Source organism: Pecten maximus, chromosome 11 (assembly GCF_902652985.1).
Source record: "Pecten maximus chromosome 11, xPecMax1.1, whole genome shotgun sequence".
In the NCBI taxonomy this organism is placed as follows: domain Eukaryota; kingdom Metazoa; phylum Mollusca; class Bivalvia; order Pectinida; family Pectinidae; genus Pecten; species Pecten maximus.
The window spans coordinates 17934313-18006401 of NC_047025.1; the positions used below are offsets into that span (position 1 = coordinate 17934313).

Here is a 72089-nt window from a genome sequence, read left to right on the forward strand (position 1 = left end):
AAAAATTGACTAGACAGGATGAACCTAATTAAAGTGGGTGTCAGACCAGCGCGAAGATGTTCCAACACCATCAATAACTCTACCAAATTGTAATTACGACACATGCCAGCTAAACCACCATCTTTGTCTGTCCCTATTTCCTAACCTCACAACTCTGACAGCCATCGAGCAGGCTGACAGGAGGCCATTGATCCTTACAGGGGTATAACTCAAAACTGACCAGCACAATCATACAGTTACAGGCTTGTATCACATTCAAATAGTCAAGAGACATCATCCTCAATACCACTTAGAAGCATGGGCATGTGACTAGGCAGTCCTTCATCACAGGTGGTCTCTCAAGACAAGTCTTCATCTCTTCTAGGCTCCTCACAGTGATCATTTGACTATAAGGACAAGTGATTTGTTCATCACAGTTAGTCTCTCAAGACAGGGCTTCATCCCAAGGTAGGTATTTTAGGACAAGTGATTTGTTCATCACAGATAGTCTCTCAAGACAGGGCTTCATTCCATGGTAGGTATTTAAGACAGATTATGTGTCTCAGATAGTCTCACCATGCAGACAAGGGCTTTATCCCAAGGTAGGTATTTGACTCCAAGGACAAGTGATTTGTTCATCACATTCCTATCAAGACTAGGGTTCACCCAAGGTAGGTATTTGTCTAAGGAAAGAGGGTCTTCATAAAGGTGGTCTCTCACTCAAAAACAGTTTGTTTGTTTTTTCTCCAGGGCCCTTAGTAATTTTATGGGGGTATTTGACTCTCAATTGACAAGTGGTCGCTTGTGAATGGCTCCTGGTCTATCAAGGCAAGGTTATTTTCTTGTAACAAATTAAAATAATCCTAGTTGTCTTCAGATATGAATCTCTAGATCAGTCCTCCTCACTACTGCCCTTTTGGATAAATGATAGTCTCCCAGGGTAGATGATGTCTCTTCAAAAGTACTCAATTGGAGTGATATAGGCTTCACAGTTACTCAGTCAATCAATGCAGGGGATACATCTCTCACAGGTAGGTATTTTAAGACAGATTATGTGTTCATCACAGATAGTCTCACCATGCAGACAAGGGCTTTGTCCCAAGGTAGGTATTTGACTCCAAGGACAAGTGATTTGTTCATCACGGACAGTCTCACCAGACAAGAGCCTCATCCCAAGGTAGGTATTTGACTCTAAGGACAAGAGGTCTTCATTAAAGGTGGTCTCTCAAAACAAGTTTGTTTTGTTTTCCTCCAGGGCCCTTAGTAATCTCTTATGGGGGTATTTGACTCTCAATTGGGACAAGTGGTCGCTTGTGACTGGTCCTGGTCTCCCAAGGCAAGGTATTTCTTGTAACAAATTAAATAAACCTAGTTGTCTCTCAAGAATGAATCTCTAGATCAGTCCTCCTCACTACTGCCCTTTTAGGATAATGATAGTCTCCCAGGGTAGATGATGTCTCTTCAAAAGTACTCAACAGAGCTGATATATGGCTTCATAGGTACTCAGTCAATCAATGCAGGTGGTATCTCTTCACAGGTACTCAGTAACTGATCAACACAGGTGATACATCTCTTCACAGGTACTCAGTAACTCAACACAGGTGATATCTCTTCACAGGTACTCAGTAACTCAACACAGGTGATATCTCTTCACAGGTACTCAGTAACTCAACACAGGTGATATCTCTTCACAGGTACTCAGTCAACTCAACACAGGTGATATCTCTTCACAGGTACTCAGTAACTCAACACAGGTGATATCTCTTCACAGGTACTCGGTCAATCAACACAGGTGATATCTCTTCACAGGTACTCAGTAACTCAATGCAGGTGATATCTCTTTACAGGTACTCAGTAACTGATCAACACAGGTGATACATCTCTTCACAGGTACTCAGTAACTCAACACAGGTGATATCTCTTCACAGGTACTCAGTAACTCAACACAGGTGATATCTCTTAACAGGTACTCAGTAACTCAACACAGGTGATATCTCTTCACAGGTACTCAGTAACTCAACACAGGTGATATCTCTTCACAGGTACTCAGTAACTCAACACAGGTGATATCTCTTCACAGGTACTCAGTAACTCAATGCAGGTGATATCTCTTTACAGGTACTCAGTAACTGATCAACACAGGTGATATCTCTTCACAGGTACTCAGTAACTCAACACAGGTGATATCTCTTCACAGGTACTCAGTAACTCAACACAGGTGATATTTCTTTACATGTACTCAGTAACTCAACACAGGTGATATTTCTTTACATGTACTCAGTAACTCAACACAGGTAATATATCTCTTCAGAGTACCAATCACTCTTCATATGTAGTTAGTAACTCTTCACAGGTACCCATGCAGTCACAAAATCAGGTGGTTGCAACATTTAATGTTCTCTCAAAACAAAACATTTCATGACAAGTGATCTCAACTGATGAATAGTCCAATACCACAAGTTTCACCGATCACAGAAACTGGTCTCATAGCAGAGGACACTGTTAAGACATTCCAGACATAGCAGCCAGCTTCCTTCCAAATCACTCACTTTTAGACTCTGACCAGAGAGGCTTCATTCTCCTTTCGACCAGAATAAAATAAGCTATATAAAATACTCATTTGAAGTTTTTATCATAAACTGCTAATTCACAGAAATATAAACCCTTTTAAGTCGCTTAAACATTATTATCTATGATTTATTGGGCCCTTAGAAACCAGCCAATGTCAGTTCTTTATGGTCATTCGACCAACACCAATTAAAAAAAGAAAAAAAATCCTTCTTTTTATTCTGCCTCAAATTTTTAATTCCGATTATAAAAGTTGGTCCATATCCTTTGGAAGACAAGTGTTTCCTCAGAATTGGTACCATTCTCTCATTACAAGTGACCCTCTGAACATGGGACCTTGTCTTGGTCACCTCACATACATAGAGGTTATTGGGCTGTGTATATATTTTGACATATGACCACATACATTCTGGGATGGTATTGTGTCTTTCATCAATTAAGCAGTAATTCTTTTTCCAAATATTTTTCTAAACTGTCAAAGATTAAAATACTAATACACTCCTGTAACCCAACAAAGAACGATCAGTTAGTATTCTAGGAGGTCTCCGAGTATTTCCAGATGTATAAAATGGTTTTTGTCCTATTGTATAAAAAAATTCCTTGGATCAATAAGTATTAGGGATGACTCCTTGGTGATGAGAGAGAAGGTGTTGATTGTCCGTAAACAAGTCACAGTAAATTCCTTTGTTAAGCTCTAAAGAGTTTGTTAATTAATCAAATGCTGACAAAATCTATAAATTACAAGCCCTCATTAACATCGACTTGATAAATGTGAATCTTACAAAGGTCATCTAAGGTCATTAAGTTTTGAATCCTCCAGTGCAGAGTAGGTTTATGAACTTAAGGTCAGAAATATTTGGCATTTATTTGTATATTGGTCAGTCAAGTCATTCATTTATTGTTATGGAATGGACAGATCAATTCTATTTTCAAATGTTTGACCAGGAGGCCAGTACAAACTTTGACTCAGGAGGCCAGTACAAACCTTGTTTGGGAGGCCAGTACAAACTTTGACTCGGGAGGCCAGGAGTACAATCTTTGACTTGGGAGGCCAGTACAAACTTTGACTCGGGAGGCCAGTACAAACTTTGACTCAGGAGGCCAGGAGCACAATCTTTGACTCAGGAGGCCAGGAGTACAAACTTTGACTCAGGAGGCCAGGAGTACAAACTTTGACTCAGGTGGCCAGTACAAACTTTGACTAAGGAGGCCAGTACAAACTTTGACTCAGGAGGCCAGGAGAACAAACTTTGACTCGAGAGGCCAGGAGTACAAACTTTGACTCAGGAGGCCAGTACAAACTTTGACTAAGGAGGCCAGTACAAACTTTGACTCAGGAGGCCAGGAGTACAAACTTTGCCTCAGGAGGCCAGTACAAACTTTGACTCAGGAGGCCAGTACAAACTTTGACTCATGAGGCTAGTACAAACTTTGACTCAGGAGGCCAGGAGTACAAACTTTGACTCGGGAGGCCAGGAGTACAAACTTTGACTTGGGAGGCCAGTACAAACTTTGACTAAGGAGGCCAGTACAAACTTTGACTCAGGAGGCCAGGAGTACAAACTTTGACTTGGGAGGCCAGGAGTACAAACTTTGACTCAGGAGGCAAGTACAAACTTTGACTCGGGAGGCAAGTACAAACTTTGACTCAGGAGGCCAGGAGTACAAACTTTGACTCAGGAGGCCAGGAGTACAAACTTTGACTCAGGAGGCCGGTACAAACTTTGACTCAGGAGGCCAGGAGTACAAACTTTGACTCAGGAGGCCAGGAGTACAAACTTTGACTTTGGAGGCCAGTACAAACTTTGACCAGGAGGCCAGTACAAATTTTGACTCGGGAGGCCAGTACAAACTTTGAATAAGGAGGCCAGTACAAACTTTGACTCAGGAGGCCAGGAGTACAAACTTTGACTTGGGAGGCCAGGAGTACAAACTTTGACTCAGGAGGCCAGTACAAACTTTGACTCAGGAGGCAAGTACAAACTTTGACTCGGGAGGCAAGTACAAACTTTGACTCAGGAGGCCAGGAGTACAAACTTTGACTCAGGAGGCCGGTACAAACTTTGACTCAGGAGGCCAGGAGTACAAACTTTGACTCAGGAGGCCAGGAGTACAAACTTTGACTTTGGAGGCCAGTACAAACTTTGACCAGGAGGCCAGTACAAATTTTGACTCGGGAGGCCAGTACAAACTTTGACTCAGGAGGCCAGGAGTACAAACTTTAACTCAGGAGGCCAGGAGTACAAACTTTGACTCAGGAGGCCAGTACAAACTTTGACTCAGGAGGCCAGTACAAACTTTGACTTGGGAGGCCAGGAGTACAAACTTTGACTAAGGAGGCCAGTACAAACTTTGACTTGGGAGGCCAGTACAAACTTTGACTTGGGAGGCCAGTACAAACTTTGACTCGGGAGGCCAGTACAAACTTTGACTCAGGAGGCCAGGAGTACAAACTTTGACTCGGGTGGCCAGTACAAACTTTTACTCAGGAGGCCAGTACAAACTTTGACTTGGGAGGCCAGTACAAACTTTGACTCCGGAGGCCAGCACAAACTTTGACTTGGGAGGCCAGTCCAAACTTTGACTCGGAAGGCCAGTACAAACTTTGACTCAGGAGTGCAGGAATACAAACTTTGACTCGGGAGGCCAGTACAAACTTTGACTCGGGAGGCCAGTACAAACTTCTACTCAGGAGGTCAGTACAAACTTTGACTCGGGAGGCCAGGAGTACAAACTTTGACTAGGGAGGCCAGTACAAACTTTGACTAAGGAGTCCAGTACAAACTTTGACTCAGTAGGCCAGGAGTACAAACTTTGACTAAGGAGGCCAGTATAAACTTTGACTCAGGAGGCCAGTACAAACTTTGACTCAGGAGGCCAGGAGTACAAACTTTGACTAAGGAGGCCAGTACAAACTTTGACTCAGGAGGCCAGTACAAACTTTGACTCAGGAGGCCAGTACAAACTTTTACTCACGCGGCCAGTACAAACTTTGACATGGGAGGCCAGTACAAACTTTGACTCGGGAGGCCAGTACAAACTTTGACTCGGGAGGCCAGTACAAACTTTGACTCAGCAGGCCAGGAGTACAAACTTTGACTCGGGAGGCCAGTACAAACTTTGACTCGGGAGGCCAGTACAAACTTTTACTCAGGAGGCCAGTACAAACTTTGACTCAGGAGGCCAGGAGTACAAACTTTGACTCGGGAGGCCAGTACAAACTTTGACTCGGGAGGCCAGTACAAACTTTGTCTCAGGAGGTGTACTTACATAAGGACAATTATAAAACAATAGACATGAGTCGGCTGATTACCATGCATGAGATTGTTTCTGCCAAAAAAAATACGGCAACGATATTTAAGTGATGAGTGAGAAGGTATGGCCTCAATATTAAAGTAATGTTAACAGCTCTAAATAAGTGAATTTGCAAGAAAGCATGAATTTGTAAATGAAATATTTTGTTGTGATTATAATTTGATTTAAGTAAAGAAACGATTGCAATTACAATACGAAAGAGTTCAGATAGACTTTCCTATACTCAGAAATATTCCTTCTATGTAGGCATGGAAACAGAGATTATCTAATATCTAGGTCACCAAATGAATAATGTCCATTAACTAACTACAAATATTGGAAATATTTCAAACACCAATAAAAAATTCATGTTGTCATTTTTTTCTACATTAAGAAAATGTCCCACACTACTTGTGAGTCATGACATGCCAGTCCACATGTTCTTTATCTAATACAGGGGACCAACTTGTTACAAGCAGTCATTCAGTAAATTATATTTTTATACTAAATTAACAAAAAAATGCTATAAAAGGAATATGACGGGTGCAATTTACATTATCAACCTTAATGCCATCGTAAATATTGCTGTCTCTTGTAAAGAAATTGGGCAACAAATTTGACATCTCACGGGACTGTGTAACAGAGAACTGTACTGCGATATAATCAGGGCGGTGATCTTCTAATTCCTCACAATAAAAAGTTTGTGGATGTGCATGTCCATGCGTTTATGTGCATAATCCTCAAGAGACAGGGTCTACATACCACAGCTAGTACTGAATCAATGGTCCAGGCTCACACAATTAGTATACAGCGCCATCCACACCATACAAACCTACACTAAATTAATTTCTGTATCTTATATAAATGGATATATTAATGAAATCAGATGTTGCAGGTGTTTAGGATCCATTTCAAGTTTCTTGTGTTTCCACAACTGATAGAAGCCATTGGCAGCCTAAACCTCCCTAGATGACCATTGGAGAAAAACCGTTTAGCTGCACACACAATATCACAGCACAGCTCACTGACCAACTAATGTGCCATATGCCCTACCATTTATATATAGACTTGAGAAAGTGAACAACTGTGCAATATGACACCTGTAGGTTCCCCGGTAAATATGACAATGTAACGATTCTGATTGGACAGAACGCCAAGTTCTTGGTTACCAATGATAACATTTCATAATCATCAATATCAAAATTGTAAAATCCTTAACTTGCTACATAAGTTCAGTTACCAAAGAAACAATCAACTGGACAATGGTTGTCAAAGAAACAGTCAACTGGACAGCAGTGACCAAAGCAAGTCAAGTGGACAATGGTTGTCAAAGAAACAGTCAACTGGACAATGGTTGCCAAAGAAATAGTCAACTGGACAATGGTTGTCAAAGAAACAATCAACTGGACAATGGTTGTCAAAGAAACAATCAACTGGACAATGGTTGCCAAAGAAACAGTCAACTGGACAATGGTTGCCAAAGAAATAGTCAACTGGACAATGGTTGTCAAAGAAACAGTCAACTAGACAGCAGTGACCAAAGCAAAAGTCATCTGGACAATGGTTGTCAAAGAAACAGTCAACTGGACAATAGTTGTCAAAGAAACAGTCAACTGGACAGCAGTGACCAAAGCAAAAGTCATCTGGACAATGGTTGTCAAAGAAACAGTCAACTGGACAATAGTTGTCAAAGAAACAGTCAACTGGACAGCAGTGACCAAAGCAAAAGTCATCTGGACAATGGTGGTCAAAGAAACGATCAACTAGACAATGGTTGTCAAAGAAACAGTCAATAGGACAATGGTTACCTAAACAACAGTCAACTGGACAATGGTTACCTAAACAACAGTCAATAAGACAATGGTTACCTAAACAACAGTCAACTGGACAATGGTAACCTAAACAACAGTCAACTGGACAATGGTTACCTAAACAACAGTCAATAAGACAATGATTACCTAAACAACAGTCAACTGGACAATGGTTACCTAAACAACAGTCAACTGGACAATGGTTACCTAAACAACAGTCAACTGGACAATGGTTACCTAAACAACAGTCAACTGGACAATGATTACCTAAACAACAGTCAACTGGACAATGATTACCTAAACAACAGTCAACTGGACAATGGTTACCTAAACAACAGTCAATAGGACAATGGTTACCTAAACAACAGTCAATAGGACAATGGTTACCTAAACAACAGTCAATAGGACAATGGTTACCTAAACAACAGTCAACTGGACAATGGTTACCTAAACAACAGTCAACTGAACAATGGTTACCTAAACAACAGTCAACAGGACAATGGTTACCTAAACAACAGTCAACTGGACAATGGTTACCTAAACAACAGTCAATAGGACAATGGTTACCTAAACAACAGTCAACTGGACAATGGTTACCTAAACAACAGTCAATAGGACAATGGTTACCTAAACAACAGTCAATAGGACAATGGTTACCTAAACAACAGTCAACTGGACAATGGTTACCTAAACAACAGTCAATAGGACAATGGTTACCTAAACAACAGTCAATAGGACAATGGTTACCTAAACAACAGTCAATAGGACAATGGTTACCTAAACAACAGTTAACTGGACAATGGTTGCTTAATTACAGTCAACTAAACCATGCAGTTACCAGAGCAAAAATCAACTGGTCAATGGTTACCTAAGCAACAGTCAACAGATCAACAGTTACCAAAACAACAGTCAACAGTTACCTAAGCAACTGGATAATGGTAGCCAAAGAAATAGTCAACTGGAAAATGGTTGCCAAAGAAACAGTCAACTAGACAGCAGTGACCAAAGCAAAAGTCATCTGGACAATGCTTGTCAAAGAAACAGTCAACTGGACAGCAGTGACCAATGCAAAAGTCACCAGGACAATGGTTGTCAAAGAAACAGTCAACTGGACAATGGTTGTCAAAGAAACAATCAACTAGACAATGGTTGCCAAAGAAACAGTCAATAGGACAATGGTTACCTAAACAACAGTCAACTGGACAATGGTTGCTTAATTACAGTCAACTAAACCATGCAGTTACCAGAGCAAAAATCAACTGGTCAATGGTTACCTAAGCACCAGTCAACAGTTACCAAAACAACAGTCAACAGTTACCTAAGCAACAGTCAACAGATCAACAGTTACCAAAACAACAGTCAACAGTTACCTAAGCAACAGTCAACAGATCAACAGTTACATAAGCAACACTTACAAATATGAAATATAATATTTTACAGACCTTATGATAAAATTTGTCCTGAATCACTGGGCTTCTCCAAGTCTAATTACATAATACAAGTGTTTCATATGAATTTTTTATTTCTGTACAGATGATGAGTGTAACATAAAAAAGTCAAAAGTAGTCACCTCTGCTGTCATTAAAGTCAAGAAACACACACACCGTTGTCAAAACCATCGCTCCTTTGACAGCTCGACATGGCAGTTATATGCAAATTTTAATCCAATCAAATGAGAAAATATTCATGACATCCAGCCGTCACCCCATCTTGATCCAAATGAATTGTATGATAATGAAACCTACTGTGAAGGCAATATGGAGTCCAATGCCAGTAACACCACTTGTTCTGTCAACCCCATTTTATCTTGTAATTAAAAAACCCCAAGCTTCCACGTCATATCAAGATATGGACAAAAATGCAAGTTTTCATACTATTATAAATGCATGGACTATTTAGCTGCACGATATCAAATCACTTTACAATTTGACAGTTAGCATTATTTCTTAGACACACTTTGGATTTTTTTTTACAACATGACAGTTGTTCTATTTAAGAAATTCTTCATACTGTAGCTCTTTAGTAGAAGACATGCAACATTATGCAGATTCAATCAAAGAAATATTGTAAGATTTTAAATGATATGCCATCAACCTAAACCCCTGTGGTATGAGGGGAATGGCAAAGTGGATGGATATTAAATTTGTATTGATAAACTTTCACAACTATGATTTACACTCTGGCATACTCTACTGTACTTTCAACAGTTCAAATTTTGATGCATTTTTAAAGCAATTGACCTATTTCAAAACTGTTCCTGTGTATCATTTTTTTCCTGGCTAATTGTTGGAAGTTCTAGTAGACATTTAATCATACTTCTACTGTCGATTATTTTTTTGTGGAAGACATGTATGCACGGAAGCTCACCCTAATACGATTAGCACTTAGTGGCCGGCTATCATAACGTCAGGACTGCAACATATGGCCAGGAAAATGAGAAAACGGTACAGGGAGAGGCAGAAATCAATTAGAGATAATTAAAACATACATAGAATGACAGCATCAGGAAGCTGGGGCCCTAATGAGCTTGATACATCATGTCACACAATTAGCCTTCTACCAAGTCTTTGTGTTGGAAATCAACAGGATTCTCTGTACAGCACAAACTAAAAAATGTTTTCTGTGCTTAAAAACAAAGGATAAGTTTCCTATGTAATTGTTGATAATCATCTCCAGGGAAAAGTCTTCAAACTACTTACAATAGATCACAGGTCAACAGTGTAGGCAGTCTCAGGACCAGCTTAACATGGAATCAGTCTCCAAATTTGTGTCTCCAAAAACACCAATTCAACCTGTTGATGAGTACTCCGTCTTCAGCTCACACTTAATATACACCTATGTGAAGAAAAAAAATTGTTAAGTTGTTTTTTTTAAGATCAATTTCTTTCATCATGAATTATTCACCAACATATTAAATTTAATTATTATATGTAATTACTTATGGCCAGGTCTTGAAGATAACTTGACTTTCAAGATAATTATCTTCACTGCCAAGAAACTCAGTACAAAATTTAGTCTTGAAACATTCTTATTTAAGGGTCATCTATATAGCAGAATAATGTTGAATTTCAAACACGAATAAATATCTTTAAATTTGCACAAAAATAGTCATGTAATATACCAAAATGTTTGTTTGGACATGTAGTGTCTTAAAATCACAAATAATTTTATGTAGATGCTAACAATTTCTTCTATAGAGTTACTTTGTGGTAAGTTGTAGCATGGAATAATTCTAAGTCACAAAAATAACCAAACCTGAAAAATAGCCCAGCTGTCATGCTCACTAGTGTCAGTAGCACAGGGTAGGAGCATTTTTTTGACCGGATTTGACTTTATGTAGGTATAAACACATATTTTGTTTTGACCTTGAAATGCAAATGGCGGCTGTGGATGATATTACACAAATATGGCATAAAGGGAGGCATTTCAGCCATTAAAAATGCTCCTATATCATACTTTTAAGACATCTGATTATAGTAAGAATGACCTTTTTAAGACAAATTGTTAAACTTGTGAGTTTTGGGCCTTTTAATATATATCTTTTACCCCAAACTCAACGGATGAACATTATTTCCTAAAAACAGTCTTCCTTCCATGTCTAGAGTTCTCTATAGTATCTAATATGAGCATTTTTGACGTTTGAAATACCTTCTTATATGCCATAATTGTGTGATATTATTCACAACCGCCATTTGCATTTCAAGGTCTAAATAAAATTAGTGTTAATACATATCATAAAGTCCAATCTTGTCAAACCAATGCTCCTATTTTGTGCTTTAGACCCTTGTGAGCAACACGACATGACTGTTTTGCACAATAAATGCGATACAAATGAGTTAATTATGTCCCCCTGAAACATGCATTTTTCTCATGTTTTATTGAAATTTACGAACTACTGAACAAATTAAATGTCAACAGCAAGGCCCACAGTTTGACATGATACATATCAAAATTTTATCAAGTTACTTCTATCAAATTGCACCCTAGTACGGATGTATAGCCTTGTAAAATATCAACTGTTTTGGCTGGATTTGCTGTTTAGATGCCCCTTAAGTGACAAAGACAGAAATATGATTTATAATGGTTACATCAGAAATTCAACTTTTATTTTGCTTGTTATTTTAAAATTACATGACATAAGCATATAAACTTGGCAGCAGCTAGGCAATGGTAAGACAGACACATCAGGATGGACTGTTAAAGATCTGGATTTTACTAAAATGACCTATGAGAACAAAGATATATCAAGACTAATGACTAACTTATACTTCAAACTACTGACACACAAAGTTTACAGCTCAAAGTATACTACCCAACACACCAATTCTTACCAGATCTGAAATTCAGACGACCTGATACTGAAACTATAGAGGGAAAACACTGAGCTAACCATTGTTTTACAGTAGTAAGTACTAGGTTTTATTGTCATCAGATCGGAGATATATATCTCTGGGTATAGTCATTTTAGTGGAATAGTGATGTCTACATTTCAACAGTAAATATATCAAGTATGAGGGAACAAAAGAAGGGCAGAAAATGAAAACCTGGAAAAGTGTTAATATAGTTCATAGGAGATACTGATAACAGGCCCAATGGGCCTTCCTCTCTTGCTCCATCTCATTTGCATGGACCTAATATTGATCTTTGTCAAAAGATTTTATTTCATTAGTACACCTTATTACACATGGCATGCACGTAACTCAATACTTTTTCATATGTGTCGGGGAATCCAACCCAAGTCACCGATGAAAGATGAGTATAATATAAAATGTGTATCTTGTCTATGCCAGATTTGACACTAGTGGCTTTGAAAGTAATGAAGGTCACACATTGGAACAAAACTCACTACCAGTGCAATAGTATGACACTGTGCCTCTAGGTTATTATAGGGAATGAGATATTACATATTATCTTAATGTTTGACCTCTGTGATCTTAAAAATGGGCCAAGGACATTGATTCATGCAAAATGAATAGCCCTTTATCCCTGCACCCTATTGCTCTGAAATCATACCCATTGGCCCCTTAGTTATTTACCTGTTGGACATCCTTGAAGGTGAATCTTGGTTATTTAAGTGAACAATTATTATTCATACCAGTTTGCTACTGGCTAAATTTGGACCTCTATTAGTTTACATGATTGGCCCTTATTCACTTGATCATTCATACACATTTCATATCACATCATTACAGCAAGTTTCAAGTCAAATATCATTAATGAATACCTTTCAGTTCAGAATAAGTTGCTCAGGCTTTTCTGAATTTGAATCCTGTGACCTTGAAAGTATGTCAAGGTCATTCTATTGAGTAAATTTGATAGTTCTTCACATTTAAAGTAATTCATTACAACAAATTAGAGTCTTTCATCAAAGAATGCCACTGGCTCAACATCGTGATCATAAACCTCTTGATTATAGAAAAGTCATTCAAAAGCTCAGAGCAGATGGGCATGTGAGATAAAAGTACAAGTGACTCCATGATTTTAGGTGGATGCAAACACGTAAGTGTGACCCTGTGGTGTTATATGATATAGATAAGTAAGTGTGACCCCGTGGTTTTATATGATGTAGATAAGTAAGTGTGACCCTGTGGTGTTATATGACATAGATAAGTAAGTGTGACCACATGGTGTTATATGATATAGATAAGTAAGTGTGACCCCATGGTTTTATATGATATATATAGATAAGTAAGTGTGACCTCATGGTTTTATATGATGTAGATAAGTAAGTGTGACCCTGTCGTGTTATATGATATAGATAAGTAAGTGTGACCCCATGGTTTTATATGATGTAGATAAGTAAGTGTGACCCCATGGTTTTATATGATGTAGATAAGTAAGTGTGACCCCATGGTTTTATATGATGTAGATAAGTAAGTGTGACCCCATGGTTTTATATGATATAGATAAGTAAGTGTGACCCTGTGGTGTTATATGATATAGATAAGTAAGTGTGACCCTGTCGTGTTATATGATATAGATAAGTAAGTGTGACCCCATGGTTTTATATGATGTAGATAAGTAAGTGTGACCCCATGGTTTTATATGATGTAGATAAGTAAGTGTGACCCCATGGTTTTATATGATGTAGATAAGTAAGTGTGACCCCATGGTTTTATATGATATAGATAAGTAAGTGTGACCCCATGGTTTTATATGATATAGATAAGTAAGTGTGACCCCATGGTTTTATATGATATAGATAAGTAAGTGTGACCCCATGGTTTTATATGATGTAGATAAGTAAGTGTGACCCTGTGGTGTTATATGATATAGATAAGTAAGTGTGACCCCATGGTTTTATATGATATAGATAAGTAAGTGTGACCCTGTGGTGTTATATGATATAGATAAGTAAGTGTGACCCTGTGGTTTTATATGATGTAGATAAGTAAGTGTGACCCCATGGTTTTATATGATGTAGATAAGTAAGTGTGACCCTGTGGTTTTATATGATGTAGATAAGTAAGTGTGACCCCGTGGTTTTATATGATGTAGATAAGTAAGTGTGACCCCGTGGTTTTATATGATATAGATAAGTAAGTGTGACCCCGTGGTTTTATATGATATAGATAAGTAAGTGTAACCCCATGGTGTTATGTGATATAGATAAGTAAGTGTGACCCCATGGTTTTATATGATATAGATAAGTAAGTGTAACCCCATGGTGTTATATGATATAGATAAGTAAGTGTGACCCCATGGTTTTATATGATGTAGATAAGTTAGTGTGACCCCATGGTTTTATATGATGTAGATAAGTAAGTGTGACCCCATGGTTTTATATGATGTAGATAAGTAAGTGTGACCCCATGGTTTTATATGATGTAGATAAGTAAGTGTGACCACATGGTTTTATATGATGTAGATAAGTAAGTGTGACCCCATGGTTTTATATGATATAGATAAGTAAGTGTGACCCCATGGTTTTATATGATATAGATAAGTAAGTGTGACCCCATGGTTTTATATGATATAGATAAGTAAGTGTGACCCCATGGTGTTATATGATATAGATTAGTAAGTGTGACCCTGTGGTGTTATATGATATAGATAAGTAAGTGTGACCCCATGGTGTTATATGATATAGATTAGTAAGTGTGACCCTGTGGTTTTATATGATATAGATAAGTAAGTGTGACCCCATGGTTTTATATGATGTAGATAAGTAAGTGTGACCCCATGGTTTTATATGATATAGATAAGTAAGTGTGACCCCATGGTTTTATATGATATAGATAAGTAAGTGTTACCCCATGGTTTTATATGATATAGATAAGTAAGTGTGACCCTGTGGTTTTATATGATATAGATAAGTAAGTGTGACCCCATGGTTTTATATGATATAGATAAGTAAGTGTGACCCTGTCGTGTTATATGATAGAGATAAGTAAGTGTGACCCTGTGGTGTTATATGATATAGATAAGTAAGTGTGACCCCGTGGTTTTATATGATGTAGATAAGTAAGTGTGACCCCATGGTTTTATATGATATAGATAAGTAAGTGTGACCCTGTGGTTTTATATGATGTAGATAAGTAAGTGTGACCCCATGGTTTTATATGATATAGATAAGTAAGTGTGACCCCATGGTTTTATATGATGTAGATAAGTAAGTGTGACCCCATGGTGTTATATGATGTAGATAAGTAAGTGTGACCCCATGGTTTTATATGATATAGATAAGTAAGTGTGACCCCATGGTTTTATATGATATAGATAAGTAAGTGTGACCCCATGGTGTTATATGATATAGATAAGTAAGTGTGACCCCATGGTGTTATATGATATAGATAAGTAAGTGTGACCCCATGGTTTTATATGATATAGATAAGTAAGTGTGACCCCATGGTGTTATATGATATAGATAAGTAAGTGTGACCCCATGGTGTTATATGATATAGATAAGTAAGTGTGACCCCATGGTGTTATATGATATAGATAAGTAAGTGTGACCCCATGGTTTTATATGATGTAGATAAGTAAGTGTGACCCTGTGGTGTTATATGATATAGATAAGTAAGTGTGACCCCGTGGTTTTATATGATGTAGATAAGTAAGTGTGACCCTGTGGTGTTATATGATATAGATAAGTAAGTGTGACCCCGTGGTTTTATATGATGTAGATAAGTAAGTGTGACCCCATGGTTTTATATGATATAGATAAGTAAGTGTGACCCCATGGTTTTATATGATGTAGATAAGTAAGTGTGACCCCATGGTGTTATATGATATAGATAAGTAAGTGTGACCCCATGGTTTTATATGATGTAGATAAGTAAGTGTGACCCCGTGGTTTTATATGATGTAGATAAGTAAGTGTGACCCCATGGTGTTATATGATATAGATAAGTAAGTGTGACCCCATTGTGTTATATGATATAGATAAGTAAGTGTGACCCCATGGTGTTATATGATATAGATAAGTAAGTGTGACCCTGTGGTGTTATATGATATAGATAAGTAAGTGTGACCCCATGGTTTTATATGATATAGATAAGTAAGTGTGACCCTGTGGTGTTATATGATATAGATAAGTAAGTGTGACCCCATAGTTTTATATGATATAGATAAGTAAGTGTGACCCTGTGGTGTTATATGATATAGATAAGTAAGTGTGACCCCATGGTTTTATATGATGTAGATAAGTAAGTGTGACCCTGTGGTGTTATATGATATAGATAAGTAAGTGTGACCCCATGGTTTTATATGATGTAGATAAGTAAGTGTGACCCCATGGTTTTATATGATATAGATAAGTAAGTGTGACCCCATGGTTTTATATGATATAGATAAGTAAGTGTGACCCTGTGGTGTTATATGATATAGATAAGTAAGTGTGACCCCATGGTTTTATATGATATAGATAAGTAAGTGTGACCCTGTGGTTTTATATGATGTAGATAAGTAAGTGTGACCCCATGGTTTTATATGATGTAGATAAGTAAGTGTGACCCCATGGTTTTATATGATGTAGATAAGTAAGTGTGACCCTGTGGTGTTATATGATATAGATAAGTAAGTGTGACCCCGTGGTTTTATATGATGTAGATAAGTAAGTGTGACCCTGTGGTGTTATATGATATAGATAAGTAAGTGTGACCCTGTGGTGTTATATGATATAGATAAGTAAGTGTGACCCTGTGGTGTTATATGATATAGATAAGTAAGTGTGACCCCGTGGTTTTATATGATGTAGATAAGTAAGTGTGACCCTGTGGTGTTATATGATATAGATAAGTAAGTGTGACCCCATGGTTTTATATGATATAGATAAGTAAGTGTGACCCTGTGGTGTTATATGATATAGATAAGTAAGTGTGACCCCGTGGTGTACATGATATAGATAAGTAATTGTGACCCCATGGTTTTATATGATGTAGATAAGTAAGTGTGACCCCATGGTGTTATATGATATAGATAAGTAAGTGTGACCCCGTGGTGTACATGATATAGATAAGTAATTGTGACCCCATGGTGTTATATGATATAGATAAGTAAGTGTGACCTCATGGTGTTATATGATATAGATAAGTAAGTGTGACCCCATGGTTTTATATGATATAGATAAGTAAGTGTGACCCTGTGGTGTTATATGATATAGATAAGTAAGTGTGACCCCATGGTGTTATATGATATAGATAAGTAAGTGTGACCCCATGGTTTTATATGATATAGATAAGTAAGTGTGACCCCATGGTTTTATATGATATAGATAAGTAAGTGTGACCCTGTGGTGTTATATGATATAGATAAGTAAGTGTGACCCCATGGTTTTATATGATATAGATAAGTAAGTGTGACCCCATGGTTTTATATGATGTAGATAAGTAAGTCTGACCCCATGGTGTTATATGATATAGATAAGTAAGTGTGACCCCATGGTTTTATATGATATAGATAAGTAAGTGTGACCCCATGGTTTTATATGATGTAGATAAGTAAGTGTGACCCCATGGTTTTATATGATGTAGATAAGTAAGTGTGACCCTGTGGTGTTATATGATATAGATAAGTAAGTGTGACCCCATGGTTTTATATGATGTAGATAAGTAAGTGTGACCCCATGGTTTTATATGATATAGATAAGTAAGTGTGACCCCATGGTTTTATATGATATAGATAAGTAAGTGTGACCCTGTGGTGTTATATGATATAGATAAGTAAGTGTGACCCCATGGTTTTATATGATGTAGATAAGTAAGTGTTACCCCATGGTTTTATATGATATAGATAAGTAAGTGTGACCCCATAGTTTTATATGATATAGATAAGTAAGTGTTACCCCATGGTTTTATATGATATAGATAAGTAAGTGTTACCCCATGGTTTTATATGATATAGATAAGTAAGTGTGACCCCATGGTGTTATATGATATAGATAAGTAAGTGTGACCCTGTGGTGTTATATGATATAGATAAGTAAGTGTGACCCCATAGTTTTATATGATGTAGATAAGTAAGTGTTACCCCATGGTTTTATATGATATAGATAAGTAAGTGTTACCCCATGGTTTTATATGATATAGATAAGTAAGTGTGACCCCATGGTTTTATATGATATAGATAAGTAAGTGTGACCCCATGGTGTTATATGATATAGATAAGTAAGTGTGACCCCATGGTGTTATATGATATAGATAAGTAAGTGTGACCCCATGGTGTTATATGATATAGATAAGTAAGTGTGACCCCATGGTTTTATATGATATAGATAAGTAAGTGTGACCCCGTGGTGTTATATGATATAGATAAGTAAGTGTGACCCTGTGGTGTTATATGATATAGATAAGTAAGTGTGACCCCATGGTTTTATATGATGTAGATAAGTAAGTGTGACCCCATGGTTTTATATGATGTAGATAAGTAAGTGTGACCCTGTCGTGTTATATGATGTAGATAAGTAAGTGTGACCCCATGGTGTTATATGATATAGATAAGTAAGTGTGACCCCATGGTTTTATATGATATAGATAAGTAAGTGTGACCCCATGGTTTTATATGATATAGATAAGTAAGTGTGACCCCATGGTTTTATATGGTATAGATAAGTAAGTGTGACCCCATGGTGTTATATGATATAGATAAGTAAGTGTGACCCTGTGGTGTTATATGATATAGATAAGTAAGTGTGACCCCATGGTGTTATATGATATAGATAAGTAAGTGTGACCCTGTGGTGTTATATGATGTAGATAAGTAAGTGTGACCCCGTGGTTTTATATGGTATAGATAAGTAAGTGTGACCCAATGGTTTTATATGATATAGATAAGTAAGTGTGACCCCATGGTTTTATATGATATAGATAAGTAAGTGTGACCCCATGGTTTTATATGATATAGATAAGTAAGTGTGACCACATGGTGTTATATGATATAGATAAGTAAGTGTGACCCCATGGTTTTATATGATATAGATAAGTAAGTGTGACCCCATGGTTTTATATGATATAGATAAGTAAGTGTGACCCCATGGTTTAATATGATATAGATAAGTAAGTGTGACCCCATGGTTTTATATGATGTAGATAAGTAAGTGTGACCCTGTGGTGTTATATGATATAGATAAGTAAGTGTGACCCCATGGTTTTATATGATATAGATAAGTAAGTGTGACCCCATGGTTTTATATGATGTAGATAAGTAAGTGTGACCCAGTGGTTTTATATGATGTAGATAAGTAAGTGTGACCCTGTGGTTTTATATGATATAGATAAGTAAGTGTGACCCCATGGTTTTATATGATATAGATAAGTAAGTGTGACCCCATGGTTTTATATGATGTAGATAAGTAAGTGTGACCCAGTGGTTTTATATGATATAGATAAGTAAGTGTGACCCTGTCGTGTTATATGATATAGATAAGTAAGTGTGACCCCATGGTTTTATATGATGTAGATAAGTAAGTGTGACCCCATGGTTTTATATGATGTAGATAAGTAAGTGTGACCCCATGGTTTTATATGATATAGATAAGTAAGTGTGACCCCATGGTTTTATATGATGTAGATAAGTAAGTGTGACCCTGTGGTGTTATATGATATAGATAAGTAAGTGTGACCCCATGGTTTTATATGATGTAGATAAGTAAGTGTGACCCTGTGGTGTTATATGATATAGATAAGTAAGTGTGACCCCATGGTTTATATGATGTAGATAAATAAGTTTGACCCCATGGTTTTGTATGATATAGATAAGTAAGTGTGACCCCATAGTTTTATATGATGTAGATAAGTAAATATGACAAGGGGATTTGAAGGAAAATATTAATATGGTTTTATGACTCAGTTATCTCCCTTATTCTACACAAGGTCAAAGGTTCCCTTACACTGTCAAATGAAAATTAGATGAGCTAAACTTAAACTTCTGTAGAAATAAAATCAACTTCATATTTCGAAAAAATCTGTTCATCTTCCTTGAGAAAGCAATTCATCAATTAAATCAACTTTCACAATGTTAATGATTTTACAGAAGTCCTTTGTGTTCTAAGTTAGATAGCAGGTATTCCCTCCAAACTTACGGTTTATTATATTAGTTGTTTACAAGTCGTACACACATTACTACAATAACATGTTGATATAGAGGTTGTCCCTTTAAAAGAACTATAACCAGTGAGTTAGGTAGTCACAGGTAGCTGTCACACATAAATCAGAATACCTGTTGAAGATTTAAACCATCTGATAAGGAAGACCTGTCCCTTTGAGAAGCCCTATCACATGACCAGAAAGCGTGGGGATCGGCTATCTATACTGGCTCATTTTCCACCTTCTTTCATGTACAGGTGACTGGATCAGAAATCAAGCAGAAATCTATTGATCCACTCCGCTGCACACATTGTGCAATCATTTGTAACTGTTGAACATTTGACGGCCACATGATCTGCAGTAAATGTCCTCCAATTGTGATACCTCTCATCAATCAGTAGATTACTCTATTAAACTTCATTACTTGTAGTAAAATCAAACTATTATTCAAACTTCTTTTTTTCATAACAGTTGGAAACCAAAGAGTAAATATGAAGAAAGAACTACGTGATTTTGTCTCCTAAAGCAGTAAGGACTATCAGAAAAGGAGAGGATCTACTATGACAAGACTGTTAACACCAACACATATATCTATGAGGGGTGACAAGGTCAAACAGGCCAAGAAGATAAGAAGCAGTAACTGAGAGCACAGGACACCATGCAACACAAGCATCAGGACCCTATACCAAAATGTCCTCCTAATATGACACATAGTCATCAGTCTCCTATGGATAATTAGGGTCCCCATTTGTACAATACCTAAGATGTCCCTCACTGTACCATTCCAACAATCCCTCTGGAGTACATCACGTATGTCTTGGTCAAAGGAAAAAACAACCTGGTCTCTCCTTTACAGTAAAATTTAATTTAAAGTGAAATACTCCCCTCCCTTTCAGAGTACCATTCCAAGTGTTCCTATCATTTCCTCCAAGTCTCCTGCCTTAAAAAAGACTCCCTCCCTCCAAGTCTCCCACCCTAAGAAGGACTCCCTTCCTCCAAGTCTCCCACCCTCAGAAGGACTCCCTTCCTCCAAGTCTCCCACCCTCAGAAGGACTCCCTCCAAGTCTCCCACCCTAGGAAGGACTCCCTTTCTCCAAGTCTCCCACTCTCAGAAGGACTCCCTTCCTCCAAGTCTCCCACCCTCAGAAGGACTCCCTTCCTCCAAGTCTCCCACCCTCAGAAGGACTCCCTCCAAGTCTCCCACCCTAGGAAGGACTCCCTTTCTCCAAGTCTCCCACCCTCAGAAGGACTCCCTCCATGTCTCCCACCCTCAGAAGGATTCCCTTTCTCCAAGTCTCCCACTCTCAGAAGGACTCCCTTTCTCCAAGTCTCCCACCACCAGCAGGACTCCCTTTCTCCAAGTCTCCCACCCTCAGAAGGACTCCCTCCCTCCAAGTCTCCCACCATCAGAAGGACTCCCTCCCTCCAAGTCTCCCACCTTCAGAAGGACTCCCTTCCTCCAAGTCTCCCACCCTAGAAAGGACTCCCGTCCTCCAAGTCTCCCACCCTCAGAAGGACTCCCTCCCTCCAAGTCTCCCACCATCAGCAGGACTCCCTTTCTCCAAGTCTCCCACCATCAGCAGGACTCCCTTTCTCCAAGTCTCCCACCCTCAGAAGGACTCCCTCCTTCCAAGCCTCCCACCCTCAGAAGGACTCCCTTCCTCCAAGTCTCCCACCCTCAGAAGGACTCCCTCCCTCCAGGTCTCCCACCCTAAGAAGGACTCCCTTCCTCCAAGCCTCCCACCCTAAGAAGGACTCCCTTCCTCCAAGTCTCCAACCTTAAGAAGGACTCCCTTCCTCCAAGTCTCCCACCCTCAGAAGGACTCCCTCCTTCCAGGTCTCCCACCCTAAGAAGGACTCCCTTCCTCCAAGTCTCCCACCCTCAGAAGGACTCCCTTCCTCCAAGTCTCCCACCCTAGAAAGGACTCCCTTCCTCCAAGTCTCCCACCCTATGAAGGATTCCCTCCCTCCATGTCTCCCACCCTATGAAGGACTCCCTTCCTCCATGTCTCCCACCCTAGAAAGGACTCCCTTCCTCCATGTCTCCCATCCTAAGAAGGACTCCCTCCCTCCATATCTCCCACCCTCAGAAGGACTCCCTCCTTCCAAGTCTCCCACCCTAGAAAGGACTCCCTTCCTCCAAGTCTCCCACCCTAGAAAGGACTCCCTCCCTCCATGTCTCCCACCCTCAGAAGGACTCCCTCCTTCCAAGCCTCCCACCCTAAGAAAGACTCCCTTCCTCCAAGTCTCCCACCCTCAGAAGGACTCCCTCCCTCCAGGTCTCCCACCCTAAGAAGGACTCCCTTCCTCCAAGCCTCCCACCCTAAGAAGGACTCCCTTCCTCCAAGTCTCCAACCTTAAGAAGGACTCCCTTCCTCCAAGTCTCCCACCCTCAGAAGGACTCCCTGCCTCCAGGTCTCCCACCCTAAGAAGGACTCCCTTCCTCCAAGCCTCCCACCCTAAGAAGGACTCCCTTCCTCCAAGTCTCCCACCCTAGGAAGGACTCCCTTCCTCCAAGCCTCCCACCCTAAGAATGACTCCCTTCCTCCAAGTCTCCCACCCTAAGAAGGACTCCCTCCCTCCATGTCTCCCACTCTCAGAAGGACTCCCTTCCTCCATATCTCCCACCCTAAGAAGGACTCCCTTCCTCCAAGTCTCCCACCCTAAGAAGGACTCCCTCCCTCCATGTCTCCCACTCTCAGAAGGACTCCCTTCCTCCATATCTCCCACCCTATGAAGGACTCCCTCCCTCCATGTCTCCCACCCTAAGAAGGACTCCCTTCCTCCAAGTCTCCCACCCTCAGAAGGACTCCCTCCCTCCATGTCTCCCAACCTAAGAAGGACGCCCTTCCTCCATGTCTCCCTCCCTCAGAAGGACTCCCTCCCTCCAAGTCTCCCACCCTCAGAAGGACTCCCTCCCTCCATGTCTCCCACCCTAAGAAGGACGCCCTTCCTCCAAGTCTCCCATACTAGGAAGGACGTCCTTCCTCCAAGTCTCCCACCCTCAGAAGTACTCCCTTCCTCCAAGTCTCCCACCCTAGAAAGGACTCCCTTCCTCCAAGTCTCCCATCCTAAGAAGGACTCCCTCCCTCCATGTCTCCCACCCTATGAAGGACTCCCTCCCTCCATGTCTCCCACCCTAGGAAGGACTCCCTTCCTCCAAGTCTCCCACCCTCAGAAGGACTCCCTTCCTCCAAGTCTCCCATCCTAAGAAGGACTCCCTCCCTCCATGTCTCCCACCCTAAGAAGGACTCCCTTCCTCCAAGTCTCCCACCCTCAGAAGGACTCCCTTCCTCCAAGTCTCCAACCCTAAGAAGGACTCCCTTCCTCCAAGTCTCCCACCCTCAGAAGGACTCCCTCCCTCCATGTCTCCCATCCTAAGAAGGACTCCCTTCCTCCAAGCCTCCCACCCTCAGAAGGACTCCCTTTCTCCAAGTCTCCCACCCTAAGAAGGACGCCCTTCCTCCAAGTCTCCCACCCTAAGAAGGACTCCCTTCCCCCAAGTCTCCCATCCTAGGAAGGACGTCCTTCCTCTAAGTCTCCCATCCTAGGAAGGACGTCCTTCCTCCAAGTCTCCAACCTTCAGAATGACTCCCTTCCTCCAAGTCTCCAACCTTCAGAAGGACTCCCTTCCTCCAAGTCTCCCACCCTCAGAAGGACTCCCTTCCTCCAAGTCTTCCACCTTCAGAAGGACTCCCTTCCTCCAAGTCTCCCACCCTCAGAAGGACTACCTTCCTCCAAGTCTCCAACCCTCAGAAGGACTCCCTTCCTCCAAGTCTCCAACCTTCAGAAGGACTCCCTTCCTCCAAGTCTCCCACCCTCAGAAGGACTCCCTTCCTCCAAGTCTTCCACCTTCAGAAGGACTCCCTTCCTCCAAGTCTCCCACCCTCAGAAGGACTACCTTCCTCCAAGTCTCCAACCCTCAGAAGGACTCCCTTCCTCCAAGTCTCCAACCTTCAGAAGGACTCCCTTCCTCCAAGTCTTCCACCCTAGGAAGGACTCCCTTCCTCCAAGTCTTCCACCCTAAGAAGGACTCCCTTTCATTCTTCCATTCTTAGAATGACTCCCCTATTAGTCCCCCTTCCCATACAACAGCTGGCAAGCCTGTTTTTTGTCTGTATAAACATTATCTGTGTGGAGATGCCGCACTGTAGTACAGGTGGCCCTTACACACCGACAGTCTCACTAACCCCATGGTATTTGATTCATAAAATTTTGTCAATGTAACAACAGTGAATCTGCTCATCCCTGCAGGTTTGTAACTGAGCCAAAAACTCTATAAAGTTCCTACAGTCTGCACACGTGTCATCACACCCCTCACTTTACTCCCCCTCCCCCAAACATCAACCTCCACTCACTTGGGGGTTTAAATCATACACACCTGCTATTTTTGCTAGAGTTACATGCTTACCTGTGCCAACGAGTCTGTATAGTAAGCCCTGATCACCAGGTCTAATGACACATCAGACAGGTGTAACATCCACAATTATCTGTGTGAATTATGGATTGACCTGCCTTTACCATCCAAATTCACAAGAGGACCACGACCAGTGCCTCGAGTGATCCACACTTGGGCCGCAGTAGTGAAACGGATTTGTTAAGTTTACGTAACACTACATGTACATTTTTCTGATCCAATCTGTACTTATCAATCAGGTAATGCTATGCACTGGCCTATATTTTAACTGTTTTGCCACCACTTTTAATCATATAGGTCACCTCTATAACTTAATGGCTAAAAACTTGGACAGGATTATCATAGGCCAGCATACGCGAGTCATTGTTTAGCCCTCAAGCCTCACTGAATATAGACTAGGGACTGCAACATTAAAAAATTGTGGGTTTCCAGAATACCTAGTGCAGGTAACATTCACCTATTGTTTTGTAGATTGACTAATGACTGCTTCTTTGTTAAAAAATGAAAACTAATTAAACAGAACATGTGATGGTTGAGATCCAGATCAGTAAAGCGTTTTGTTTTGGTGCTGCCCCGGTCAGCGGCCACACCTCTTGACTACACACCTGAGACTGAATATCTATCATCCGATCAATTAATTCAGCACCACTGACATCTCCAAATTATGCAATTAAAATTTCTTTCTGATTGTACCTGAAAAAAGGTACCTGTATGTTTCTATGCATATCATATATCCAGTTAAATGTCCATTTAAATTTGATTCTGATTCAAGCAATGAAAAAAGTACAAAAACTAAATAATATGTTTATGGATGAAATGAACACTTTTCTTATTGATAGTTTTCTTACCTGAAGTGTTATCAGATACATAATAAAGATGTAAATGTAATTTGGAAATTCAAAGTAGTGTAAGTAGTATGTGTTGTAAGGCTAACAGCTTTTACAGGTACAAATATATACCTCATTACCAGTCAAATGTCCTAACAATCCCCTTCTATAGTCAGCTGCACTTTTTTCTCAGGTGCAAATCCAGGTGCATAATGACATTTCAGTTTCAGCAGAAAAATCCTTTTGCACTCCAAATTAATTTTTTTCTTGTTAATTTTGTGTGATTTCTAATGTACCATTACCTGATATCAGGTGTTCAAGAAAACTGACATCTGTATAATGAACTATTTATTACAACATAAACCAAGGGATAATATCAAACTGCTTCGACCTTTTAACGCTGATGACATCATCAGAGTGGAACTATAATTCTACTTCTTCCAACTCATTTCTAATTACATTTAAAGCATTACAGTATCTGTTCAAGGTGATCAAGTCAAGTGAAGGATTTTAAGTAGTTTAACTGATGAACTTATCATTACAGCAAGATTTATTTAGTTCATAAATAGCACGTTTCTTCAATAAATAGTACACAAAAATATCAAAAGGTAATTAGATTATTACCATGTAGGTTGATTAGGAAAGAGGAGAGTGACCCTAACTTTACTGATAAACACCTGAATATCTGACCAAAGTCTGGGCTACCTAGATAGGTGATAGGGTACAGGGGACAGGGGATATCAGACTGTGAGTGGGGACTCAAAATAACAGGTGAGGAATCTGACTTAGGGTTGGAAATATGACTGTTGGTGGGAATCAAAACAGGTGAGAAATCTGACTGTGGGTTGGAAATATGACTGTTGGTATGTTACTTAGCCCATGAGTAGGGGAACTTAGCCAGTGGGTGGGATCCTCTGAGTATAGGAGTGTAAACTGTGAATTGGAAAGTCTGGTAGTCTGTGGGAAGGAAATTAAGCCTGTGTGTGGGGAATCTGTTCTTTGGGTGGGAAAACTAGCTAGCCTGTGTGTGTGGCGTTTATCCTGTGGGTGGGAAAATCTAGCTAGCCTGCGTGTGTGGCGTTTATCCTGTGGGTAGGAAATCTAGCTAGCCTGTGTGTGTGGCGTTTATCCTGTGGGTGGGAAATCTAGCTAGCCTGTGTGTGTGGCGTTTATCCTGTGGGTGGGAAATCTAGCTAGCCTGTGTGTGTGGCGTTTATCCTGTGGGTGGGATATCTAGCTAGCCTGAGTGTGGGGAATCTGTCCTATGGGTGGGAAATCTAGCTAGCCTGTGTGTGTGGCGTTTATCCTGTGGGTGGGAAATCTAGCTAGCCTGTGTGTGTGGCGTTTATCCTGTGGGTGGGAAATCTAGCTAGCCTGAGTGTGGGGAATCTGTCCTATGGGTGGGAAAAACTAGCTAGCCTGTGTGTGTGGCGTTTATCCTGTTGGTGGGAAATCTATATATATAGCTAGCCTGTGTGTGTGGCGTTTATCCTGTGGGTGGGAAATCTAGCTAGCCTGAGTATGGAGAATCTGTCCTATGGGTGGGAAAGTAGATAGCCTGTGTGTGTGGCGTTTATCCTGTGGGTGGGAAATCTAGCTAGCCTGAGTGTGGGGAATCTGTCCTATGGGTGGGAAAGTAGATAGCCTGTGTGTGGGGAGTTTATCGTGTGGGTGGGAAATCTCAATAGGAAATCTTGCTAGCTTGTGTGTGGGGAGTTTATCATGTTGGTGGGAAATCTAGCTCTCCTGTTTGTGGGGAATCTATCCAGCCTGATTGTGGGTATAAGGAATTGGGTCTTCCTGTTGGGTGTGGAACCTAGCCTGTGTGTAGGGCATCAGACCAGAGGACATGGTATTTAGACTGGGTGGATGGGTGGTTGGTAGAAAAGTGATCATTCTTTTTTACATGTCTGTGTTGGTGGGTGACCCTCAATATCCCTACATACAAATCACATTCTCATTAAATCACTACAATTTACATCATTGTAATGGCACGCTATATATATCACATACATCAACAGGAATATATCAGAAAATCTACCTCACACATTTTAATATTGTGACAGGATTCCACTAAAACTACAGGTATATCAGTAAATCTACCTCACACATTTTAAAGATTGTGACACATAGTGTTACTATTGTTGTCTAGATCCATTTCATGATACACATATCTCATTATACACATGTTTTCACAGTTCATTTCAAACAGCATCAGGACTTAAGCAAGTCCATTTTAGAAACAAGAGGCCCATTTGGCCTGTATCGCTCACCTGGTTGGATTTGACCAAATGTCAAAATAATGTTCATGTTCAATTCGTTAATACATAGCTCTATTTGTCAATCTCGAACAATGCTATATATGGTTAAAGTGTGGGATCCCAACTGCTTTAAAGAAATAACGAAATCCAGACTCTCTAAGGGTGTGAAAAGACCTCAGGGATTGTTTTTACAACATGATTGCGTTTAAAGAAACTAAGTCCCTTAGGGTGGGGAAAAACCCTTGGGCCTATTTTTATATCAGAATTGTGTTTATCCCTTAACGTCCAGCAATGCTATACATGGTTATGGGATGGAGGGTCACAGCAAGCATTATGCAAAATGTGTTCCCCTTTCCCCAAGCATGCTTCTGGGTTCAAATCCATTTATAACTTTATGACAGGTAGCGATTTAAAGGAATTACCTCTATTTCCCCTATTGGGCCCCGCCCCTTCAGTCCTTTGGGCGTCTGTGTCATTGTTTACGCATATCTGTTCCCCTTCTCCCAAGGATGTTTCTGACCATTATATATTCATAACTTTATGACTATTGGCGATTAAAAGAAATTACTTCTATTTCCACTATTGAGCCCAACACTTCTGGCCCCTTGGGAGTCAGAGTATGACCAAATTAGGTTAAAATCCATCCATAACTTTATTACTAGTAGCGATTTAAAGAAATTACCCCTATTTCCCCTATTGGGCCTCGCCCCTCTGGCCCCTGAATGGTCAGTGTCACCATTTATGCAAAATCTGTTCCCCATTGACAAAGGATGTTTCTGTAACCAAATTGGGTTCAAATCCATTCATAACTTTGACTAGTAGCAATTTAACGATATTGCCTCAATTTCCCCTATCAGACCCTGCCCCTCTGGCCCCTTAGGTGTCAGAGTCACCATTTATGCAAAATCTGATCCCCTTTAGCAGAGGATGTTTCTGGCCAAATTTGGTCAAAATGCAATAAGAACTTTTTGACTAGTAGCAATTTGAAGCAAATGTTGACGGACGACAGATGTACGACGCACGCCGCGTCATGACATAAGCTCTCCGGACCTTTGGTCCAGGCGAGCTAAAAATGCAGTGAATGATGTTATCTATGACAGAACCCAATAACAAAATTAGTTATAAAAATAAACAAACTCAGTTATTATAAGAACTTAATGTTAGTGATAAGTAGTTGCTTCATCCAAACACAGACGTACATGTAAAACAAATGATTTTGTGATTGTATGGAATGCAAGATGGCTGACAGGCAGTCATTTTGAATTTGGTAATTTTGAATTGCTGTCAAATTATTAAGATCTAGGGAAAAGATTGATCATTTGTGTATATTAGCTATAGTAATCACTCTGTCCATCTGTCTGTCCACAAATTTTGTTGCTGTCTTATAACTTTAGTATTTATTGACAAATTTACATGAAATTTGGTCAAGATTTCAATAAAAAAAAAAGTTACGTCAAAAGTCAGGGTCAAAGGTCAAGTTCATTGGATTGAAAGGTCAAGGTAGAATTTTGTATCATTTCACAAGCTAATATTTTGTTAGGACATAATGAAGCAAGTTGGTTGCCGGAATTAAACATGAATTCATATGACCATGCAAAGGGCAAGTAACTGTGTCAGCTAGAGGTCAAGGTCTATTTTTCTGATCGGTTTCAAAATTGAACAGGTACAACTTAGGACACAGGGGAAATTTGAGAAATAGCCTGTCAGGATTTTCAAGAAATATTGATCACAAACTTACATGTTCACGCTTTCCTGATTACTAGTTTATATATAATTTAGTCGAGTAATCCTTTCAATGATGATGGCATTATATCAAGTCACAGTTTATTTAGATGACACACTTTTACCTCCATTACACCTATTGACTATTTTGTTATATCAATACCCCCTTAACATCTTTTATCTAAATGTATCTGTGGTTCATCAGTTTTTTTGGATAATGATGTCAGAAAAATTACGAGCAGCATTAGTTTCGCAGGTGGCTACATTGGCTGTTGATATCATCTACTAAGGCCATATTGTACATGGCTGTTGTTTTTACGCCTTTGCACTAATTGTTAAATGTACAAAAATGACAGCACTAAATAATTAAACATGAACATTATGCTTAATGGAGGCAACATGGTTGACAAAGTTGTTATTCTGCCAAATTACGTTAATGGACAATACATAATTAATTTTTGTAGGTTCTAATGACATGGTGTTATGTTCCCTCATCAAACACATATTTCTATAAAGTTCACACATATATACATTTTTGTGGGAGTAATTTTACTTGATGTTTTTATCATTACAAATACATTTAAGATGTACCACACATACAAGATGCAGGAAATGTATTGCTTTTCTCCTTTTTGCCACATGTTTTCTATTTCTTACAAATAATGAAAATAGGGAAAAATTAAAGTACAACCAAGTTTACACAACATCAGATATTCTAATTCTAAAGATTTCTTAAAAAATCTTTAAAAGAATTAGAATTGTTCTTGTTCAACAAGGAATTCTTATACATACAAAAAGTGGAACAGACTGACATGTGGGACAGACATACAACTGGACAAAGATGTGGGACAGACATACAACTGGAACAAAGATGTGAGACAGACATTTAACTGGGACAAACATGTGGGACAGACATACAACTGGGACAAAGATGTGAGACAGACATTTAACTGGGACAGACAGATATGTGGGACAGACACAACTGGGACAAAGATGTGGGACAGACATACAACTGGGACAAAGATGTGGGACAGACATACAACTGGGAACAGACAGATGTGAGACAGAGACATTTAACTGGGACAAACATGTGGGACAGACATACAACTGGGACAAAGATGTGGGACAGACAAACAACTTGGACAGACAGATATGTGGGACATATATGCAATTAGGACAGACATACAACTGGGACAGACAAATAACTAGGACAGACAAACATGGAAAAGACAAACAACTACAACAGACAGACATGTGAGACAGACTGACCACTGGGACAGACAGACCACTGGGACAGACAGACCACTGGGACAGACAGACCACTGGGACAGACAGACCACTGGGACAGACAGACCACTGGGACAGACAGACCACTAGGACAGACAGACCCCCGGGACAGACAGACCACTGGGACAGACTGACCACTGGGACAGACTGACCACTGGGACAGACAGACCACTGGGACAGACAGACCACTGGGACAGACAGACCACTGGGACAGACAGACCACTAGGACAGACTGACCACTGGGACAGACTGACCACTGGGACAGACAGACCATTAGGACAGACATGTGAGACAGACTGACCACTGGGACAGACAGACCACTGGGACAGACAGACCACTAGGACAGACATGTGGGACAAACATACAACTGGGACAGACAGACATGTGGGACAGACATACAACTGGGACAGACAAATAACTACAACAGTTTCATGTTGAGGAGAGACATAAAAGCAGGATCTTAGAAATTTGGACAGACAGACAGACAGACGGACAGGTGGAATAACACGTGAGGACAGACAAGTGAAAACAAATTGTTTAATGTATAGTAGGGGGTATATAAATGGTTTAATGTATAGGAGGGGTATATAAATGGTTTAATGTGTAGGAGGGGTATATAAATGGTTTTATGTGTAGGAGGGGGTATATAAATGGTTTATGTGTAGGAGGGGGTATATAAATATATAAATGGTTTAATGTATAGGAGGGGTATATAAATGGTTTTATGTGTAGGAGGGGTATATAAATGGTTTTATGTGTAGGAGGGGGTATATAAATATATAAATGGTTGTATGTATAGGAGGGGTATATAAATGGTTTTACGTGTAGGAGGGGTATATACATATACAAATGTTTGTATGTGTAGGAGGGGTATATAAATGGTTTTATGTGTAGGAGGGGTATATACATATACAAATGGTTTTATGTGTAGGAGGGGTATATACATATACAAATGTTTTTATGTGTAGGAGGGGTATATAATGGTTTTATGTGTAGGAGGGTCTATACCTGGTTTTACTGTGTCGGCGGGGTCTATCACTGTTTTTATGTGTCAGGAGGGTATTCCTGGTTTTAATGTATAGGGGGTCTATAACTGGTTGTTGTGTCGGCGGGTCTACTCCCTGGTTTCCTGTCTCGCGGGTCTTCCTGGTTTTCTGTGTCGGCGGGGTCCTCCCTGGTTTTCACTGTGTCGGCGGGGGTCTCTCCCTGGTTTTCTGTGTCGGCGGTGGTCTCTCCCTGTTTCCTGTCTCGGCGGGGTCTCTCCATGGTTTTCTGTGTCGGCGGGGTCTCTACCCTGGTTTCCTGTGTCGGCGGGGGTCTCTCCCTGGTTTTCTGTGTCGGCGGGGGTCTCTTCCCTGGTTTCCTGTGTCGGCCGGGGGTCTCTCCCTGGTTTCCTGTCTCGGCGGGGTCATCTCCCTGGTTTCTGTGTCGGCGGGGTCTCTCCCTGGTTTCCTGTGTCGGCGGGGGTCCCTCTCCCTGGTTTTCTGTTTCGCGGGGGTCTCTCCCTGGTTTTCTGTGTCGGCGGGGTCTCTCCCTGGTTTTCTGTGTCGGCGGGGTCTCTCACCTGGTTTCCTGTTTCGGCGGGGGTCTCTCCCTGGTTTCCGTGTCGGCGGGGTCTCTCCCTGGTTTCCTGTTTCGGCGGGGGTCTCTCCACTGGTTTCCTGTGTCGGCGGGGGTCTCTCCACTGGTTTTCTGTGTCGGAGGGTCTCTCCATGGTTTCCTGTGTCGCGGGGGCTCTACCACGGGTTTGCTATGTGTCGGAGGGGTCGCTCCCTGGTTTTCTGTTTCGGCGGGGTCTCTCCCTGGTTTTCTGTGTCGGCGGGGGTCTCTCCCTGTCTCCTGGTTTCCTGTGTCCGCGGGGTCTACTCCCTGGTTTTCTGTGTCCAGCGGGGTATCCCTGTTTTTATCCTGTGTCCGGCCGGGGTCGCTACCTCTATCCCTGGATTTACCTGTGTAGGAGGGGTTATATCCATGAGGTCTGAATGTGTAGTGAGTGGGTATACTACACGGTTTGCATGTGTCGGCAGGGGTATATAAATGGTCTGAATGTGTAGGAGGGGTAATATAAACGGTTTGAACTAGTGTTAGGAGGGTATATAAATGGTTTAATGTGTAGGAGGGGGTATATAAATGGTTTAATGTGTAGGAGGGGGTATATAAATGGTTTTATGTATAGGAGGGGTATATAAATGGTCTGATGTGTAGGAGGGGTATATAAATGGTTTAATGTGTAAGAGGGGTATATAAATGGTTTTATGTGTAGGAGGGGTATATAAATGTAAAAATGGTTTTATGTGTAGGAGGGGTATACAAATGTTTTTATGTGTAGGAGGGGTATATAAATATATAAATGGTTTAATGTGTAGGAGGGTATATAAATGGTCTGATGTGTAGGGAGTGGGTATATAAACGGTTTGATGTGTAGGAGGGGTATATAAATGGTCTGATGTGTAGGAGGGGTATATAAACGGTTTGATGTGTAGGAGGGGTATATAAATGGTCTGATGTGTAGGAGGGGTATATAAACGGTTTGATGTGTAGGAGGGGGTATATAAATGGTCTGATGTGTAGGAGGGGTATATAAACGGTTTTGATGTGTAGGAGGGGTATATAAATGGTCTGATGTGTAGGAGGGGTATATAAATGGTTTGATGTGTAAGAGGGGGTATATAAATGGTTTTATGTATAGGAGGGGTATATAAATGGTCTGATGTGTAGGAGGGGTATATAAATGGTTTAATGTGTAAGAGGGGTATATAAATGGTTTTATGTGTAGGAGGGGTATATAAATGTAAAAATGGTTTTATGTGTAGGAGGGGGTATACAAATGTTTTTATGTGTAGGAGGGGTATATAAATATATAAATGGTTTAATGTGTAGGAGGGGTATATAAATGGTCTGATGTGTAGGAGGGGTATATAAACGGTTTGATGTGTAGGAGGGGTATATAAATGGTCTGATGTGTAGGAGGGGTATATAAACGGTTTGATGTGTAGGAGGGGTATATAAATGGTCTGATGTGTAGGAGGGGTATATAAACGGTTTGATGTGTAGGAGGGGTATATAAATGGTTTTATGTGTAGGAGGGGTATATAAATGGTTTTATGTGTAGGAGGGGTATATAAATGTAAAAATGGTTTTATGTGTAGGAGGGGTATACAAATGTTTTTATGTGTAGGAGGGGTATATAAATATATAAATGGTTTAATGTGTAGGAGGGGTATATAAATGGTCTGATGTGTAGGAGGGGTATATAAACGGTTTGATGTGTAGGAGGGGTATATAAATGGTCTGATGTGTAGGAGGGGTATATAAACGGTTTGATGTGTAGGAGGGGTATATAAATGGTCTGATGTGTAGGAGGGGTATATAACGGTTTGATGTGTAGGAGGGGTATATAAATGGTTTTATGTGTAGGAGGGGTATATAAATGGTTTGATGTGTAGGAGGGGTATATAGATGTTGTTTTTTTTTTTTTTGTAGGAGGGGTACTCTCCCTGTTGTTTTTTTTTTGTCTGCGAGGGATTATCCCTGTTTTTGTTTTTGTTTGTCGGCGGGGTTTCCATCTCTCATGGTTTCCTGTAGTCGGCGGGTACCTCTCCCTTTTTTTTCTGTGTCGGCCGTCTCGACCTGTTCACCTGTCTCGGCGGGGTCTTCTCCCTGGTTGTCTGTGTCGGCGGGGTCTCTCCCTGGTTTCCCTGTCTGCGGCCGGGGTCTTCCCTGGTTTTCCTGTGTCGGCGGGGTCTCTCCATGGTTTCATCCTGTGTCCGGCGAGGGGTCTCTCCCTTTTTCTGTTGTCGCGGGGGTCTCTCCCTTGTTTTCCCTTGGTCTCCGGCGGGTCATCTCCCGTTTTTCTGGTGTCGCGGGGTCTCTCCTGGTTTCCTGTGTCGGCGGGGTCTCTCCCTGGTTTTCTGTGTCGGCGGGGGTCTCTCCCTGTTTTCCTGTGTCGGCGGGGGTTTCTCCACTGTTTTATCCTGTCTCGGCGGGGATCTCTCCCTGGTTGTCTGTTTCGGCGGGGTCTCTCCCTGGTTTCCTGTGTCGCGGGGGTCTCTCCCTGGTTTTCTGTTTCGGCGGGGGTCCTCTCCTGGTTTTCTGTGTCGGCGGGGTCTCTCCCTGGTTTTCTGTGTCGGCGGGGTCTCTCCCTGGTTTCCTGTTTCGGCGGGGTCTCTCCCCTGGTTTCCTGTGTCGGCGGGGTCTTCCCTGGTTCCGGTTTCGGCGGGGGTCTCTCCCTGGTTTCCCTGTGTCGGCGGGGGTCTCTCCCTGGTTTCCTGTGTCGGAGGGGTCATACTCCCTGGTTCCTGTGTCGGCGGGGTCTCTCCCCGGTTTGCTGTGTCGGCGGGGGATCTCTCCCTGGTTTTCTGTTTCGGCGGGGTCTCTCCCTGGTTTTCTGTGTCGGCGGGGTCTCTACCTGTCTCCCTGGTTTCCTGTGTCCGCGGGGTCTCTCCCTGGTTTTCCTGTGTCCCGCGGGGTCTCTCCCTGTTTTCTGTGTCGGCGGAGGTCTCTCCCTATCTCCATGGTTTTACTGTGTCGGCGGGGTCTCTCCATGGTCTGATGTGTAGGAGGGGTATATAAACGGTTTGATGTGTAGGAGGGGTATATAAATGGTCTGATGTGTAGGAGGGGTATATAAACGGTTTGATGTGTAGGAGGGGTATATAAATGGTTTGATGTGTAGGAGGGGTATATAAATGTTTTGATGTGTAAGAGGGGGTATATAAATGGTTTTATGTATAGGAGGGGTATATAAATGGTTCTGATGTGTAGAGGGGTATATAAATGGTTTAATGTTAAGAGGGGTATATAAATGGTTTATGTGTAGGAGGGGTATATAAATGGTTTTATGTGTAGGAGGGGTATACAAATGGTTTTACTGTGTAGGAGGGGTATCTAATGCAATGGTTTCTGTGTAGGAGGGGTATATAATGTTAGTGTAGGAGGGGTAATATACGGTTTGATGTGTAGGGAGGGGTATATACATGGTCTGATGTGTAGGGCGGGTGGTATATAAACGGTTTGGATGTGTAGGGGAGGGGTATATAAATGGTTTAATGTGTAGGAGGGGTATATAAATGGTTTAATGTGTAGGAGGGGGTATATAAATGGTTTAATGTGTAGGAGGGGGTATATAAACGGTTTAATGTGTAGGAGGGGTATATAAATGGTTTTATGTGTAGGAGGGGTATATAAATGGTTTTATGTGTAGGAGGGGTATATAAATGTAAAAATGGTTTAATGTGTAGGAGGGGTATACAAATGTTTTTATGTGTAGGAGGGGTATATAAATATATAAATGGTTTAATGTGTAGGAGGGGTATATAAATGGTCTGATGTGTAGGAGGGGTATATAAATGGTTTGATGTGTAGGAGGGGTATATAAATGGTCTGATGTGTAGGAGGGGTATATAAACGGTTTGATGTGTAGGAGGGGTATATAAATGTATGTGTAGGAGGGGATATAACGTTATGTGTAGGAGGGGTATATAAGTTTATGTGTTAATAGTTTGATGTGTAGGGGGGTAGATAATGTTAATGGTTTTATGTGTAGAGGGGTGGTTTTATGTGTAGGAGGGGTATATAATATAATGGTTTAATGGTGTAGGAGGGTATATACAGTCTGATGGGGGGGGTATATAAACGGTTTGATGTGTAGGAGGGGTATATAAATGGTCTGATGTGTAGGAGGGGTATATAAACGGTTTGATGTGTAGGAGGGGTATATAAATGGTCTGATGTGTAGGAGGGGTATATAAACGGTTTGATGTGTAGGAGGGGTATATAAATGGTTTTATGTGTAGGGAGGGGTATATAAATGGTTTGATGTGTAGGAGGGGTATATAGATGTTGTTTTTTTTTTTTTTGTAGGAGGGGTATATAAATGTTGTTTTTTTTTTGTAGGAGGGGTATATAAATGTTTTTGTTTTTTTGTAGGAGGGGTATATAAATATATAAATGGTTTAATGTGTAGGAGGGGTATATAAATGTTGTTTTTTTTTTGTAGGAGGGGTATATAAACAACTGAAAAGTAAGATGAAGGATAATATCTATTGTACTATAGTCCTTGATTTGAATGCCCTGTTCAGCCATGCCAATATTTGGATGGAACTGACAAACATCAGTCAGACACATCATTCCCAGTGGGGATCAAACCTCTGACCTTTTGAACTTTGACCTGACCCAAGTATCAATGCTTCACATTTGCTCTGATGAAATAGCACACTATAATTGGTCTTCCGGGTTTGCTTTTGAAAATCAATAAATCTACTTACTTAAAATTTATCGTCCAAAGATAAAGTTAAATTCAAACATAGTTGTACAGTAAATATAAATGATATAGTAGGAAGTGCTTCAAGACTAAAATCATTAACCAGAGCAAGGAAAGTGTTATTAAATAACTCCACTATATTTGTCCATTGAAATTTTGGAATCTCACTACATACATGTATAAACAAGAGGCATTATAATGATGACCTACAACATACATGGTATGCATTATATCAAAAAGATTTATAAAAAAAAACAGGGTCAAATTAATGTTTTACTACTATAAGTGATAGGTATTTTATTAAAGTTTAACTGTATAAACAAGCAAATTCATGGAATTGGTATCCCCCACTTTCCTGAATTATTGTAGTTATTGTAGGTAAACATTTTTGAGGTTAGGAACTAACATTATTATAGCTCAAGGAATTATAAATTCTGTTGAGCCATAATGTATTGCTTTAAACATGAAGAAAAAAGTAAAGCCTTATGCAGAAGTTAGATGTTTTATTGAACATGAATTATGGAATAAAGTAAATTGATTTTCCAAAACTTTTCTTCTCATCTGCCATTACCAAACCCTATCATCAATTTTGCTTCACCCTTAATACCTTAAACCCTTTTCCTAAGTTTGAAGACTTTTGGAAAATATTTGGGTAAGTTATTTACAGGCAAATAACAGTCTTTTTCATAAATCAAAGGACGATACTTTTGTTACTAAGTTTAATGATAATCAGATAATATTTGCAGGAGTTATTTCTTGTTAATCAAGGGGCATAACTCTGCCAAATAACATCTGGCAAAAGTGACAATGGCACTTGGCTGAGCCCTTAATGCATGTAACATTATAACCAAGTCTGAAGAAAATCTGTTCACAACTGTTCCAGTTAATTCACGGAAACAGTAAAAAGTGATGTTTTTTTGCTAATCAATATTAAGATTTTACTTTTATATCAAACAAGGGTGTTAAATCAAGGTTTTAGTATAATTAATCAATTAATAAGAGGCGCAGGGCCTTAATTAGTGGTCACACTAGTTCTGATGTGTACATGGAGAGATGTTTTGCTTTACAACCAACATTGAACACATTTGATCCCTGTGGCCTTGAAAGTCAAGATCATGCATGGTCATTCAAATGAACAAACGTGGTAGCCCTTTATCCCAGCATGCTAGGTACTGGCCAAATATCATGACCGTGGGACTTTTAATTATTGAGAAGAAGTCATTTAAAGATTTTAACATGTTTGACCCCTGTGACCTTGAAAATAGGTCAGGGTCATTCATTTGAACAAACTTGGTAGCCATTCACAGCATGCTACTAACCCAATATCATATCCCTGGGATTCTTTGTTATTCAGATGTCGAAAAGGTAAATTGTTTATGGACGGACAGAACACTACAACAGACAAAAGGCAATTAGGTCACTTGAAACTTTGTCTCAGAATTTCCTTTCCCTTTGTCAAATTCTTTTTACTGAAAATCATAGAAAAATCATTGAAGTTTGACTCAATTTGCTTTTCAGTGGAGGAAATTTGGTATTGACGAATTAAGACTATCCACCCCGATCCCAAGTGAGTTCCTAAATAGACTAGAAATGCAGATGGAATATGGATGTGCTGCTGTAAAGGACATTTCAGAAATGTTTATCAATATTTAAAATTCTGTTGTTCTACAATTCAAAAAAAAGTGGTAAGCTTTTAAGGAAGCATAGAATCCCAACCAATGTAGTGTTGTCATGGTGCTAAATTTGCCATGGTCTGAAATGATCATGTAATTATCAACATTTCAAATTCAAAGGACTTGAATAAAACAAGAGCACCTCTGGGGTGGGACATATACATGCCTCTCACATGCCATAGTGTAGTCAAATAGGAATGTGGCTATATTATCGAGGCTATGCTAAATGGGAATGTGGTCATATTTCCTTGGCTATGTCAAATGGAGATATGGCTATATTCACATGGCTATTTCAAATGGAAATGTGGCTTTATATATTCTCATGGCTATATCAAATGGGAATGTGGCTATATTCACATGGCTATATCAAATGGAGATATGGCTATATTCACATGGCTATATCAAATGGTAATATGGCTATATTCTCATGGCTATATCAAATGGAGATATGGCTATAATCACATGGCTATTTCAAACAGGAATGTGGCTATATTCATATGGTTATGTCAAATGGAAATATGGTTATATTCACATGGCTATATCAAATGGAAATATGGCTATATTCACATGGCAATATCAAATGGAAATATGGCTATATTCACATGGCTATATCAAATGGAAATGTGGCTATATTCACATGGCAGTATCAAATGGAAATGTGGCTATATTCACATGGCAGTATCAAATGGAAATATGGCTATATTCACATGGCTATATCAAATGGAAATATGGCTATATTCACATGGCTATATCAAATGGAAATATGGCTATGTTCACATGGCAGTATCAAATGGAAATATGGCTATATTCACATGGCTATGTCAAATGAAATTGTGGCTATATTCACATGGCTATATCAAATGGAAATGTGGCTATATTCACATGGCTATATCAAATGGAAATATGGCTATATTCACATGGCTATATCAAATGGAATATGGCTACATTCACATGGCTATATCAAATGGAAATATGGCTATATTCACATGGAAATATGGCTATATTCTCATGGCTATATCAAACAGGAATGTGGCTATATTCACATGGCTATATCAAACAGAAATGTGGCTATATTCACATGGCTATATCAAATGGAAATGTGGCTATATTCACATGGCAGTATCAAATGGAAATGTGGCTTTATATATTATCATGGCTATATCAAATGAAATTGTAGCTATATTCACATGGCTATATCAAATGGAAATATGGCTATATTCACATGGCTATATCAAATGGAAAAATGGCTATATTCTCATGGCAGTATCAAATGGAAATATGGCTATATTCTCATGGCTATATCAAATGGAAATATGGCTATATTCACATGGCTACATCAAATGGAAATGTGGCTCTATATATTCTCATGGCTATATCAAATGGAAATATGGCTACATTCACATGGCTATATCAAATGGAAATATGGCTTTATTCACATGGCTATATCAAATGGAAATATGGCTATATTCACAAGGCTATATCAAATGGAAATATGGCTATATCAAACAGAAATGTGGCTTCATATATTCTCATGGCTATATCAAATGGAAATATGGCTATATTATCATGGCTATATCAAATGGAAATATGGCTATATTCTCATGGCTATATCAAATGGAAATATGGCTATATTCTCATGGCTATTTCAAACAGGAATGTGGCTATATTCTCATGGCTATATCAAACAGAAATATGGCTATATTCACATGGCTATATCAAATGGAAATATGGCTATATTCACATGGCTATATCAAATGGAAATATAGCTATATTCTCTTGTAGTTCTATTGTCTTGATGTATGTGTTCTTGTATTGCTTTATGGTCATTGGCATTTTTTTAAACAATATAAGACTGAGGTTTCAATTTTACAGGGACCTTTATTAACTTCCAACTCACGTACTATGTGCAAAGGAGGATAACGACCTGCTCAAGTAAATCACCGATGCCACAGGAAATAACTGGTCGATATTTTTTTCACTATATTGCTTTTTCTTCCCGACAAAACAAGAAAAGAAAAAATTGTTCTGTTTAATTGGTTTGTGATATATGTCATTAAACAGTCACTAGTTACCATGGCAACACCAGTACATTTCTTATCCATGACAGGTCACATCAGGAAATCTACCAGAATTAGAAGCGTCTGTACCTGATAGCAACCACAAACAGGCCAACTTTACTGGTGTCTAATTTGGGCCCCTACTCACATACATCTCAGACGCAATCTGCTCTTAATGGTAAAGCAAATTAAAAAAATCCAGAGAAAAGTCCTGGAGTGTTAATAAATACTCAGTTTTCAAACTGAAGTAACATATTTGTACTTTAAGCAGAGAAGTAAATATAGACTGCTGTCCAGATGAACTTTTTCACCATCAGGTCTTGTACCTCCGTGGCTAAATATACAACTTGTGATTTCCTCCTGTTTGAATTGAAGTACATATATGCAGTAAGGAATGACAAAAGACTGTTTTTATTCACACAATGTATATCAGAAATAATACTTTTGATAAATCATCAGAAATCAGAGTGAATTACACATTTATATCAAAATGACCCTTACATTGCATATCATAACAACATTTACATTGTAAATTGGAATGACCTTAACATTGCATCATACTGACCTTGATTTTGTATATCATAATGATCCTGACTGTCTATCATAATGACTTTGACAGTCTATATCATAATGATCTTGACAGTCTATATCATAATGACCTTGACAGTCTATATCATAATGACTTTGACAGTCTATATCATAATGACTTTGACAGTCTATATTATAATGACCTTGACAGTCTATATCATGATGACCTTGACAGTCTATATCATAATGACCTTGACAGTCTATATCATAATGACCTTGCCTGTCTATATCATAATGACCTTGACAGTCTACATCATAATGAGTTTGACAGTCTATATCATAATTAACCTGACATTGCATTTCATAACAACATATACATTGTAAATTGGAATGACCTTGACATGGTAAATCATATCATAATGACCTTTGTATATGATTAAGGCCATGGTTTTGTATATTGGATTGATTGAAATATTCTGTATATGACCTTGCCAAAACTGTATGTGAGTGTGAAATGAAATGAATAGCCCAACACTGAATAACTGAATGCAAGTATTAGATAAAAACAATGCATTTCATTAATAACAGGTTATCGTTATTAGTCTTACTCTCCTGCAGTAAAAAGCCAAACAGGTCAGTAAGCAGCATTTAAATGGATTTGGTCAGGGGACATAACTCACAGCCTTTCTTGTTTGAAAGATGCCCCAAAACTAATGCAGATCATTTTGTTGTACCCCACAGTAATTAAAGATGAGATATATTTTTCTCCCATCATTTACAGATTTGTCTCCCATTTTACTCATTCAAGATTTCTCTGTCAATTAACTCCTAGGGTATCGCGCACTGGCAACAGTACAATGACATCACATCCACAGTTAAATCACATCATGTCAACATAGTGTAGCATTGAAATTTGTTTTCTAATATAGGATAATATGATGAGAGAAAAATAGTTATCATCTCCCTTCAGGAGGATGTACTTGATTGTCTATCCCTCAGCAGAACCGCAGGTTGGACAACCAAGAATATCAGGGTTGGAGATTTATCTGTCACACCCTCAAGGAAGATTCTATTAGTCAACTGACCAAGACATAAACAACTCTAGAAAGATAAGTTATGTAATTTACTTGGGTATTGTGTCCACATTGCAGTAGGTCAAATAATATTTTTTTTTTTTTAATTACATATTTTTGAATTTCTGAACATGCATACTGGGTGAGTATTGCAAAAGCAGTACATGTCCCCTACAGGCCCCCGCTATAAATAGTAACAGTTACCTTGACCTTGACCTAAAATCTCTGAAACTTGAACTTGCATGTCCACATTCTTATGGTCATACACCATTGTGTGAATTTTGATCAAAATACCTAAAGGATTGAAGCCGCTAGAGCGCTGACAAACAGTGATGTTATGGACATATATACATACATCCTTACAAGACGGACGAAGATCAGGAAACCTAAAGGTCTTCAGTTTAACTGGTAGGGGACTAATAACAAAAGAATATTCTCACTACTTACATAAAAGAATTGTACAGAGTCTACACACCAGCTGACAATTTTACAGAACTCTTGTTTACAATTACTACCTGTTACCTCCAAAGTTACATGAAAACATTAACTAGAAACAGAGACTCCCATAGCTGATAACCTTAGAATGTATATCAGATACAGTTCCATTAAAGATGCAGAATTTACCTCTATAAATATATCTTAAACAAACCTTTCCCATTTCTCTATAGTAACATTAAAATCTTAGATCAACTTAACACTTCAACAGCGCCAGAATTTTGTTTTTACAAGATTTAGGTGTACACACCGGTACTAAACTAAACAAAGGCCATATATAAACTTGAAGAATCCTTCAATGGTCAGTACATATAAGCTGAGATTGATGGCTTCCGGGAAATTAAATAATCCAATGGTTATTCTAATGGCCAAAAAAACATAAGCCTACTGTGTTCACGCCTAACAATACCATACTCATCCACAAATTAGCCCCTTTCATTGTTTTTACAGAATCATCAATATAAGGATATATGTGGCTCACAAAATGGCCCTCCCCAAACTTTAATACTGAACTATTACACAAGGGGAGGAGGCTCATTTGGGCATCGTGTCAAGAACTGTATGGATCTTCGATAGATAGGTTATCCTGCTACACACTCACATTTCCTCCACATCAACACACTACCCCTTTCCAAAGGACTGCATCCTTTCCATTGTTAGTGGGCTTGTTTGTTTCTAGACCCTGGTAGAAGACATTATAATGCACCGGAAGCAAATTGCCACCCTTAACATAGTAGATATTTTTGACCTCCCAGGCTTTAGTAGATATTTTTGACCTCCCAGGCTATAGTAGATAGTTTTGACCTCCTAGGCTAAGGTCGGCAATTCGCTCCAGTCCCTGTGGTAGGAGATGGGTCTCTTGTGGTAAGGTCACCAAAGTCAGAAATGTCAAAGGGTGGACACAAAAAGCACTCCATTGCTCCTCCAGGTTGGGGGGTTTGAACTGAGCTAACAACTGGTCCTTTACTACTAGATTCTTACAGAAACCTGTAGCCCTATGTTCACCAAGGAATCAAGAGGCATAAGTCAAGCTTACATCCTGTTACCTAGATCTTATACTGTTCTCAGCCCAAAATGAGGTAAGCACAGTTCACCCCAAGATCTTTCAAACAGAGGTAACACAGTCCACCCCAAGATCTTTTAAACAGAGATTTATATAATCTTTCACCCCCTTGGGGGTGAGACGGGGGAATCTCAACCCGAGGGGAAGATTCTTAAGTTGCCAAACTAGAGGCATGCTGAGTGTTTGGCAGCTTTATTATCTTACCCCGAGGGTTGAGATTCCCCTGTCTCACTTCCATGGGGGTGAATGATTATTTTTCTCTTACCCTCTTATGTGTCTGATATTGACGTTACATCAATGCAAGGAAATGTTGACGTGACGTGATTGAATTGTCAACGTGAAGTCATTATACTGTTGCTGTGATGTCATAGTATTGTTGACGTGACGTAATACAATTGTTGAGAATGTGAGAAGAGCACATGTAGCTTGTCTTTTCCCTAGGGTGAGATAAGAAAATCTCACCTTGGTAAAACTGCGAATATCCCTGACCAGGGTAAGAGAATAATAGAATCTTTTACCCCTTTTGGGGTGAGATAGGGAGATCTCAACCCGAGGAAGGAGATTGTTAAATTCCCAAACACGAGGCTTGCCGAGCAGATGACTGTTGTGATAAGGCTGCAGCAGACGCTTTACACCTTACAATGTTGATTTCATACAAAATATAGTTCGGATAAGCTTGTCAAAAAGAACATCAAACACTCGGTTAACTCTGGTAATAAATACTTATTTTAATTCTTTTGTGAATAATATTGATATTTAGCATTCAAACGTTCTGGGTCAGGTCATAGTGACGTCACCCTATCGAGAACAAGAGCATGTTCAAAGAGCATGTGTAGCTTGTCTTTTCCCTAGGGTGAGATAGGAAAATCTCAACCTGGTAAAACTGCGGATATCCCTGTCCAGGGTGAGAGAAAATACAGTCCACCCTAAGATCTTTCAAATAGAGGTAAGCACTCTGTCACCAGTTCTTTCAAACAGAGGTAACATAATCCACCCCAAGTTCTTTCAAACAGAGGTTAGCACTCACCCCAAGTTCTTTCAAACAGAGGTTAGCACTCACCCCAAGTTCTTTCAAACAGAGGTTAGCACTCACCCCAAGTTCTTTCAAACAGAGGTTAGCACTCACCCCAAGTTCTTTCCATCTTGTCATTGTATAAGGTAATTCTGTCTTACTGTCTGTATAGGATTGCTTGTCCATTTATACTTTCAGGATGCATCTTGCCCCAAGATCTTTCTAAATTTCTTTATTTATAGAAAATTTTAAACCAAAGTATCAGTGAAGTGTATGAATGCAGAAGTCTTGAAGCATGAATATTTGTACAAGGATAAACATTATGACCCAAAGCATTGGTGTATAAATATATTAGAAGGTTAATTTTGCCATGGTCCCAGTCTTTGTTTTAATATTTGTGGTATGGTTAAGTGTCAGTCTTCTAGAATTCACCATAAAATTTTACTTAGTTACTGAGAAAGACGACATTGATATATTCATAACTGACAGAAAAGTGTCTTTCGAATCCCTCCAAGACAATAAAAACTGACCTTAAACATCACTTGTCTATGCCTGACATCCGATTTTCAAGGTTATAAGTCAGGCTGTAGATACAGATATAGACAATGAAGGCTTGGTTTACCACAGTTAACATAATCAGGTTCACCTTAGAGAATATTTCAAAGATATTTAATTTTTCAAAATAAAAAAGGGTAAATATTCATGGCTGTAACAGACAACCAAGGTTTTTCCACCTTATATCCATTGTGGACACCATATAAGGTGTAACAGACAACCAAGGTTTGTTACCTTATATCCATTATGGACACCATATAAGGTGTAACAGACAACCAAGGTTTGTTACCTTATATCCATTATGGACACCATATAAGGTGTAACAGACAACCAAGGTTCGTTACCTTATATCCATTATGGACACCATATAAGGTGTAACAGACAACCAAGGTTTGTTACCTTATATCCATTATGGACACCATATAAGGTGTAACAGACAACCAAGGTTTGTTACCTTATATCCATTATGGACACCATATAAGGTGTAACAGACAACCAAGGTCCTACCTTATATCCATTATGGACACCATATAAGGTGTAACAGACAACCAAGGTTTGTTACCTTATATCCATTATGGACACCATATAAGGTGTAACAGACAACCAAGGTTTGTTACCTTATATCCATTATGGACACCATATAAGGTGTAACAGACAACCAAGGTTTGTTACCTTATATCCATTATGGACACCATATAAGGTGTAACAGACAACCAAGGTTTGTTACCTTATATCCATTATGGACACCATATAAGGTGTAACAGACAACCAAGGTTTGTTACCTTATATCCATTATGGACATCATATAAGGTGTAACAGACAACCAAGGTTTGTTACCTTATATCCATTATGGACACCATATAAGGTGTAACAGACAACCAAGGTTTGTTACCTTATATCCATTATGGACACCATATAAGGTGTAACAGACAACCAAGGTTTGTTACCTTATATCCATTATGGACACCATATAAGGTGTAACAGACAACAAAGGTTTGTTACCTTATATCCATTATGGACACCATACAAGGTGTAACAGACAACAAAGGTTTGTTACCTTATATCCATTATGGACACCATATAAGGTGTAACAGACAACCAAGGTTTGTTACCTTATATCCATTATGGACACCATATAAGGTGTAACAGACAACCAAGGTCCTACCTTATATCCATTATGGACACCATATAAGGTGTAACAGACAACCAAGGTTTGTTACCTTATATCCATTATGGACACCATATAAGGTGTAACAGACAACCAAGGTTTGTTACCTTATATCCATTATGGACACCATATAAGGTGTAACAGACAACCAAGGTTTGTTACCTTATATCCATTATGGACACCATACAAGGTGTAACAGACAACTAAGGTCCTACCTTATATCCATTATGGACACCATATAAGGTGTAACAGACAACCAAGGTTTGTTACCTTATATCCATTATGGACACCATATAAGGTGTAACAGACAACAAAGGTTTGTTACCTTATATCCATTATGGACACCATATAAGGTGTAACAGACAACCAAGGTTTGTTACCTTATATCCATTATGGACACCATATAAGGTGTAACAGACAACCAAGGTTTGTTACCTTATATCCATTATGGACATCATATAAGGTGTAACAGACAACCAAGGTTTGTTACCTTATATCCATTATGGACACCATATAAGGTGTAACAGACAACCAAGGTTTGTTACCTTATATCCGTCATGGACACCATATAAGGTGTAACAGACAACCAAGGTTTGTTACCTTATATCCATTATGGACACCATATAAGGTGTAACAGACAACCAAGGTTCCTACCTTATATCCATTATGGACACCATATAAGGTGTAACAGACAACAAAGGTTTGTTACCTTATATCCATTATGGACACCATATAAGGTGTAACAGACAACCAAGGTTCCCTACCTTATATCCATTATGGACACCATATAAGGTGTAACAGACAACCAAGGTTTGTTACCTTATATCCATTATGGACACCATATAAGGTGTAACAGACAACCAAGGTTCCCTACCTTATATCCATTATGGACACCATATAAGGTGTAACAGACAACCAAGGTTTGTTACCTTATATCCATTATGGACACCATATAAGGTGTAACAGACAACCAAGGTTTGTTACCTTATATCCATTATGGACATCATATAAGGTGTAACAGACAACCAAGGTTTGTTACCTTATATCCATTATGGACACCATATAAGGTGTAACAGACAACAAAGGTTTCCTACCTTATATCCATTATGGACACCATATAAGGTGTAACAGACAACCAAGGTTCCCTACCTTATATCCATTATGGACACCATATAAGGTGTAACAGACAACCAAGGTTTGTTACCTTATATCCATTATGGACACCATATAAGGTGTAACAGACAACCAAGGTTTGTTACCTTATATCCATTATGGACACCATATAAGGTGTAACAGACAACCAAGGTTTGTTACCTTATATCCATTATGGACACCATATAAGGTGTAACAGACAACCAAGGTTTGTTACCTTATATCCATTATGGACACACCATATAAGGTGTAACAGACAACCAAGGTTGTTACCTTATATCCATTATGGACACCATATAAGGTGGTAACAGACAACCAAGGTTTGTTACCTTATATCCATTATGGACACCATATAAGGTGTAACAGACAACCAAGGTTTGTTACCTTATATCCATTATGGACACCATATAGGTGTAACAGACAACCAAGGTTTGTTACACTTATATCCATTATGGACACCATATAAGGTGTAACAGACAACCAAGGTTTGTTACCTTATATCCATTATGGACACCATATAAGGTTGTAACAGACAACCAAGGTTTGTTACCTTATATCCATTATGGACACCATATAAGGTGTAACAGACAACCAAGGTTTGTTACCTTATATCCATTATAGACACCATATAAGGTGTAACAGACAACCAAGGTTTGTTACTTTATATCCATTATGGACACCATATAAGGTGTAACAGACAACCAAGGTTTGTTACCTTATATCCATTATGGACACCATATAAGGTGTAACAGACAACCAAGGTTTGTTACCTTATATCCATTATGGACATCATATAAGGTGTAACAGAAACCAAGGTTTGTTACCTTATATCCATTATGGACATCATATAAGGTGTAACAGAAACCAAGGTTTGTTACCTTATATCCATTATGGACACCATATAAGGTGTAACAGACAACCAAGGTTTGTTACCTTATATCCATTATGGACATCATATAAGGTGTAACAGAAACCAAGGTTTGTTACCTTATATCCATTATGGACATCATATAAGGTGTAACAGACAACCAAGGTTTGTTACCTTATATCCATTATGGACATCATATAAGGTGTAACAGAAACCAAGGTTTGTTACCTTATATCCATTATGGACACCATATAAGGTGTCACAGACAACCAAGGTTTGTTACTTTATATCCATTATGGACACCATATAAGGTGTAACAGACAACCAAGGTTTGCTACCTTATATCCATTATTGACACCATATAAGGTGTAACAGACAACCAAGGTTTGCTACCTTATATCCATTATTGACACCATATAAGGTGTAACAGACAACCAAGGTTTGTTACCTTATATCCATTATGGACACCATATAAGGTGTAACAGACAACCAAGGTTTGTTACCTTATATCCATTATGGACACCATATAAGGTGTAACAGACAACCAAGGTTTGTTACCTTATATGGACACCATATAAGGTGTAACAGACAACCAAGGTTTGTTACCTTATATCCATTATGGACACCATATAAGGTGTAACAGACAACCAAGGTTTGTTACCTTATATCCATTATGGACACCATATAAGGTGTAACAGACAACCAAGGTTTGTTACCTTATATCCATTATGGACACCATATAAGGTGTAACAGACAACCAAGGTTTGTTACCTTATATGGACACCATATAAGGTGTAACAGACAACCAAGGTTTGTTACCTTATATCCATTATGGACACCATATAAGGTGTAACAGACAACCAAGGTTTGTTACCTTATATCCATTATGGACACCATATAAGGTGTAACAGACAACCAAGGTTTGTTACCTTATATCCATTATGGACATCATATAAGGTGTAACAGACAACCAAGGTTCCCTACCTTATATCCATTATGGACACCATATAAGGTGTAACAGACAACCAAGGTTCCCTACCTTATATCCATTATGGACACCATATAAGGTGTAACAGACAACCAAGGTTCCCTACCTTATATCCATTATGGACACCATATAAGGTGTAACAGACAACACAGGTTTGTTACCTTATATCCATTATGGACACCATATAAGGTGTAACAGACAACCAAGGTTTGTTACCTTATATCCATTATGGACACCATATAAGGTGTAACAGACAACCAAGGTTTGTTACCTTATATCCATTATGGACACCATATAAGGTGTAACAGACAACCAAGGTTTGTTACCTTATATCCATTATGGACACCATATAAGGTGTAACAGACAACCAAGGTTTGCTACCTTATATCCATTATGGACACCATATAAGGTGTAACAGACAACCAAGGTTTGTTACCTTATATCCATTATGGACACCATATAAGGTGTAACAGACAACCAAGGTTTGTTACCTTATATCCATTATGGACATCATATAAGGTGTAACAGAAACCAAGGTTTGTTACCTTATATCCATTATGGACACCATATAAGGTGTAACAGACAACCAAGGTTTGTTACCTTATATCCATTATGGACATCATATAAGGTGTAACAGAAACCAAGGTTTGTTACCTTATATCCATTATGGACACCATATAAGGTGTAACAGACAACCAAGGTTTGTTACCTTATATCCATTATGGACACCATATAAGGTGTAACAGACAACCAAGGTTTGTTACCTTATATGGACACCATATAAGGTGTAACAGACAACCAAGGTTCCCTACCTTATATCCATTATGGACACCATATAAGGTGTAACAGACAACCAAGGTTTGTTACCTTATATCCATTATGGACACCATATAAGGTGTAACAGACAACCAAGGTTTGCTACCTTATATCCATTATGGACACCATATAAGGTGTAACAGACAACCAAGGTTTGTTACCTTATATCCATTATGGACACCATATAAGGTGTAACAGACAACCAAGGTTTGTTACCTTATATCCATTATGGACATCATATAAGGTGTAACAGAAACCAAGGTTTGTTACCTTATATCCATTATGGACACCATATAAGGTGTAACAGACAACCAAGGTTTGTTACCTTATATCCATTATAGACATCATATAAGGTGTAACAGACAACCAAGGTTTGTTACCTTATATCCATTATAGACACCATATAAGGGTGTAACAGACAACCAAGGTTCCCTACCTTATATCCATTATGGACACCATATAAGGTGTAACAGACAACCAAGGTTTCCTACCTTATATCCATTATGGACACCATATAAGGTGTAACAGACAACCAAGGTTCGTTACCTTATATCCATTATGGACACCATATAAGGTGTAACAGACAACCAAGGTTTGTTCCTTATATCCATTATGGACACCATATAAGGTGTAACAGACAACCAAGGTTGTTACCTTATATCCATTATGGACACCATATAAGGTGTAACAGACAACCAAGGTTGTCCTACCTTATATCCATTATGGACACCATATAAGGTGTAACAGACAACCAAGGTTTGTACCTTATATCCATTATGGACACCATATAAGGTGTAACAGACAACCAAGGTTTGTTACCTTATATCCATTATGGACACCATATAAGGTGTAACAGACAACCAAGGTTTGTTACCTTATATCCATTATGGACACCATATAAGGTGTAACAGACAACCAAGGTTTGTTACCTTATATCCATTATGGACACCATATAAGGTGTAACAGACAACCAAGGTTTCCTACCTTATATCCATTATGGACACCATATAAGGTGTAACAGACAACCAAGGTTTGTTACCTTATATCCATTATGGACACCATATAAGGTGTAACAGACAACCAAGGTTTGTTACCTTATATCCATTATGGACACCATATAAGGTGTAACAGACAACCAAGGTTCCCTACCTTATATCCATTATGGACACCATATAAGGTGTAACAGACAACCAAGGTTTGTTACCTTATATCCATTATGGACACCATATAAGGTGTAACAGACAACCAAGGTTCCCTACCTTATATCCATTATGGACATCATATAAGGTGTAACAGACAACCAAGTTCTTGTTACCTTATATCACATTATGGACACCATATAAGGTGTAACAGACAACCAAGGTTTGTTACCTTATATCCAGTATGGACACCATATAAGTGTAACAGACAACCAAGTTTGTTTACCTTTATCCATTATGGCCATATAAGGTGGTAACAGACAACAGTTGGTTACCCTTATATCTATTAGGGACTCCATATAAGGTGTAACGACAACCAAGGTTTGTTACCTTATATCCATTATGGACACCATATAAGGTGTAACAGACAACCAAGGTTTGTTACCTTATATCCATTATGGACACCATATAAGGTGTAACAGACAACCAAGGTTTGTTACCTTATATCCATTATGGACACCATATAAGGTGTAACAGACAACCAGGTTTGTTACCTTATATCCATTATGGGACACCATATAAGGTGTAACAGACAACAAAGGTTTCCTACCTTATATCCATTATGGACACCATATAAGGTGTAACAGACAACCAAGGTTTGTTACCTTATATCCATTATGGACACCATATAAGGTGTAACAGACAACCAAGGTTTGTTACCTTATATCCATTATGGACACCATATAAGGTGTAACAGACAACCAAGGTTTGTTACCTTATATCCATTATGGACACCATATTAGGTGTAACAGACAGCAAAGGTTTGTTACCTTATATCCATTATGGACATCATATAAGGTGTAACAGACAACCAAGGTTTGTTACCTTATATCCATTATGGACATCATATAAGGTGTAACAGACAACCAAGGTTTGTTACCTTATATCCATTATGGACACCATATAAGGTGTAACAGACAACCAAGGTTCCGTACCTTACATCCTGTCACACTTTTAATGTTTATCACAGAAAATCTTAAAAGTTATCTAGGACATACTGGAGCCTTTGTCAGACACACTTAACCTCGTATCTGTCCCCAACACATGTCCTCGTGGCTATAACCATCACTTTAACCAACAACACAGGAAGAACAAGTTTTTTAAGAAACCATCCAAGTTGTGGCTTACACAAAACCTTGATTGGAAAGGAAACTTATCCTGCTAGAGAAAACAAAAATAGGTTCAGGCCAGTGGCATTACAAGTTTTATTGCCGCAAATAATTTGTTATTATTAATATCATCTTCTTCAGAACAATACTCTCAATAAACCTTTGACATTAAAGGGCTTCTTTCTTTCTCTTTACAGGTTAATGACATTTTCTAAATTAATTTAAAACAGTTCAATCCTATTGTGAATTATTGGTGCCATAATTTATCAACTTCCACAGGAAGTTTATAGGAGATAAAATATCCAACTGTATCCACCTATTGACCGTTCTTACTGATTACACATTAATTTTATTTATTGTGGATTTTTAGTGACAAGACCGCCAAGCTTTCAGACAGAGACTGCCTTGATCCCTACAACATTCAAAAACAACCTTTTATCCACAAAAGACATGCTCATCTAGTTTAGCAGTGTTTTTTGTCAAATTGTATCAAAGTAATGGTCCAGCTATCTATGACAATATACCAATAGTTTATCAAACAAAAAGGCAAATTTAGATGAAAAAATTGGTAAATTATTTTGTAGTCTCTGGCAGGAAATATGGATATCTCCAATTGGTAAAGCCGAGAGTAGCTGATAAAGGCAAAATAAGGTTAATAATCAGAGGAGCATTAGATCTGCATTAGACCTTCTCCCCGTAAAGATAAAATCCATGAAGTATCCAAACCATAATGGATTTTTAATATGCAACAACATTAATTTTTTTGCCTCCAAAGAGACTGATGCTCTGTTAAAATAAACATTTTACAATGTCCTAATTCACTTAATGATGCACTGCAGTTGAAACTGAAACTACAGACAGACTGAGTTATATTAAATAATATTTCCATATATTCCCATGATACCAAAATAAAATAACGTAAAATGCTCAAGCCATTTGGGGGCAAGAAGTTATTAGAAAGCCAGACAAAAGTTGAGGATAAAGATGGCGGAATTAAGTCATCATCTAATTGGATTTGATCCGACACACCAGCTAATGTAATTATTGCCCGGATAGAGTCAGCATAAATTGTATTTCACAAAAGCAACAGGCTAGCTTTCTCACAAACCACTGGTAATTATGGAGATAGAAAACCTCCTTCCTCCCAAATTTCAATAGTATATTGCGTTCATTATTTACATCTGAAGATTTAAGTGCCATGACCATGGCCAGTGATTATAAACAAAGATAACACCATATGTAAGTCTATCCTGATTTTAAAAACCTCCACTTTATGTGCTGAATTTTTATGGGATTTCCATTCCTCAGAGTCGATACACTGTTTCCGCAGATGGATTAATTGGACTAGATATAAACATACAGCTATACTTATATATCCTTCCAATTAGCTTCTTCTTGTTCTTTTAATAATGTCTGATATTGGCACAGAACCTCACAGTAAATTGCTCAACAAAAGATGTTGGCCATTTGGTAGCATTTGCACCAATAAGCATCCAAGATTTAATTTCAAATTTGCATCAATTTGATTGTGGGAAGCCTAGCCCAGTGGATCAAAGGGAGAGGTTAGTTAGTATAACATGTCTGTCTAGTTATCTGGCTCAACTGCTCCAGAGCTACAGCTGTTAGGCCGGACTCCTCTTTTATCAGACAGGGGATTATTAATTGGTGTTACACCCCTCCCCTAGTTTGTGGGGGATCAGGGTCCTCACTTGGCACATGTTTTTCCTCCTGCGATGTCCAGGATTACCACCCACTCTTCCTGTCTCATGGACCCGATCACAGTACAGGTACAGCCAGGTGTCAGTGTGTATATATTTAACACCTGCAGCCCCAACATTCCGCAGTTATCTCCCCTCTATGTATATAAAGGAATGAAGCATTGTTAATACAAACCATTAAACAACTTCTGCCCAACTATAATCCAATTTAGAAATAGAAATGACATCCCCCACATACACTACAACTGAATGAGCATTATTGATAAAATCATTTATTCCAGTTTTTCCTTCACAGTGTCCACCTTCTCTGTGTTTCATCAACTAACTTGAAAAGCAGATACCACTATTATGGTAATCAATGTTTTTGAGAGAGAATTAATAATATTGCAGTCTCTAATTTTCCTTCTTTTCAAATGTGGTTATTAAATTAAATAAAATAATAGAGAAAATACCTGTTTCTGTTAAAACCAATAAATAAATAAAGCATTACAGTATATGAGTTTCCCCCTCAAACTGATCAGCTTATTTTCCTTTCTCCTGTGATGATGTTTTACACCATTTGGAGTTATCTTCGTTAAAACTTTCAGTTGTGGTATATAATCAAACTATATTCAGTTGTCTCCCTTATGTATAAATAGTTCTTATATATTTTTATAGTAAACAGCTATGAAGATTATACAGTCAAAATTTTACCTATATATGCATTCTTTGTCCATTACGAATAATATTTTTTGTTTAGATCACGAGTCCATGATTTCTATCTTTACAATTTTCGGTAATTATTATCAAACAATTGATTATTGAATTGTTTCACCATGATGTGTATTCTTATATTTATCGGTCATAATCTATATAGTTTGTTCGGTATTCTTATATTTATCAGTCATAATCTATATAGTTTGTTCGGTATTCTTATATTTATCGGTCATAATCTATATAGTTTGTTCGGTAACTTTTTTTACTAACATTAAAAATTGATAAAGTAAGCATCAATATTCCATCTACACTTTTTTATTACGGGGGCAAATTTTCACTGTTTTCATAATGAAATATGTGAAGATATGCTCAAAATGGTATCCTAAGCAAGCACACAGGCTACAAACACTGCAAACATACATATTGTAGCAGTTAAATGATATTTTGTTTACTAAATAATTGTTTGTACACAACATTTAAAAACCCCGTCAGTCTTCATATAAGAAAATATCTATTTCCAACCTCGCGCCTTTGATCACGTGATGTTGTTGACCAATAGAAATACGTCAGGGGGTAGCGCCCCCTGCATTCATTTTCAAGCAGCGTGATTATTTGTAGCAGTAGTGTTAGGTAATAATTAATATGAGCCTGAACAAGTTATTGGTTCCATTCAATAAATTTTTGACTTTCAAACTGTTTTGGTGTGTTGTGTATAAACTTATTTTAGGGGCTTTTCACACTGCAAGCATAGTGCTAAATTATTCTTAATGAAATAATTAACACATTATATATACTATTTCTATAGAAAATAATGTTGGTGTGCAAAATTTTCATTTTGCTTATCTGTTAAAATTTGTTAATGAACAAAAATTTGAGTTTGCCAAAATAAGCCTATTTACAGAAGCTAGGGGTATGTATTTACAGTTCTCAAATTAGATTGATAATTGGAGCATGCTTATTTAAAATGACAAGCTATTTTCCTTTGGACTAGCGGAGTAGACGACAGAGTCTCCAATGGGAATCAGCACCTCAGGTTTTTGTTGTTTTAGAAGACCAGCAAATGGCACCATATCAATTCAATGATACTGGTATACAAACGATTCCGCAGACCACTAATCCAAGGAATTGGAATAGAAATATTTGCATGTATCTTCACCTTACCATTGATTTGTTACATGCTGTACTAGACATAGCTGATAGTCAAAGCAACGGGAATGTTAAACTCTAAATTTTTGCATAAAACAATACAATTTGAATGTTAATAGGGCCCCAATGTAGACAAAAGTAATCTAAATTTGTGGGTGTATACTTTTTCTTAGAAATTGCCTCTTTGTAGGTTATCTAAATCCTTACAATGACTGCTCTAAATAGCCCAGAAGAACGTAAAATACAGCAGCTCAGAGATTTAATTCAAACCATCAGCATAATTAAAATTAAAACAAACTAGTATTTTTTCAAAATCTGTAAAGGTACCTATAGAATCAACAGTATTTAAATAGTTTCTATTTCATAATAACAAATCTGTAAATGTCGAAAAACAATGGAAATGTAATGTTTTTCATTAGCATGAATTGCTTAGAGATATTTCCCAAACAGCAAGTCTGATGAACTTTATAATTTAATTAAATGACCTTGTTTCTGCACAAGTTGGCATGTACTTTTTAACAAAGTACATGCAAACCCATTATCTTACTCTTCAATCAAGAATATTTAATTTGAATAAGTTTTATCACTATCAATATCAAATCAGCACTTCCTTCCATTACAAAATATCAAGTGAAACATATCTGACTGCAATCCACGTCTTATCAGACTTTGGTTTCATTTAATATAGAAAAACTAATTACTTTTCTCTCATTATGTCAGCTCACCCGGTGACATTTCTGTTATCAAAAGGATCAAGAAATACAATCTTTACATCAACATTTTATCAGTTGTTTCTAGATGAAAGGGAATCTACAAGAAGTTATACTTACATTAAATACTGGAGATTATATTCTTATCTAATGTCTTTACATTTAAGAATCAAACAAATAAAACATTGATGTTTTTATGGCTAACAAAACAAAAATTGCTGTACAAATGTAAACAAATGTTCATTGCCAAATGATGACGGTTGGGCATATGTAAAAACTACATGCTGATGATTCAAAAATAAATTTCTGCTGTACCCAGACACTTTCATCTACCTTTCTTTTTAATACTCTTAGTTCATCTGACCTTCCAGATACTTGACATGTAGGGAAAACCAAATTAGCGCCGGACACTAAGTACTATATATAGCAATCAAGTCTAGGAGATTCCCCTGGGGCCTACAATACCAGGGGCCTCCTCCCATCTATTAGGGCTCAACCACACATTCTGTCTGCTACCAAATACACATCAGAGACAATTAACAACCTTTTCATGCGGCTAACAGGTGTTCTTTGAATTAAGGCTCCCTAAAACACACTTTATAAGGTAGAAAATCAATTCCCAGAGGGATTTTAAAAAGTTTGAAGTTGTTCTTCAACATGAGAGTACTGTGAGAAGGTTCAATAAAAGCTGGAGTCATCATCGTTACTACATGTATTATCTTTCAGTCACACACCAGTCAGTTAGTTTGACTTTGAAAGTTCATGAGATTTGTCTCCGTCTGATATGTAAAATACATAAATCTGAACTAAAAACAGTTCATCTCTAATATTATATATCTACATGTTGTTGTCATTAAAACAAATTATCTAGAAAGAGTTGTGATTTAAAGGACTTTAAATGTCGTCCATCATGTGACCATTATGATGTCATAATTGCAGCCATTGAGACAGGGACAATTCACAGGCAAAACGACATGCATTTAAATCTGAAGGATTACGTTTTCAGTAAAAGTTATTTTTGTTTGAACCAAATTACAAGTTAAACAAGAGGCCCACGGGCCTTAACGGTCATCTGACAAACACTTACACTCACAGCAGGGACACACACCCCAATCCAGCATTATTACCATAAATTATTTATCGCAGCCAGTTATGTTTTAGATCAAATTTGGTTTTTATCCATTTAGCTTGTCCAGGAAGAGCAGCATCATAAAGCAAAATTTTAGCAAAGTTCCCATTTTTGGGGCATGCCCCTCTGTCCCAATGGGTCAGACAAGACTCATTTATATCAATTAGGATTGCCTTTCCCCAATGATGTTTCATACTAAATATGGTTGTAATCAATTCAGGCATTAAGGAGGAATTGCATTTTTAAGAAATGTTTAACCTAAGCGCTCCTTTTGCCCCATCTTTTTTTCCCCAGGGGTCAAACCTGTCTCATTAAAAAATATGATTGCCGTCACCTTATGTTTCACATCAAATTTGGTTGTAATCCACCAAAAGGTTAGGGAGGATTAGGATTTAACAGCAAATATTCACCAAAGTTCCCCTTTTGGGGCCCTGCCCCTCAGGCCCCAGGGGTCACACTAGCCTCGTTTATATAAAATATGACCATCCTTCCCAAACGATGTTTCACACCATATTTCGTATTAATCCACCCAACGGTTAGAGAGAAGTAGGATTTATAGCAAAAATTCACCAAAGTTCCCCTTTTGGAGCCCCGCCCCTCTGGCCCTAGGGGTCAAACCAGCCTCATTTATATAAAATATGATTGTCCTCCTCCAATGATGTTTCACACCAAATTTGGTAATAATTCACTATGGGTGTTAGGAGGAGTAGGATTTTACAGCAAAATTTCATCAAAGTTCCCCTTTTGGGGCCCCGCCCCTCTGGCCCCAGGGGCCACACCAGCCTCATTTATACAAGAGGCCCATGGGCCTTAACGGTCATCTGACAAACACTTACACTTACAGCAGGGACACACCCCTCAATCCAGCATTATTACCATAAATCATTTATCGCAGCCAGTTATGTTTTAGATCAAATTTGGTTTTTATCCATTTAGCTTGTCCAGGAAGAGCAGCATCATAAAGCAAAATTTTAGCCAAGTTCCCATTTTTGGGGCATGCCCCTCTGTGTCCCAATGGGTCAGACAAGACTCATTTATATCAATTAGGATTGCCTTTCCCCAATGATGTTTCATGCTAAATATAGTTGTAATCAATTAAGGCATTAAGGAGGAATTGCATTTTAAAGAAATGTTTAACCTAAGCGCTCCTTTTGCCCCATCTTTTTTTCCCCAGGGGTCAAACCTGTCTCATTAAAAAATATGATTGCCGTCACCTTATATTTCACATCAAATTAGGTTGTAATCCACCAAAAGGTTAGGGAGGATTAGGATTTAACAGAAAATATTCACCAAAGTTCCCCTTTTGGGGCCCTGCCCCTAAGGCCCCAGGGGTCTCACTAGCCTCGTTTATATAAAATATGACCACCCTTCCCAAAGGATGTTTCACACCATATTTCGTATTAATCCACCCAAGGGTTAGAGAGAAGTAGGATTTATAGCAAAAATTCACCAAAGTTCCCCTTTTGGGGCCCCGCCCCTCTGGCCCTAGGGGTCAAACCAGCCTCATTTATATAAAATATGATTGTCCTCCTCCAATGATGTTTCACACCAAATTTGGTAATAATTCACTATGGGGGTTAGGAGGAGTAGTATTGTAAAGCAAAATTTCATCAAAGTTCCCCTTTTGGGGCCCTGCCCTTCTGGCCCCAGGGGTCACACCAGCCTAATTTATATAAAATATGACCACCCTCCCCCAATGATGTTTCACACAATATCTGGTTGAAATCCACCAAAGGGTTAAGGAGGAGTAGGATTTTATAGCAAAATTTCATAAAAGTTCCCCTTTTGGGGCCCCGCCCCTCAGGCCCCAGGGGCCACACCAGCCTCATTTATATAAAATATGACCACCCTCCCCCAATGATGTTTCACACAATATCTGGTTGAAATCCACCAAAGGGTTAAGGAGGAGTAGGATTTTATAGCAAAATTTCATCAAAGTTCCCCATTTGGGGCCCCGCCCCTCAGGCCCCAGGGGTCACACTAGCCTCATTTATATAAAATATGGCCGCCCTCCCCAAATGATGTTTCACAACATATCTGGTTGAAATCCACTAAAGGGTTAAGGAGGAGTAGGATTTTATAGCAAAATTTCATCAAAGTTCCCCATTTGGGGCCCCGCCCCTCAGGCCCTAGGGGTCACACCAGCCTCATTTATATAAAATATGATCACCCTCCCCAAATGATGTTTCACACAATATCTGGTTGAAATCCACCAAAGGGTTAAGGAGGAGTAGGATTTTATAGCAAAATTTCATCAAAGTTCCCCTTTTGGGGCCCCGCCCCTCAGGCCCCAGGGGTCACACCAACTTCATTTATATAAAATATGACCGCCCTCCCCCAATGATGTTTCCAACCAAATTTAGTTGTAATCCACCCAAGGGTAAAGGAGGAGTAGGATTTTATAGCAATATTCACCTAAGTTCCCTTTTTGGGGCCCCGCCCTTCTGGCCCCAGGGGTCAGACCAGCCTCATTTATATAAAATATGATTGCCCTCCCCCAATGATGCTTCAAACCAAATTTGGAAGTAATCCACCCAAGCGTTAAGGAGGAGTAGCGTTTTGAAAGAAAAAGTTTACGGACGGCGCACGGCGGACGGCGGACGACGACGGACGAAGCACGATGACTATAGGTCATCCTGACCCTTTGGGTCAGATGACCTAATAAAATATGACCACCCTCCACCAATGATGTTTCACACAATATCTGGTTGAAATCCACCAAAGGGTAAAGGACGAGTAGGATTTTATAGCAAAATTTCATCAAAGTTCCCTTTTTTGGGCCCGTCACTCTGGCCCCAGGGCTCACACCAGCCTCATTTATATAAAATATGACCACCCTCCCCCAATGATGTTTCACAACATATCTGGTTGAAATCTACTAAAGGGTTAAGGAGGAGTAGGATTTTATAGCAAAATTTCATCAAAGTTCCCCATTTGGGGCCCCACCCCTCAGGCCCCAGGGGTCACACTAGCCTCATTTATATAAAATATGACCGCCCTCCCCAAATGATGTTTCACAACATATCTGGTTGAAATCCACTAAAGGGTTAAGGAGGAGTAGGATTTTATAGCAAAATTTCATCAAAGTTCCCCATTTGGGGCCCCGCCCCTCAGGCCCTAGTGGTCACACCAGCCTCATTTATATAAAATATGACCGCCCTCCCCAAATGATGTTTCACAACATATCTGGTTGAAATCCACTAAAGGGTTAAGGAGGAGTAGGATTTTATAGCAAAATTTCATCAAAGTTCCCCTTTTGGGGCCCCGCCCCTCAGGCCCCAGGGGTCACACCAACTTCATTTATATAAAATATGACCGCCCTCCCCCAATGATGTTTCACACCAAATTTAGTTGTACTCCACCTAAGGGTAAAGGAGGAGTAGGATTTTATAGCAATATTCACCTAAGTTCCCTTTTTGGGGCCCCGCCCTTCTGGCCCCAGGGGTCAGACCAGCCTCATTTATATAAAATATGATTGCCCTCCCCCAATGATGCTTCAAACCAAATTTGGAAGTAATCCACCCAAGCGTTAAGGAGGAGTAGCGTTTTGAAAGAAAAAGTTTACGGACGGCGCACGGCGCACGGCAGACGGCGCACGGCGGACGACGACGGACGAAGCACGATGACTATAGGTCATCCTGACCCTTTGGGTCAGATGACCTAAAAAGACAGCAAAAATCAATGTTAACAAACTCTTATCCAGAGTAAGAAAATATGATAAAGTCTGTAAAGATTACATATTATTTCCACATTAAAATGCCATAACATCACTCCTAGGCCTCTACCGATTCCGAAATAAAAGAGGATGTCAGATGTATTCAACTTGAATTACCCCAAAAAGTTAAACACCACATCCAGTTGGATGCTGGGAGGAACAGAATAAGTTCTGAAAGGTGACCTTTTCAACAGAATTTCTTAGCTTTGTAAGAACCACTCAAACAAAGGAATTATCTTTGTTTATTATCTAACAGCTCAGTATTAACAAGTAAAACAAGAATGTGTGATATATACAAAACATATATGCACTTTATGGCTAGTTTGATACAGTTACTCCATCATTTCAATAAATTATGAAATCAAATTGAAAAATAAAAACAATTTTTGACCATTTTTACAATTGTTGGTTTACTTTATACAGTCATTCAGATATATCTCAAACAGTTTTGTTGTCATAAAAAAAAAAAAATATTGATATTGCCATTAGCCTGTTTTTCTTTGATTTCAGCGTTGTATGTAAATGATGTAATCATGATTAAAATCAGCAGAAATTACCATGTACACAGCTGACTGCAGGCGTCCATAGTTAATCTATTTCCTCAGTGTATATTAATCACCTAAAAATATTCCCCTTTAAAATCGTTTGATCGGATTTTTGTAATTACCAGTTAAATTTTGAAATATGAAGCTGTATAAACATCCCTGATTAATTGATAAATGTCACAGATGTTGTAATTTAAAACAAGTTTGAAAGAGTTCAAAGATTAGAATATTAAATATATATCTGAAAATAACCTTGAATATAAATTATCCCTGATAATGAATGATGTCATTTCTGCTGAAAATATTTCTAATTATAAAAACATCCTTTTTTTCTGAAACGGTCCATTAACTCGTAGAATTGATTATTAATCATGTGATTTCCAATATCTTTAGAGTCATTTAATAGTAATTAAAGTTCGTGAAGGTCATGCACAAAGGTCATCCTAGGGGTCATTAAGCCAATTCACATTTGATATGATAAAGAACAAGAGGCACAGATGGCCTGTATCGCTCACCTGGTTAGATTTGACCAAATCTCAAAATAATGTTCATGTTCAATTTGTTAATTCGTTTATTATTTGTTGTTGTTGAACAATGTTATAAGTATATGGTTAGGGGTCGGGATCTCAACAGTTTCAAAAATCTCTAGGGGTAGGGAAAGACCCCAGGTCCTATCTTTACATCATGATTGTGTTTACATTCTCTATGCCCAACAATGCTACATGGATAGTTGGGTGGCACAGTGCATGGTAACGCACTTGTCTTTTACGTAGGCGGCCGGGGTTTGATTCCCTGATCGGATGTGAAAAGGTATGGGGTCACCTGCCCAACCACGTGGCCCCCAGGTTTTCCCAGGGCACTCCGGTTTCCCCCCACAGTAAGACCCCTCGCGCATCCATCCGGGCCAAAAGGCATGATTAATATAAGTTGATATAACTTGTTTTGCAACTGTTGTAAAATAAATAAAGTTTATATTTAATGTTAATACAGTTATGGGGTGGGTATCTCAATGGTTTCAAAAATATAACCATGAAACTAAGTCCCTAGGGGTGGAAAAAGACCCCAGGGCCTAATTTTACTACAGGATTGTGTTTATCTCTTGATATCAAACAATGCTAAATATGATTATAGGGTGGGAATCTGAACAGTTTCAAAAATGCAAGCAGCAATTAACAGGGCTTCCTCTATTTGGCCCCACCCCTCTGGCCCCAGGGGAGTCAGAGTCACCATTTGCACAAAATCAATTCCCTTAAATTATCCTTAAGATGTTTGTGAACAAATTTTATTTGAATCCATTCAGTACTTTGTGACAAGTGGCAATTTTTAAGGACTTACACCCCACCCCTTTGGACCCGAGGGGACAAAGTCACAATCTATGCAAAATCTATTACCCTTTCCCCAAGTATGTTTCTGGCCAAATTTTTTTTAAAAACTATTAAGTACTTAATAACTAGTAGCTATTTAAAGGAAATGTTGACAGACGACGGACGGAAGACAGACAGAAGACAGACAGAAGACAATGGCAATGTAAGCTAAAATGTCAAATTTCAGGTAATCTGCCCCTTTACACCCAAAAGACAAATAAATTACAAACAATCACATACAGACATACAGCAGAACATGGAACAGTTACACATGTTTAGTAGATAAACAAAGAACAATGTCGATATGTTTGTATTATGATCCCCTCAGTCGATAATTAATTCACCGAAGGCCTATTGTAATTGATTACAAAACATCTTAGGTGGTATACAGATGGTATAAATAAATAGTTAAATAAAAGTTTTAAAAAATAACAGCGCAAGTTGAAGCTATGTGATGACAGTGCTTGCTTTGTAGCAAATGTTTTGTTTTTCTCTCTGTAGTTTCTTCAATGTGTCCCACAAAACTCGGCCCAACCTGCAGGCAGCAGGTAGCAGTAACGTACATTAAATAAATATCTAAATAATCAAAAGGTATTTATATAGAAAAGGGTAATATAGACATTCAAAATCAATTGAAAGGGTGGTAGAAAATTCTTATCTTAGGGTCACGATAACCTGACTAGTATAATAGAGGTGTTGGAGTCATGTGTGATCACTTATAATAAGATGTTAAGTTGTGTGAATCCTTCAAATCTAAGGTAAATGGACAGACAACAGACAGAAAGACTTGGAGAACAGGACGGACACAGAGATGAAGACAGACAGACTTGGAGAACAGGACAGACACAGAGATGAAGATAGACAGATTTGGAAAACAGGACAGACACAGTGATGAAGATAGACAGACTTGGAAAACAGGACAGACACAGAGATGAAGATAGACAGACTTGGAGAACAGGACAGACACAGAGATGAAGATAGACAGACTTGGAGAACAGGACAGACACAGAGATGAAGATAGACAGACTTGGTGAACAGGACAGACACAGAGATGAAGACAGACAGACTTGGAGAACAGGACAGACACAGAGATGACGGCAGACAGACATGGAAAACAGGACGGACACAGAGATGAAGATAGACAGACTTGGAGAACAGGACAGACACAGAGATGAAGATAGACAGATTTGGAAAACAGGACAGACACAGAGATGAAGATAGACAGACTTGGAGAACAGGACAGACACAGAGATGAAGATAGACAGACTTGGAGAACAGGACAGACACAGAGATGAAGATAGACAGACTTGGAGAACAGGACAGACACAGATGAAGATAGACAGACTTGGAGAATAGGACAGACACAGAGATGAAGATAGACAGAAATGAAGAACAGGATAGATACATAGATGAAGATAGACAGACTTGGAGAATAGGATGGATACAGAGATGAAGACAGACAGACTTGGAGAACAGGACAGACACAGAGATGAAGATAGACAGACTTGGAGAACAGGACAGATACAGAGATGAAGATAGACAGACTTGGAGAACAGGACAGATACAGAGATGAAGACAGACAAACATGGAGGACAGGACAAACACAGAGATGAAGATAGACAGACATGGAGAACAGGACAGACACAGAGATGAAGATAGACAGACATGAAGAACAGGACAGACACAGAGATGAAGATAGACAGACTTAGAGAATAGGACGGATACAGAGATGACGGCAGACAGATTTGGAGAACAGGACAGACACAGAGATGAAGATAGACAGACATGGAGAACAGGACAGACACAGAGATGAAGATTGACATACTTGGGGAATAGGACAGATACAGAGATGACGGCAGACAGATTTGGAGAACAGGACAGACACAGAGATGAAGATAGATAGACATGGAGAACAGGACAGACAGAGAGATGAAGATAGACAGACTTGGAGAACAGGACAGACACAGAGATGAAGATAGACAGACTTGGAAAACAGGACAGACACAGAAATGAAGACTGACAGATAGAGAGATGAAGACAGACAGACTTGGAGAACAGGACAGACACAGATGAAGATAGACAGACTTGGAGAATAGGACAGACACAGAGATGAAGATAGACAGACTTGGAGAATAGGACAGACACAGAGATGAAGATAGACAGAAATGAAGAACAGGACAGATACATAGATGAAGATAGACAGACTTGGAGAACAGGACAGACACAGAGATGAAGATAGACAGACATGGAGAACAGGACAGACAGATGAAGATAGACAGACTTGGAGAATAGGACGGATACAGAGATGACGGCAGACAGATTTGGAGAACAGGACAGACACAGAGATGAAGATAGACAGACTTAGAGAACAGGACAGATATAGAGATGAAGACAGACAGACATGGAGAACAGGACAGACACAGATGAAGATAGACAGACATGGAGAACAGGACAGACACAGAGATAAAGATAGACAGACATGGAGAACAGGACAGACACAGAGATGAAGATAGACAGACTTGGAGAATAGGATGGATACAGAGATGACGGCAGACAGATTTGGAGAACAGGACAGACACAGAGATGAAGATAGACAGACTTGGAGAACAGGACAGACACAGAGATGAAGATAGACAGACATGGAGAACAGGACAGACAGATGAAGATAGACAGACTTGGAGAATAGGACGGATACAGAGATGACGGCAGACAGATTTGGAGAACAGGACAGACACAGAGATGAAGATAGACAGACTTGGAGAACAGGACAGATACAGAGATGAAGACAGACAGACATGGAGAACAGGACAGACACAGATGAAGATAGACAGACATGGAGAACAGGACAGACACAGAGATGAAGATAGACAGACATGGAGAACAGGACAGACACAGAGATGAAGATAGACAGACTTGGAGAATAGGATGGATACAGAGATGACGGCAGACAGACTTGGAGAACTGGACAGATACAGAGATGAAGATAGACAGACTTGGAGAATAGGACGGATACAGAGATGACGGCAGACAGATTTGGAGAACTGGACAGATACAGTGATGAATATAGACAGATTTGGAGAACAGGACGGATACAGAGATGACGGCAGACAGATTTGGAGAACTGGAGAACAAAGTAGAAAGTAGACAGAATAAACCATGCCTTTCTGTGTAATTTTAATATTACACTTACAGTGGAATCACCTTACATGTAGCCAAGTCTACATTGGTTGTAAAAAAAAAAATTGATTTTTGTTTTAAAAACAGGGTGATCAATACTGAAATAAACATGTAGCATGTCGCTGATATATATATACATATATATATATCTGCTATGAACGGTTGGAATTTTCACCACTGTTATATAACATAGTATTTCACATAATGACAAGAGAAAAAAAAGCATTAAATCTTAATCCAACACTATTTATTGGCATAAGTCACCAATATGGTATCCCATTGCCTTGGGTGGAGGTTACTGACATCAGAATGTACTACCATCACAAGTACTTTATCCCCCGGGGTGGAGGTTACTGACATCAGATGTACTACCATCACAAGTACTTTATCCCCCGGGGTGGAGGTTACTGACATCAGAATGTACTAACATCACCAGTACTTGACATCTGAATGTACTAACATCACCAGTACTTTATCCCCCGGGGTGGAGGTTACTGACATCAGAATGTACTAACATCACCAGTACTTGACATCTGAATGTACTAACATCACCAGTACTTTATCCCCCGGGGTGGAGGTTACTGACATCAGAATGTACTAACATCACCAGTACTTGACATCTGAATGTACTAACATCACCAGTACTTTATCCCTCGAGGTGGAGGTTACTTACATCATAATGTACTTACATCACCAGTACTGTGTCCCCGGGGTTGGAGGTTACTTACATCAGAATGTACTAACATCACCAGTACTGTGTCCCCGGGGGTGGAGGTTACTTACATCATAATGTACTTACATCACCAGTACTGTGTCCCCGGGGTTGGAGGTTACTTACATCAGAATGTACTAACATCACCAGTACTGTGTCCCCGGGGGTGGAGGTTACTGACATCTAAATGTTCTAACATCACCAGTACTGTGTCCCCGGGGTGGAGGTTACTTACATCAGAATGTACTAACATCACCAGTACTTTATCCCCCGGGGTGGAGGTTACAGACATCAGAATGTACTAACATCACCAGTACTTTATCCCCCGGGGTGGAGGTTACTGACATCAGAATGTACTAACATCACAAGTACTTTATCCCCCAGGGTGGAGGTTACTGACATCAGAATGTACTAACATCACCAGTACTGTGTCCCTGGGGTGGAGGTTACTGACACCAGAATGTACTAACATCACCAGTACCGTGTCCCCGGGGTGGAGGTTACTGACATCTGAATGTTCTAACATCACCAGTACTTTATCCCCCAGGGTGGAGGTTACTGACATCAGAATGTACTAACATCACCAGTACTTGACATCTGAATGTACTAACATCACCAGTACTTTATCCCCCGGGGTGGAGGTTACTGACATCAGATGTACTACCATCACCAGTACTTTATCCCCCGGGGTGGAGGTTACTGACATCAGAATGTACTAACATCACCAGTACTTGACATCTGAATGTACTACCATCATGCACCAAGTACTTTATCCCTCGGGGTGGAGGTTACTTACATCATAATGTACTAACATCACCAGTACTTTATCCCCTGGGTGGAGGTTACTGACATCTGAATGTACTAACATCACCAGTACTGTGTCCCCGGGGTGGAGGTTACTGACATCAGAATGTACTAACATCACCAGTACTGTGTCCCCGGGGTGGAGGTTACTTACATTAGAATGTACTAACATCACCAGTACTTAATCCCCCGGGGTGGAGGTTACTGACACCAGAATGTACTAACATCACCAGTACTGTGTCCCTGGGTGGAGGTTACTTACATTAGAATGTACTAACATCACCAGTACTTTATCCCACGGGGTGGAGGTTACTGACATCTGAATGTACTGACATCACCAGTACTGTGTCCCCCGGGGTGGAGGTTACTTACATCAGAATGTACTAACATCACCAGTACTGTGCCCACCGGGGTGGAGGTTACTGACATCAGAATGTACTAACATCACCAGTACTGTGTCCCCGGGGTGGAGGTTACTGACACCAGAATGTACTAACATCACCAGTACTGTGTCCCCGGGGTGGAGGTTACTGACACCAGAATGTACTAACATCACCAGTACTGTGTCCCCGGGGTGGAGGTTACTTACATCAGAATGTACTAACATCACCAGTACTGTGTCCCCGGGGTGGAGGTTACTGACATCAGAATGTACTAACATCACCAGTACTTTATCCCCCGGGGTGGAGGTTACTGACATCAGAATGTACTAACATCACCAGTACTTTATCCCCCGGGGTGGAGGTTACTGACATCAGAATGTACTAACATCACCAGTACTTTATCCCCCGGGGTGGAGGTTACTGACATCAGAATGTACTAACATCACCAGTACTGTGTCCCCGGGGTGGAGGTTACTGACATCAGAATGTACTAACATCACCAGTACTGTGTCCCCCGGGATGTAGGTTGCTGACATCAGAATGTACTGACATCACCAGTACTTTATCCCCCGGGGTGGAGGATACTGACATCAGAATGTACTAACATCACCAGTACCTTATCCCCAGGGATGGAGGTTACTGACATCAGAATGTACTGACATCACCAGTACTTTATCCCCCGGGGTGGAGGATACTGAAATCAGAATGTACTAACATCACCAGTACTGTGTCCCCGGGGTGGAGGTTACTGACATCAGAATGTACTACCATCACCAGTACTGTGTCCCCGGGGTAGAGGTTACTGACATCAGAATGTACTACCATCACCAGTACTTTATCCCACGGGGTGGAAGTTACTGACATCAGATGTACTACCATCACCAGTACTGTGTCCCCGGGGTGGAGGTTACTGACATCTAAATGTTCTAACATCACCAGTACTGTGTCCCCGGGGTGGAGGTTACTTACATCAGAATGTACTAACATCACCAGTACTTTATCCCCCGGGGTGGAGGTTACAGACATCAGAATGTACTAACATCACCAGTACTTTATCCCCCGGGGTGGAGGTTACTGACATCAGAATGTACTAACATCACAAGTACTTTATCCCCCAGGGTGGAGGTTACTGACATCAGAATGTACTAACATCACCAGTACTGTGTCCCTGGGGTGGAGGTTACTGACACCAGAATGTACTAACATCACCAGTACCGTGTCCCCGGGGTGGAGGTTACTGACATCTGAATGTTCTAACATCACCAGTACTTTATCCCCCAGGGTGGAGGTTACTGACATCAGAATGTACTAACATCACCAGTACTTGACATCTGAATGTACTAACATCACCAGTACTGTGTCCCCGGGGTGGAGGTTACTGACACCAGAATGTACTAACATCACCAGTACTTTATCCCCCGGGGTGGAGGTTACTGACATCAGAATGTACTAACATCACCAGTACTTGACATCTGAATGTACTACCATCATGCACCAAGTACTTTATCCCTCGGGGTGGAGGTTACTTACATCATAATGTACTAACATCACCAGTACTTTATCCCCTGGGTGGAGGTTACTGACATCTGAATGTACTAACATCACCAGTACTGTGTCCCCGGGGTGGAGGTTACTGACATCAGAATGTACTAACATCACCAGTACTGTGTCCCCGGGGTGGAGGTTACTTACATCAGAATGTACTAACATCACCAGTACTTAATCCCCCGGGGTGGAGGTTACTGACACCAGAATGTACTAACATCACCAGTACTGTGTCCCTGGGTGGAGGTTACTTACATTAGAATGTACTAACATCACCAGTACTTTATCCCACGGGGTGGAGGTTACTGACATCTGAATGTACTGACATCACCAGTACTGTGTCCCCCGGGGTGGAGGTTACTTACATCAGAATGTACTAACATCACCAGTACTGTGCCCACCGGGGTAGAGGTTACTGACATCAGAATGTACTAACATCACCAGTACTGTGTCCCCGGGGTGGAGGTTACTGACACCAGAATGTACTAACATCACCAGTACTGTGTCCCCGGGGTGGAGGTTACTGACACCAGAATGTACTAACATCACCAGTACTGTGTCCCCGGGGTGGAGGTTACTTACATCAGAATGTACTAACATCACCAGTACTGTGTCCCCGGGGTGGAGGTTACTGACATCAGAATGTACTAACATCACCAGTACTTTATCCCCCGGGGTGGAGGTTACTGACATCAGAATGTACTAACATCACCAGTACTTTATCCCCCGGGGTGGAGGTTACTGACATCAGAATGTACTAACATCACCAGTACTTTATCCCCCGGGGTGGAGGTTACTGACATCAGAATGTACTAACATCACCAGTACTGTGTCCCCGGGGTGGAGGTTACTGACATCAGAATGTACTAACATCACCAGTACTGTGTCCCCCGGGATGTAGGTTGCTGACATCAGAATGTACTGACATCACCAGTACTTTATCCCCCGGGGTGGAGGATACTGACATCAGAATGTACTAACATCACCAGTACCTTATCCCCAGGGATGGAGGTTACTGACATCAGAATGTACTGACATCACCAGTACTTTATCCCCCGGGGTGGAGGATACTGAAATCAGAATGTACTAACATCACCAGTACTGTGTCCCCGGGGTGGAGGTTACTGACATCAGAATGTACTACCATCACCAGTACTGTGTCCCCGGGGTAGAGGTTACTGACATCAGAATGTACTACCATCACCAGTACTTTATCCCACGGGGTGGAAGTTACTGACATCAGATGTACTACCATCACCAGTACTGTGTCCCCCGGGGGTGGAGGTTACTTACATCAGAATGTACTTACATCACCAGTACTGTGTCCCCGGGGTGGAGGTTACCAACATCTGAATGTACTTACATCACCAGTACTTAATACCCCGGGGTGGAGGTTACTGACTTCTGAATGTACTAACATCACCAGTACTGTGTCCCTGGGGTGGAGGTTACTGACATCAGAATGTACTAACATCACCAGTACTTTATCCCCCGGGATGGAGGTTACTGACATCAGAATGTACTAACATCACCAGTACTTTATCCCCCGGGGTGGAGGATAATGACATCAGAATGTACTAATATCACCAGTACTTTATCCCCCGGGTTGGAGGTTACTGACATCAGAATGTACTAACATCACCAGTACTGTGTCCCCGGGGTGGAGGTTACTGACATCAGAATGTACTTACCTCAGCAGTACTGTGTCCCCGGGGTTAAGCCTTTCCGAGACAGAAT

The 72089-nt window shown here is 39.5% G+C and overlaps 5 protein-coding genes across 5 annotated transcripts; 3 read left to right on the forward strand and 2 right to left on the reverse strand.

Moving 5' to 3' along the window:
- Positions 1-13127: 13127 nt before the first annotated feature.
- LOC117338478 (adhesive plaque matrix protein-like) lies at positions 13128-21891 on the forward strand. Its single transcript, XM_033899833.1, has 2 exons — positions 13128-13151; positions 21073-21891. Exons 1-2 carry the CDS (start codon positions 13128-13130, stop codon positions 21889-21891), a joined length of 843 nt encoding a protein of 280 aa, XP_033755724.1.
- Positions 21892-22997: 1106 nt separating this feature from the next.
- LOC117338479 (adhesive plaque matrix protein-like) lies at positions 22998-23387 on the forward strand. The gene has a single exon (XM_033899834.1). The coding sequence runs from the start codon at positions 22998-23000 to the stop codon at positions 23385-23387; it is 390 nt and encodes a 129-aa protein (XP_033755725.1).
- Positions 23388-23763: 376 nt separating this feature from the next.
- On the forward strand, positions 23764-24234 carry LOC117338480 (extensin-like). Its single transcript, XM_033899835.1, has one exon. The coding sequence runs from the start codon at positions 23764-23766 to the stop codon at positions 24232-24234; it is 471 nt and encodes a 156-aa protein (XP_033755726.1).
- Positions 24235-32098: 7864 nt separating this feature from the next.
- On the reverse strand, positions 32099-32404 carry LOC117338481 (basic salivary proline-rich protein 3-like). The gene has a single exon (XM_033899836.1). The coding sequence runs from the start codon at positions 32402-32404 to the stop codon at positions 32099-32101; it is 306 nt and encodes a 101-aa protein (XP_033755727.1).
- A 2125-nt stretch (positions 32405-34529) lies between these two features.
- Positions 34530-34976, reverse strand: LOC117338482 (acidic proline-rich protein HP43A-like). The gene has a single exon (XM_033899837.1). The coding sequence runs from the start codon at positions 34974-34976 to the stop codon at positions 34530-34532; it is 447 nt and encodes a 148-aa protein (XP_033755728.1).
- Positions 34977-72089: the final 37113 nt, after the last annotated feature.

Coding starts and splice junctions, on each gene's coding strand:
- LOC117338481 (XM_033899836.1), bottom strand. CDS start 32,404: ATGGAGAGACCCTCCGACACAGAAAACCAGTGGAGAGACCCCCGCCGA.
- LOC117338482 (XM_033899837.1), bottom strand. CDS start 34,976: ATGACCCCTCCGACACAGGAAACCAGGGAGAGACCCCCGCCGACACAG.
- LOC117338480 (XM_033899835.1), top strand. CDS start 23,764: ATGACTCCCTTCCTCCAAGTCTCCAACCTTCAGAAGGACTCCCTTCCT.
- LOC117338478 (XM_033899833.1), top strand. CDS start 13,128: ATGATTTTAGGTGGATGCAAACAC. Junction 13,152..21,072: donor TTTTAGGTGGATGCAAACAC/GTAAGTGTGACC, acceptor CCTCCCTTTCAG/AGTACCATTCCAAGTGTTCC.
- LOC117338479 (XM_033899834.1), top strand. CDS start 22,998: ATGTCTCCCAACCTAAGAAGGACGCCCTTCCTCCATGTCTCCCTCCCT.